The sequence below is a fragment of the Blennius ocellaris genome (assembly GCF_963422515.1).
Source record: "Blennius ocellaris genome assembly, chromosome: 21".
Lineage (NCBI taxonomy): Eukaryota > Metazoa > Chordata > Actinopteri > Blenniiformes > Blenniidae > Blennius > Blennius ocellaris.
Window position 1 is genome coordinate 18,400,501 of NC_137670.1, and position 70,975 is coordinate 18,471,475.

The following is a 70,975-nucleotide window of genomic DNA, read 5'->3' on the forward strand; positions in this document are numbered from 1 at the left end:
GAAGCATGAAGCCATGATAGACAATCAGAATCCTGGGGGAAAAAAACGCAACATCATGAATTGTGAAGGTCAATATCTGCCTATCTCCCCTCAACTGGTATGAGAAAAGTACAAAACAAGGAGCAGCTGAGGTTTTCATATTTCAATCAGATCAACAGTGAAATATAACAGATAACCATCTTTATTTTCACATCCTCAGTCTACCAGAAGTGAAAATACCTGATGTGGATGAAGGTTCCCAGTTGATGAGGGTGAACAGATTTACATCTTATTTATCTTCACAAAGATCATGTTTTTATTTCCAGGCCTCAATTTTGAGTCAAATAGGAAGAAAGTAGAGAAGATGATTGACAGAACAAAAAAGTACATTTGTCGAGGTAAATGAATTAAAGACCAATTAAAATTCTGAAAATAAGCAATAGTGAAGACCGACCCACAAGGTTTTCAGTTTCTGAGAAAAATCTAACAATCAGATCATCAGAAAGGCTTTTCATGGCCCTAGAGAGATTAGTTCGGGAGTTTGACGTCAACCAAAACTTTAGCATGAGATTAAATGTGTGCTTGTGGCCTGAAGAGTTCATGTTGTGACTCATTGAGAGTTGGATTTTAAAAATACGTATGGTGGAGTTCATCACGGCTGGAGGTAGAAGGTTCTTCCTTCTTCATGCAATATCAGACGTCTTTCCTCTTTTCATTCAGACAGCAACCGTGAATCCACATAAAATTAACTAAACAATAAATACATAAATAAATAAAACATGACAAAAGGTAATAATAATAAGAAGAAATGTTCTTCTCTTTTCATTCTTGTGACATGTTTATGGTTCGAAGCTGCTGACAGTAACAGTTAAGCTTCAGAAAATAAATAAATAAATAACTTGATTAATTAATTTATGTATTAATTAAAAAAAAAACTTAAATAATAAACAAAACATAACACAAGCATATAGAATGCCACTTAACTCAAGTTTAAGTGGGATCAAGTTTCAAGAGAGTTTTCTTTTTCTAATATTGATTGTTTGGTTTTGTCCCTATATCTTGAATGTAAACTGTGTTTGATGTAATTGGCACCATATTTTGAACAAAAACAAAAAAGGATTTACATTGAACCAGCATATTTTTCACTTTAATGTTAATACTGACTCTTTTTCCCAAACGGTCATTTGACAGTTTGTGAAATTACTTCTTGAAAATGAGATGAAAATTGGTTTATCAAGTAAACAGGGTTCTTCTGTGTGTGTTCAGTTCAGGTGTCGCAGCCTTTGAGCAGCACTGGGAACACATTTCTATTATACGCTGAGCCGGAGGTTTTCAAAGTTTGAATATTTCTTAAAATACCTGCTTAGTTTTGTGAATCCCGACGGATTAGCATTGTGTGAGTTAATCCCGGAGACGGGACAGATGATCTAAGACATCTCAGTGTTTCTGTTTATATAATTTAAATGGTGTCACTGAAGCCTTCAAGTGTTTAATGGTGTCAAGTATGAAAAGTGGTAGATTTCCTTAAAACCATTGATGCTGCAAGACAACTGGCATGTGGGGTTAGGCACTGTGAGAACCGGGTCGAATCCTCGTCGAGAACTTGTTGTTGAGACATTTGTAGGTTATATAACTTCCTGCAGAGAGGATGACGACGTGCTGGCCTGCAAGAGTTTACTCAGGGTTGTTATCTCTAAGTTGAGCCAGCAGATTATGCATTCTATTTTTTAATTATGTCAGTTCTGGTTAATAGAAGTAATTATGAAACATCTATTTGATTACCGCCCGGTGTCGGAATGAACTTCCCTGTGGCTGGCGTACGTGAGCAACGCTCCCGGCGGCGGCCACAAGCCGCCGGGACAGGATCAGTGTGGAGTTTGGCTCCAGAGACTGAGATTTACAGCTTCGCCCTGCCAGAAAGACCAGACTTGTTTTGATTACCAGAGTTTGCTACACAGCGCCGCAGCGGCAGCGCGTTGTTTGACTTGGACGCGGCTGCACAATCACCTCTTTGTTCGCCTTGCCCTGGAACTGGTAAGGACGCGGCAGAGAGGAGTCGACCAGCTGCTCGGATCTAAACTTTTGTTTCCCCGTCGTGTCTGATTGGGCGTCACAGGAGGACGTGCAGCATTCCGCCACATTTCATGGAGCGAAATAAAGTGAAAGAAGCCATCTCCTCACTGTTTACACACCAGATATCCTGTAACAGTGTTAAATTCAGGCCAACTCATATTATTTCTATGTCATTTTGCAGGTGTTTCATCTAATCTGCTACCATCAGTAGATTATAAAAAATAAGATATAAGGACACATCAGACGACCAGATGCAAATCGGCCTGTGACAAACATTGCCAAGCTCGCGTGATTCAGTGTTTTTGAGAAAGCATGGGCCAAGTAGGGCAAAAGCATTGCATTTTGCTGCTTCTAAGAGATAAGACCATCTTCTTTACATCATCCAGCTGATGACCGAGACGCTGATTTGGAACCACACGCTCTTTAACTGTGCAGGGAACACAAAGTTTAGCTTTAGTTCATTTCATTCATTGTAAAAAATAAAACCAATTCAATAGAATAGAGAACAAAAGTTTACACATTCCTGGATGGAAGGGAGCAGACAGAAGATGGATTCATATAGTCACCCCCTTTATCTCCATCAATAGTAAATTGAAAGTAAATAAACACACAAGAAGACTGAGTGGGCAACATAACCAGCCTCGCTTAATTTCTCCAAACACCGAAACACTTTGATTCTCAAACATCATTTCTTTACATTTCAATAATAACTTTGATTTAACCCATAACTGGAACCTTTTTACCAGAATGCAACTTTCCCTCACTCTGGTCCTTAATACCGTTTTGTTTTTTTTTGTTTTTTTAAGATTTCTGATTCTCTATCTTTTTGCCCATTTATTTTCAACACGGACTGTTAAAATGTCTTTATGAGCTTTATACATAACCTGCAGAATACCATGATCTACTATGTGCGTGTGAGCTGCAGACAGCATTCTCACGGCGTGTGTTTATGTCGTCTTGGCCCAAAGCCTCCCATCTTGATCACGCATAGAAAACGTGAAGTCGTTGAATAGCAGCTTCTGAGAATTAAGCAAGTCTGGTTTTTCTTTCTCAATCATTTACAGAAGGAAGTTGTGTGCACGTAAATAAAGACCGGTGGCAGGAATTCAGAGGTGTTTACAGACTCTTGGCATGCAGGGTTAATTACATGATGATTTTATTGTGTTTCAGGCCTTATTTACGGAAGCCATGAGTCAAACCATGTATATTCAGCAATATACAAATTATCCTGGTGATTCACAGCTGCTACGTGTTTCTTACATATTTCCTTTTCCTGGATGTGTATGGTGAAGGTGTGTAACGGCATAATTATTGAGATTCATCCTCTCTGTGAAACTAAAAACCTCACCTGAGCGAAACACAGACTCTCAGCTTGTGACAACCACCAGAACAGAATCCAGGAATGGATGAAGTGATATAAAAGCGGATGAATGTATAATCAGTCCTGTTAATACAGACATGTAAGCTCACCACAGTATATCATCTTGTCGAGATCTTAGGGTGTCAAACATGAGGTCTTTGTGCCAGAGCTAGTCTGCAAGAGGCTCCGATCCGGCAAACTGACAAACCTCCAGGGAAATGATCAAAATGTCAAAGAAAAAAAAAAAAAGACTTAGAAACTAAGGATTTAAGAGACGCAACACGACACTGAGATATCAGTGATACTGACATGAATGCTAGGAAACTGTCAGGGCGACTTTGTGAAAACATACATAATGTTGCTGCTACATAAAGTTGTTTATTTTGGACATTTGGATCTATTTTGTACCAGACGGTTTCGTTAAAATTGGTTTTATGTTGAGAATGTAGACATTTGCATCACGTACACTCTGCGCCACAATACAGGCAAAGTTTGAAGTTTCAATCTGCAGGTTATGACAGCACTATGTGATGACCCAAAATGTGTTTGACAGCTCTGATCCATACGGACACTGACTCTGGCCGCAGAATTCCCTCCGATTAGAAACATAACCACCACAAATCCACAAAAAAGATCAAATATTTCAATGAAAAAACTGCCAGCAGCCTCAAAGGAGCCGCACTGACGTCTTTAAGTGAGGTGAGCCTTTAAGATATGGGGATTGTCTTCTGCAGCCGTATCAAATTGTAATTTGTAACAATAAATGTATTGTTTTTAATACCGACGTCATAAACTCACCATAAAGTGTCCGACTGCCACTTTGAATGTGAGAACAGAAACCTGGACCCTTGAACCATCGAGCTGTTAAACTAAACTCACACCGAATATAGTCTGATTGGAAACGGCCTCGAAATAACCACATCCTGAAATCTACGTGAATAATTAACACAAAAAAAATCCAAATCTATTTCTTTATTTATCTGTGCACGTTTTAGTGTGTTGAAATGTCATAAACACTCATAATGGCCCAGCGATCCAGTCAGATGTCTGTACGAAGGTCATGTTGTGTTTGACTCATCTGGAAGTTCAGTCGGAAGAATTCAGCTCTGAAGTTGCTTCCTGCTTTTGCAAGAGATATATGTTGAAATCCCATACGTGGAAGGTTTGAGTTTAGCTTTTCTTGCAGTTTCAGGTCATTTATATGTCAAAAGAGAACAAAGGTGAGGCCTGATGGAACACATCAATTATCTCAACCCGTTTCCTCAATTTGGACGTGCAGATGTTTGGTCAACTGTGACCAAGATTTCGGTGCGGTAATGACCTGTTGGAGTTCATGGTCACGAAACTGGGTCATCAGGGCCTGGGTTCATGACAGGAAATGTTTTTTGCTCATTCATATTGCCAGTCATGCTGATGATGTGCAAAAAATATCAATTGTCATTGTTGTAAATCAAAAATAAAATTTTTCAAAAAGGTTTATTTTAATGATGATAAAGATTTGAGGGGCTTGCAGATTTCCTGCAGGTCATTTGGTCGTACTACATTATCTTGCATTCTTCGAGAGTATCTTGAAGAAACAGAAAAGTTCACTTAGCGTGACTACTACAGTATATTTGAAGTGCTTTTCTTGCACGGGGGATCAATGGAGTTGTTTGGACAGCTCACTGAAGGGAACATCATGTAACCATCATTTAAATCAAGTGTTTCTGGCAGTGGCAGGAAACAATTTAGAATCAGAATCAGAATCAGAATCAGAATCGTCTTTATTGTCATTGTAACAAATACAACGAAATGGCATAGAAAGTTTTGGGGAAAGAAGGACGACAAGAGGTGAGGAGAGGAGGGAAAAAAGACAGATTACAGGCTCTAAGGAGCACAGCCTGTAATTGGGCTGTGCTCCATTACAGGCTTAGGCAGAGGAAGCAGGACTGACCGGTTCGGGGGCACCAGGGCAGAAAGACCAGCACAGACGGAAGGTCATGGCCATTAAACCGACGACTGAGAGGATCTGAGAGCTGGATTGAAATGGAGAGTGAGGACGGGATCGGAGCCGACACACAACCGTCACCACAACTGCTGCGTTTAGGAAAGTCCATAGGTTGCCTCATTTGGAGAAAACATGAGCGATATAGTACCTGAACTACTCGTGCTGGCACTTTGTTCTTATTTCGCACCACGCTCAGGGAAATGTAATAATTCATGACCATGACATTTTGAATGGCGGCATAACTTTCATCCATTGTGAGAACAACCTAGTGACTTTTTGATGATGACACATTTCAGTGGTTATTCCTACTACAAATGTAGCCATACGACATGTCGGTGACCTGGATTATTTCATAATGAGAAACAAAAACCAACCAACGCCTTCTGGACTACAATGGCATGTTTGGCACAAGTTCTTGGAACGGGTTCTGTGCCAATGACTTGTGGTGACATAACACGAAATGTCAAACAGCGTATCAAATGCAAAGTGAGAACCACGATGATGCTTTAAAGTTGTTGTTTTCTCTTGTCGATTAAAATAAATGTAGTGTAATTATTTTTGAATGAGATAAATGGACACGATGGGGATTAACCCAACTCGTCTCCAGCCAAGTTTCTTTTCTTTTTTCTTTTTTTTACACTTTACACGACCTGAAATCTTTCTTTTTTTCCCAGTCTCTCCAACTAAATTATATCCACTTAACTATCACATCTTACCTATTCATTACAAGCGCCACCCTTTTTTTGGTTTAGGATTACACTGTCTACAGCAACAACGCACATCCAGAGCTAAAGTTTTTCCAACATTCAATATTTCAGACGGGGATTAACAAAGTATGATTCGCGGATTGGTTGGTTGGTTATGAGTTAGTTATTGGTAATTGAAGGAGCAGACATACTGGCTTTACAAAATGTATCACACAGGAATTCCCCTTTTGTTCCATAACAAAGGCCGAGACATTCTATGTTTCTTTCCTTCAAGTTAAACCAGAAATGAGCACGATTATCGTAACTCATTGCTCCAATTTCTGAAAGCATCGTGCAATATCCTCGTAGCTTCATAATGAAGCAGCACCAGGGAGAATGTCTGTTACATAATGTGTGTCACCATCCATCCTCCCATCCGTCCATGTGTTTGGGTGAACTTTACAAAAACACACAGTTACACACCCACATTGCCACCCTAGGTGTAATTCAGAGTCACCAATTAACCTCAAATGCAACATTTTGAACAATTTGGACAGACAGTGTGAAATATGAACAGTGTAAAAAAAAAAAAAATCTGAAGTAAAAATAGTCAGAACTGAATGTCAACCCCGTGCCCACCCACCGCCAGGCCAGACACTTAAGAAAAAAGAAAGAAAGTAAAAATGAATTAATCGATTAAAAAAAGTGCTTTCTAAGATTCAAGTTCCAGTCTTGCACCAACAGCTGACAGAGGAATGGTGACGACCCCTGACCCTGCCGCTGCAGCCAATCACAGCCATTGTGGTTAACTGAGTTGTGTACATGAGGTCAAGTGCCAGAAGAGGAGAGAGGGCCTAACGAGTGAAATTGTAGGGACATCTATTAAAAATGGTACAGTTCCAGAAACTGTTTCAAATTGGCGACATTACAGTCTTTGTGTTACTCTGGGGAAGCTACTTTGTTGATCACAAGCTAAGACCAGCTCCTGTGTTGCTGTGCTAAACTAGGAATGTCGTTACAAGTTGCTGGGTAGCCGGGCACAAAATTAACTTCCTTTATCCACCGTCAAATGGATCAGGGAATGTTTATATTTTAGTTGCCGCGTAATGCATTAAAGTTGTTGGGGTATTTTCCAGGATGAGGGAAGCAACTCTACCAGCCACTTTTAACCAGCATGTGGTGCGAGTTTCTGTGTGGTTTGGGACTATTGAAGTATTTTAGACACCCAAAAGAAAGCCCACATTAAAAATGTACATCCACCTGAGTGTGCATTACATTTTTAACATTTTGACGCTCTGCATTGCTGTCAGACAGCCCTTTGATCAGGTCACGGGTCTCCAAAGTACGGTGGCCCAGAAGGGCCAACAACACAACACAACACAAAAGCCACGACACACCAACAAAAGCCACAACACACCAACAAAAGACACAACACACCAACAAAAGCCACAATGTAAGGACGCAGCGGTTGGAGCGCAGTCGCTGTTTCCGGGGGACCATATTTTCTGACGGACTTGGGACCGGAGGGGATAACAGTTTCTGACATTAAGGAGAGTTTAATGAGACGTAAGTAAAGTACTGTTGCATGATTAATGTCATTATGTGTTTTCAGATATCAGCAATGTTGATCACTGTGTTGAAATTGTCCTAACGTTGTGTGTGTGTTCTTTCGTTCCACCATTTGGTTCCGCTTTGGTTCCGTCAGAAAATATGGTTCCCCGGAAACAAAGCCTGTTCTTCTGGACGGAGTATTGGGAGAATTTAATGAAGCGTAAGTAAATTGATTTGGATTGAAATGTTTTATTTGTCGCTGTTAGAAAAACAGTCCATATTAAAAGTCTTTGATTCCAACATGATGATTTAAATAATTATTCAGGAGCAATGCTCTCTCACTTTACATTATAACCAAATAATTCAACTACATTACTTTCATTGACCATAAAGTATGGATGGCAGGCAGGGATGGCAGAACAAATATACAACAATATCAACACAGTGATCAACATTGCTGATATCTGAAAACACATAACGACATTAATCATGCAACAGTACAAGTACTAGTACTTTATGGGCTGCAGCTCTGAGACTACAAAAAATAATAGTTAACAAAACAACTAGTGCAAAGTGGAGGATGTAAACAACAACAGAGGATTCATAAGATCCAGATATTCCAGAGATTACTGTAGTAACGTCACATATCTGCGGAGCTCTAAGCCCCGCCCACTTTTTAGCCTACTTTCTGCAGTGGAAACGGGCACCGGATTTGGCGCCGGTTACACTTTACCACTCTGCTCCGTTCCGTCTCTGCACGTTTTGTGCAGTGGAAACACGGTTAAAGTGACCCAGTGAAGGGCTGCTGTGTCTGCAGGTCTGCACGAACACACCTGATCCAAACTGTGTCAAGACAATTCAGTTGAGTGAATAATTGGAGTCAGGTGTGTCTTCTTGTTTGGTGGGAATGAAAACCTGCAGCCACAACGGCTCTTTACTGGATCACTTTGAAACACTTGCCTTAAGTACTGCATTTCCTCAACCACCGCCGTCGTACTATGAGGCAGAAGTACCTGCAGTAAACTATAAGTGCATTTTTCTCATCCGAACAGCAGATCTGCACAGTTTCGTCTTGTTCTACACTTATGATTTATTTTGAGTGCTGACTCAGTAGATCATACTGCATCTTCTTGAGAGGGCTATAAAATGCATATTTTCATGTTTTTATGTTTTCATATAGTTTTGCACATTATTGTGGTCAACTATTGGGGTAACCATATTGATATTACATAGATGTTAAACTCATTGACTTTGTTTTGTGTTTTTTCTTTACAGTGGAAACAGCATGATTTAACCATACCTGACAGATCAGCCTTGGTATTCCTTTTAGTGTTTAAAAATAAAGAGCTGTTGAACTTTTGTTTCTCCTGTTTTCTATATTTTCAGATGTCTGATTTCAGAAATTGCGTGGAGTTGCTTCTTAAAAGAAGTTAAATGCTAACATGTTTAGAATGTTTTATATAGAACATCCTAAACCATTTTGGAAACAATCAAAACAAAACAGCTTCGCAGTGTTGTAACTTAACGTTTTCAAAAGATGAAAGCAAAATATTTTTAGAACGTTTGCAAAGAACGTTTTCCAGGATCATTCTGGGAACGTAAAGAAAACTTCCCGCTCAGAACCTTCTTAAGATCATTAGAGCAAAATGTTGTACTAATGATGTTACTTAACATTTGAAGGAGATTGTCACCAAACGTTTTCAGAATGCTTTTAGAGAATGTTCCTCTAGGTCAGGGGTCGGCAACCTTTAATGCTCAAAGAGCCAGTTGGTTCCGTTTCCCACTGAACACAACAGCAATGTGCACTCCTACTCGCCCATGCACACACATGCCTACATTGTCACTCAATATCACTATGATGTTGTGGTGAGTAATGTAGCATGTTAGAGAAAATGCTTTTACTTTACAACAGATGTGCACATCAGTCTTTTGCTTTTACTTTCTTTCTTCTTGGCATCCGTTCGTCTTCGAGAGACGATGGTGTAGCTCAGATGAAGGTCTCTCTGCACCTTTGCGAATGGCCGGTCAGTCCGATGCGCGCGTGGCAATGTCTGCCACAGACGAACTGTGACGCCTGCTGAGGTCGTCGCTGTCGCTCCTTCCTCCTGGCTCGTTTCTCAGCCAGGCCTTGGTTTCTCTCCTGCTCAGCCGACTGTACACCTGACCTTACAGCAAGGCGCCAGGCTGAAAGACCAGCACAGACGGAAGGTCATGGCCATTAAACCGACGACTGAGAGGATCTGAGAGCTGGATTGAAATGGAGAGTGAGGACGGGATCGGAGCCGACACACAACCGTCACCACAACCGCTGCGTTTAGGAAAGTCCATAGGTTGCCTCATTTGGAGAAAACATGAGCGATATAGTACCTGAACTACTCGTGCTGGCACTTTGTTCTTATTTCGCACCACGCTCAGGGAAATGTAATAATTTATGACCATGACATTTTGAATGGCGGCATAACTTTCATCCATTGTGAGAACAACCTAGTGACTTTTTGATGATGACACATTTCAGTCGTCATTCCTACTACAGATGCAGCCATACGGCATGTCGGTGACCTGGATTATTTCATAATGAGAAACAAAAACCACCCAACGCCTTCTGGACTACAATGGCATGTTTGGCACAAGTTCTTGGAACGGGTTCTGTGCCAATGACTTGTGGTGACATAACACGAAATGTCAAACAGCGTATCAAATGCAAAGTGAGAACCACGATGATGCTTTAAAGTTGTTGTTTTCTCTTGTCGATTAAAATAAATGTAGTGTAATTATTTTTGAATTAGATAAATGGACACGATGGGGATTAACCCAACTCGTCTCCAGCCAAGTTTCTTTTCTTTTTTCTTTTTTTTACACTTTACACGACCTGAAATCTTTCTTTTTTTCCCAGTCTCTCCAACTAAATTATATCCACTTAACTATCACATCTTACCTATTCATTACAAGCGCCACCCTTTTTTTGGTTTAGGATTACACTGTCTACAGCAACAACGCACATCCAGAGCTAAAGTTTTTCCAACATTCAATATTTCAGACGGGGATTAACAAAGTATGATTCGCGGATTGGTTGGTTGGTTATGAGTTAGTTATTGGTAATTGAAAGAGCAGACATACTGGCTTTACAAAATGTATCACACAGGAATTCCCCTTTTGTTCCATAACAAAGCCCGAGACATTCTATGTTTCTTTCCTTCAAGTTAAACCAGAAATGAGCACGATTATCGTAACTCATTGCTCCAATTTCTGAAAGCATCGTGCAATATCCTCGTAGCTTCATAATGAAGCAGCACCAGGGAGAATGTCTGTTACATAATATGTGCCACCATCCATCCTCCCATCCGTCCATGTGTTTGGGTGAACTTTACAAAAACACACAGTCACACACCCACATTGCCACCCTAGGTGTAATTCAGAGTCACCAATTAACCTCAAATGCAACATTTTGAACAATTTGGACAGACAGTGTGAAATATGAACAGTGTAAAAAAAAAAAAAATCTGAAGTAAAAATAGTCAGAACTGAATGTCAACCCCGTGCCCACCCACCGCCAGGCCAGACACTTAAGAAAAAAGAAAGAAAGTAAAAATGAATTAATCGATTAAAAAAAGTGCTTTCTAAGATTCAAGTTCCAGTCTTGCACCAACAGCTGACAGAGGAATGGTGACGACCCCTGACCCTGCCGCTGCAGCCAATCACAGCCATTGTGGTTAACTGAGTTGTGTACATGAGGTCAAGTGCCAGAAGAGGAGAGAGGGCCTAACGAGTGAAATTGTAGGGACATCTATTAAAAATGGTACAGTTCCAGAAACTGTTTCAAATTGGCGACATTACAGTCTTTGTGTTACTCTGGGGAAGCTACTTTGTTGATCACAAGCTAAGACCAGCTCCTGTGTTGCTGTGCTAAACTAGGAATGTCGTTACAAGTTGCTGGGTAGCCGGGCACAAAATTAACTTCCTTTATCCACCGTCAAATGGCTCAGGGAATGTTTATATTTTAGTTGCTGCGTAATGCATTAAAGTTGTTGGGGTTTTTTTCCAGGATGAGGGAAGCAACTCTACCAGCCACTTTTAACCAGCATGTGGTGCGAGTTTCTGTGTGGTTTGGGACTATTGAAGTATTTTAGACACCCAAAAGAAAGCCCACATTAAAAATGTACATCCACCTGAGTGTGGATTACATTTTTAACATTGAAGCTCGTTAACCCTTAAAAAGTTGAGTCCTGCAAGGTTCGAAGCATGTTTTTTTTTTTTTTTTTAAAGTAGCAGCTTATCATCCAGAAAGTATGTATATATGAAGTGGTCAATACTCCAACTCAGACCTGTACATCATAAAGCATCATAAAGATATTCTCTATCAAGTGAAAAACTGTGGTTAGGCCCCGCCCCCTTAGCTTCAAGAAGCTCATTGGTGATAGCTTTATGATTAGCTGTGATTATTATTATATGACTAATTTGCTCAGATTATACAAGACGTTGCCTTACTTTGTAGAAATCCTTGTTTCAAGTTCTACTTCGTTTCAACATTTTCGCATCTTAAATGACTTAAATAACCAAGAAATAACACGTGGTCACACGTTATTAAGCAATAATATTTTTTTCACCAATGTCACCAGAGGGGCTCCGTACATAAGAGTCATCAGCTCTCATGATTTTCTACAGGCAGTTGGTTGTTCAATGCTATTGGTTCCTTTGTCTCTGGGGGCGGGGCTTGGCCAAACATGTGTTCATGACAACAATTGGTCTTTCACTGTGGGGGAAAAAAGACGTTAATGAAAGAAAATACAGTTTCTATTTAAAAGTAAAGGTATCACACTGGCTCATCAAAATTGTGTTAAAAAACATTTTTTTAATCAAGAGATAATTCTTATGTCTCTGCACTCAATGGTTAATTTTTCATGTTTCTATTTGGAAAAATGAGTTACCGCCCCGGCTTTACCTCCACAACACTGCACAATAGTGTCGATGCCTTCAGTGAGAATCCACAATGTAAATAGTCATGAATATAAGACACAAACAATGAGAAGGTCTGTCCAGACCTTTGACAGATAATCTATGTGGGCCACAGGATTGGCTCACAGCCAGGTTCAAATATGGAGGTCAGCTGTCTGTGGCATTCCCTGCATACACAGGTAATCTTCCTCCATCTGAAAGCACACAGTACTTTTAATAGGTGACTGCGACCAGCCCACACGTGTTTTGGTGATTGAGAACTGGGTGTATCGCGTGCCATCAGCCACTGTTTGCACGAGTGGGATAGAACCTGCTGATAAGGTGAATCAATGATCGTCACAACAAAACTCTTCAACCCTTCAAGCACGTGAAACATGTGGTCAACCTCTATGTTCTAGTTGATTCTGTTTTAAGGAAATTAAGTAAACTACTAGAGTAGACATATAGATAGGTGGATAGATGGATGGATGGGTGGATGAATAGATAGATAGATAGATAGATAGATAGATAGATAGATAGATAGATAGATAGATAGATAGATAGATAGATAGATAGATAGATAGATAGATAGATAGATAGATAGATAGATAGATAGATAGATAGATAGATAGATAGACAGACAGTAGGGTTGCAAAATTCTGGGAATTTTCAGAGTTGGAAACTTTCCATGGGAATTAACAGGACAGCTGTGGCTCCAACACAGTTGACCTCCACCTGTGTGACTGTTGTGAATGAATAAATGTTTCTGTACGCACTTTCAGTCTCCTCGAAAAAAGCTTTTAGCTCGCAGCTTGCTTTACTGTAGGAGGAATCCTTATTAATGGTGAGTTTTTAAAATATAGATTTAAGTTACTTTACAGGCCAATTGCCTCCTCCGATCCCCTGAAATTAATCACGACGGATCTATTTGTAGGTAATAAGAATTGTGAGTTAAAATGTAGTGTGTTGTGTTAAACTATGTGATCATCTGTCCTGCAGGCCTCAACACAGCAACCTGTGCTTCATTGTAGACTCATTGAGTGACTTTTCAAACTTCTTATTGAAAGTACGTTTGTTCTAAAGTCATTTTATTCAGGTGGCAACGTGCATCGTCAGCTCAGTGACAAATCAGTTCATTTATACATACTTATTTAATTTGGAATATTTTCTAAAATCCTCAGCTAAACTTCCCATGGAAAGTCTCTGGAAATGTTCTGCGCCTTTGCAATCCTAATAGATAGACATATTTTATTCATCCCTGTGGGAAAATTTACAACAAATTTGATTGACAGCATTTTGTTTTCCAGCTGATAAAATTGTGACAGCCTTCTACACAAAGACAGGAGCCTTTGTCTTTCATTGTGACGGTAGAATGCAAACCAGATTTACTACCAAGGGCGTCAGCTCAAGCTCATGTTTATGTTCTTCCGTCAGTTGCCACGGTCAGCAGATCTGCATGTGCCTGCTTTGCACTAGTCTGACCCTTATAGTAATAAAAGAAAATCAAAGAGTGGAGAAATAAGATGCCCTGGCCTTTTCATCCGGGAAACCGCCTGCTCTGCTGCCCCCTTCGGGACAGTCCGCATGTCTGCAACACAGAGGATCAAAAGTTAAAATTCACCTGCTGAGGTGAATTTTGTGTCTCTTGGATTTGGTTTTGGATTCATTCCAGAGTTACCCCAATTAATGATTACCGTAAATGAGCAACAGGTTTACCAGATGTTCCCGAACGGTGCGGTTTGCCAGGTTACATAATCATACTGTTCACACAGGGCGTATTCCAACAAACACATCACTTCATTTCATGTCTGCAACTCCACAATGGAATTCTGTCTTCGTTTTGTTTTCCTGCTTGTCCTCCAGCCACGTAGCCTTTACTGTCAACTAGTTTCCCGTTGCCAGGTAGTTTTCTGCAGAGCAGTCAAATCAGAAAGTTCATTTCCTCAGAGATTCTCTCTGGTAACTTGTAATCTCTACTCCATTACATTTCGACTCTTGACATCCGAGTATGCCAGGCAGGGAAATAATGCGGTTTGCTAAAGAAAAAAATTACTTTATTACAGTTTACTCATTTTTTTTTTTTAAAGTACAGTTTTCATCTATGACTATGCAATTTACTGCATTGCCAAAGTAATCAGTTACTCTGGGAAGTAACTTGTACTACTTTTGATTGTCTGCAGTGAACTGGTAATTGAGTGTGTGTGTGCTTCATAACTCATTGACCTAATTAATGTATTACTTTTCACCCACTTGTATGAGGAAACTACTCTGGAATAGGTACATCTCAAGAAATTAGAATATCATGAAAACCCATATATGATAGAGGCTCATGACAGTGAAATACTTCAAACCTTTATTTCTTGAAATGTTGATGATTATGACTTACAGATAGTGAAAACACTGAATTCAGTGTCTCAGAAAATTAGAATATTGTGGAAAAGTTGAGTTGTGGACAGTCATGGTGTCACACCCTGATCAGTTAATGAACTGAAAACACTTGAAATGGTCTCAGTCTGGGTCAGTAGGCTACACAATCATGGGGAAGACTGCTGACTGGACACATGTCCAGAAGACAGTCACTGACACCGTCCACAAGGAGGGGAAGCAACAAAAGGTCCTCGCTAAAGAAGCTGCTTGTTCACAGAGTGAACGGATCCAAACATGTTCATAGAAAGTTGAGTGTAAGGAAACAGTGTGGCAGGAAAAGGGACGACTGCAGCCTTGAGAGGTCTGTCAAGCAAAATGCATTGAGGAATGAGCAGGAGCTTCACAAGGAGCGGACTGAGGCTGCAGTCAGCGCATCAAGAGTCTCTACTCACTGACCTGTCCTAGACATGGGGGACAAATGTGGCATTCCTGGTGTCAAGACAGTCCTGAACCAGAGACCACTTCAGAAGAGTCTCACCTGGGCTGTGGACAAAAACAACTGGACTGCTGCTCAGTGCTCCAAAGTCCTTTTTTCACATGAGAAAGAAAATTACTTAATTACAGATTGCTAAGTAAAAAAAAAAAGTACGGGTTATGATTTCATCTATGACTATGCAATTTACTGTATTGCTAAAGTAATCAGATACTCTGAAAAGTAACTTGCTCTACTTTTGATTGTCTGCAGTGACACGGTAATTGAGTGTGTGTGTGCTTCATAACTCATTGACCTAATTAATGTATTACTTTTCACCCACTTGTATGAGGAAACTACTCTGCAACAGGCTTACAGGTAGTGAAAGCCCACACACTTTTTTTTTTTTACTTAGTAATCTGTAATTAAGTAATTTTCTTTCTCATGTGAAAAAAGGACTTTGGAGCACTGAGCAGCAGTCCAGTTGTTTTTGTCCACAGCCCAGGTGAGACTCTTCTGAAGTGGTCTCTGGTTCAGGACTGTCTTGACACCAGGAATGCCACATTTGTCCCCCATGTCTAGGACAGGTCAGTGAGTAGAGACTCTTGATGCGCTGACTGCAGCCTCAGTCCGCTCCTTGTGAAGCTCCTGCTCATTCTTCAATGCATTTTGCTTGACAGACCTCTCAAGGCTGCAGTCGTCCCTTTTCCTGCCACACTGTTTCCTTACACTCAACTTTCTATGAACATGTTTGGATCCGTTCACTCTGTGAACAAGCAGCTTCTTTAGCGAGGACCTTTTGTTGCTTCCCCTCCTTGTGGACGGTGTCAGTGACTGTCTTCTGGACATGTGTCCAGTCAGCAGTCTTCCCCATGATTGTGTAGCCTACTGACCCAGACTGAGACCATTTCAAGTGTTTTCAGTTCATTAACTGATCAGGGTGTGACACCATGACTGTCCACAACTCAACTTTTCCACAATATTCTAATTTTCTGAGACACTGAATTCGGGGTTTTCACTATCTGTAAGTCATTAACATTTCAAGAAATAAAGGTTTGAAGTATTTCACTGTCATGAGCCTCTATCATATATGGGTTTGACTTTCTGAAATGAGTGACAAAAAATATCGAACACTTTCATGATATTCTAATTTTTAGAGATGTACCCGTTGATGTTCTGAGCATTAGTGTGCCATCATTTGATTTATGACTGCGATTTCATTCAGATTAATGTCCAGAACAGAAGCTCCTGCCTCTTCTTTGTACTTTGCGTCACCATATTCATCGTTTTAGTTCAGGGGCAAAAGACAAGTAAGATGATAACCTGTCCAGGTAAAGTTTAAAGTTGCTCTTTGTTGTGGCGCAGAGCCTATGTGATGAAAATGTCTATATTTTTGCAACACTTGACAGTCACTCCTGAAAATGACACTAATCTCAATATAAAGATCATTTTCTTAATCAAACTTTCTGGTGCAAATGTCCCAAAACAAAAAGAAAAAAACAAACTGTTGCATGATTTGAAAATCCACAGCGTGGCTTTGAGCAGCGAGCGTTCACGCCGAGGTCTCTGCTCGGGTCACACCTCATGTCGATGTGTTTCAGGTGATCAGATCACAGGCGGCGAGTCCTGAATGTGAACAGGCACCAAAGTGTTTCCACTCAAACCACTTCCTGAGGCGGTCAGAGAAACGGAATCAGCGGGAATCATCAACTGGACAGTGGCATCCAGTAGAAGTAGTGACACCGTCTTCAGTGGTTGGACTGAAACGCAGTGGCCCAGGCTGGTTTCACACCCAACTCATTCAGGAATAGAACTCCAACCTCCCAGCATGCAAGGTGAGAATTCTTCCACTGGAGTAGATATAGAACAGCTACACGTACTATTTGCCACAGGCTGAGTGGCATGTTGTGTCCAGCATTTTGAAGAAATTTGTTAAAAATAAATAAAAACGTGTATTCCTAGAAATCTTTACAAGTTGCTTGGATTGCAGCCTCTTGGGCCTTACGTGTGAAAACAATCCTGCAGCGTCTTTGCATTTGCTGCTTTAAGATTAAAAAGCATAACATTTTGAATACGAGGGAAAAACTAAATGATTTTTTATTTGCTCAGTATTGCACTTGCAACTTCCTTAAAACGTACCATTGCAGAGGCATGCAGTGGATACTTTCCCCCAGCAGAGGGCAGTGAAGATGCTTATTGATGCAGCCTCTTTAGAACACAAATAGAAAATAGGAAGAAAGACACACTCAATGTTGCTTCTTTTTTTTCCTCTTCTTTTAAATCCATATTCAACTCTGTTCATACACACACACACACACCACGCACGCACACACGCACACACACCATCAATCAATTCTCAGACAAACACACTTCCAATCCGTTACAATATGACTCTAGCTTTAAAAAGATGGCACCGTCACATGGAAGAGGGGAACGTGATCGGGGAGGGAAGTGTTATCGTAGATAATTTCAACAAAAATACTTTCTTTCAATGACGATAGATCTTTGTAATATACTATTAGGATAGAATAAAATTCTGAAGACGCCGGGGTCTCGTTTGGAGAGTGCTCTCTGGAAAGTGTTGCATAGTCGAGGAGACGTGATCGTTACTTTAAAATGACACGCGAGGAGGAAGAAAGGCTCTTTGTTTGATGCTGTGCAGGAATTAAAAAAAAAAAAAACACTTGGGTTTCCAATACTGGTCGTGGCGATTGTTTTGGCTCTGTGCCGTCCACGGAACAAAACCATTCAAATTCAGTCAAAAAACAAAACATCTGTCATTTTGAAGCTTGTGTACTGGGAAGTGAGTGTATGTTGATAACTGCAATCATTTTTTAGTAACATAACCATACTTGTGCAAATGTAACTCAATGCAAAGATCCACAGCAATCCTATGTGTAGTAACCTCTCCGCCCAGAGCTCCAGACGGCAGAGGGAAGCTTCTTCACTGTCACTTTTGATTGTAGCCTTTTGAAAAGTGCCGCTCAATGTCCGCCACTTTAAAGAAAAATAATAAAATATACTCTTGGCAGGCAAACGAAGAACCAGCTCAGCCTAAAAATACTGTCTCTCTGCGTCGGGGCTTTAAAGCTCCGATTCTAAAATGTGAGCGCGTGCCGCCGCGACACAGACGCCTCTCCATCAAGACTTCCTGTCCTCCCCCTGTCTCTCAGAGGCGACTCCCCGGGAGGAATCCTTGTCCACGGTGGTCTCGTGTGTTCACGTCGCTCGCAGCCAGACGAAAGCTGAAGCAGGACGGCGGGGAAAACCCTGCAGGCACGCCCGGCTGGGCCTCAGCAGGTTCTTGAAGAATTGTGCCAAGCGTATAAAAAGCCAGACGTCAAAAAAACCGAGGATGAGAGAGGAGGTGCGCGTCGGGACGCCCGTCCTTTTTCAATACACATACATTCATTTGTCCTGTTTGTCCATCCACGCAGTTAGAAAGTGTCAAAGTTTGTGTTCCACCAAGAAGAACAAACCCCCCCCCCCCCCCCAGATTCTCATTCGTCCCACGTCGTTCCCCGGTTCCTCGCCCGGTTCCTCCTCGGCAGCATCTGCAGACCTCTGCTTTGCCTCAAGTCTCAGTCCAACAAAAGAAAGATCCACGATGCCGGGCCGGGGTCACCGGAACTCGTAGATGGCGGCGCTGTGCTCGGGGACGTGGGTGAGGTTTAGCGACTGGTACCTGCAGGGCACAACAGCTGAGAGTTACAAGACGGTCAAAGCTTTGGTCGGTTTCCAGTGTTTGTGTCGGTGCAGCTCAGCGCCGAAGTTTCCTCCTGCTTACAGCAACACGCCACAACCGCCGATAAAGACGTGACTGAGCGGCTCCCGTTCAACACGTCACACATTTACACATCAGGCTCAATGGAAACCCTCGACGTCCACGTGATGCTTTTCTCTGTATGGTGCAACACCAACACGTGATAAAAAGAGCTCACAGTGGACTTTATTTTGGAACTTTGTATAATAGAGAACACCTTAAATTAGAATCACATTCACCAATTATGAGATTTGCTTTGATTTCACTGGTAAAAGCTCAAAAAATGATTTGAATAGAATAATTGTACATAGCAAACATCCTCTATTGTTAACTGCCTCGTCTGCAGCAGAGTATTTTGTGGTGGTGATCAGTGATTAGGGCACTCTGTGCAAACTGGTAGGTTGTTTTTTGGGGTTTTTTTTGCGATATTGCACAACTTTTTGATCGTTAAACTTGCATAATGTGACGATCACAGACGAGAATTAAAAAAAATCAGAATAATCAGGTTAATCTCAACAGATGCTTCACAATCCATAACTAAATGTTCAAGGTATTTATTTCAACTTCATTATAGCTATATCATTAAGGTGAAAATATCAAATGATCCACATTTTCCTTTATTTAGTAGTGTTTACTTTATCAGAACATCAGATTGTTTACGCGACAATGTTTTTTTTTCAAGTGAAAACATCAGCAGTGAAAAGCTGGACCGTTCACTTTTGACGTACAACAGTATGTTTTGATATTCTTATGTCCATTCTCTTTTATACATCGACACTGGTATCATTATTATTTGTGACTATAAAAGGTTTTTCTGTGGAACGACATCTAAATCTTCTTCCAAAAGCTTGACATGAGGAAACAGAAAACTGAAATGAAAACAGGATTAAAAGATAAAACAGGGTTTTTGTACAAACAGGAGCTCAGTGAAAATACCAAGGAACATGAAAAGAATTTAAAAACTTCAATGTGGAGTACAATCAGGTGTCAGTTGGCTCCTATATAAACTGTGGCTGCAGGAATCGCATGCATCAAACGAAGGTGGATTATTCCACTTCCTTCTTATAAAGTTACTCATTTTAACCTTGAGCTGCTTAAAGAGGAACATTCATCTGACAATTACCATATTTTCCAGACAATAAGCTCAATACTTTTTTTCCAACACTTTGAACCATTGCTTATAACACAATGCAGCTAATGTATGTATTGTTACGGGTTAACGGGCTTCATGCCGCCAGATTCTACTTCCGCCTGTACATACTTGCTGTTTTTAGCGTCTCCAAAACTAGCCTTAAAAGTGACATTTCTGCTCTTGGTGAGCTCGTCTTCCCGCTGTCTCAAGCTCCAGCAGCTGACTGCCGCCAATGTTGCGTTCAGGTGCGTACTAGACTCCGTGGCATGAGGAATCTTCCTTCTCAGAATCGCAATCAGCAAATAACTGATAAAATACTTTAGCAACAGAGATGAAACGATTATGTGTCTGTGTCTCTCTTTGTCTGTGTCTCTCTGTCTGTCTGCGGCTGTGAATGTTGCGTTCAGGTGCATCGGAAAGCCGGCGTGTTGCATCTGTGGCTGTGAAATCTTTCTCCTCAGATTCACAGTCGGCAAATAACCGATAAAATACTTTATCAACAGAGATAAATCGCTTGATGATTATGTATCCGTCTCTCCGTGTCTGTCTGCAGGCGTACGGTGCACAACACACTGCAGTGTGCAGGAACTTCCAGCACGATGAAAGACAGATTTGTGAGAATTGATGAAAATAGGATCAATCCCTGCATTCCTGTAGTGAAATGCCTGCCCTGTTACAACGTGGACATCTGCGGCTTATAGTCAAGTGCAGCTTATATGTTGTTTTTTGGTTAGATTTTGCAGGTGTGGCTTATTTTCAGTTGCGCTCTATAGTGCGGAAAATACGGTATCTCAGAAGCTCCGGCAGAGAAAATACAGAATGAGACTTGAAGCTCAATCACACTGGAAAACAACAACTCTTCCTCTCTGCTCAGACGTTCCAGCTGGTCTGGGATTTGATCCAGCAACTTTTCAGCAACGAGCCTGCCCGCTCTTATTCCTAGATTGACTTAAGCTCATGCGGCAGGCAGTCGTGTGGAGTTACCATTCAGAGCTGCGGTGGTAGTAGTAGCCCTCAATTGTTGCTGTGGATTTCTGGAAGCAGATGTAGTAGAATCCAGCGAAGGAAGCGCCGCTGATGTCTTTGATTGTGTGGTCAGGGACCAGGAACTGCTCCTGGGGGGCAGAGATCACATCAGCAGGGCCTTACGGCAGCAGAGACGACCAACCGTCATCTGGGCAGCATCTTTACCTTCCACCTCATGAAAATATAATCAGAGTTCTTCAGATCTTCGTAGTCAAAGTCATCAGAGTTGAACGTCTTTGCATACTGGAAAAAAGCCTGGAACTTGCCCTGGGATCAAAACGAAACGGGAAGACGTCAGGATAAAGTGGCCGAGCTTCACACTACGGTACAAGTTAAAAGGTCTTCACTTTACCCAGTGTTTACGGTCCACATCCTCATCCGCGTCCCATTTCCGGGTGAGAAATGGCCGTTTCCTGCTGATTATCTCTCCCGCGAAGAATGTTGTCAGGGTCGGATATTCCTACGTAAAGAAAAAGAAAACAACGAGACGTTTTGTTTTCCAAACAAACACATGTGATTCCCAAGAATGACTTGTTTCAAACCTGAGAAAACCAATTACACTTCCTCTGGAGAGGAAATATGTGATTACTTTTGTCACTTTAATCTCATGTACATTGGCGATAAAACTAAAGGCGCCAATAACTCATCATTAGGACGTCAGTTTATTTTAAGCTCCAATTTCAGCGAGTCTTGTTCTGCATGTTTAATGTATGTGAAGGAGATACAGACAAGAAATACTATAGCTATACGTAGAATAGAAACTGATTTGACATATTCATAGAAGCAGGGACGTCTGTAGTTTTCTGAAATGGTGATTAATGATAAGGGAAACATGTATACATCAGAAATTGGAGTGATTGCCATTAAACACTTGTTAAAATCGAATGAAATTGGATTAATCAATTCAGTAAGACAAATGTTTAACATCTTTCAAGCCATAAGAAGGTGTTTCAGTCGAAAAATTTGTTGTTTTTCTCAGTTTCTACATTTATTTTGAACCCATTAAAAACAAATCCCCTCACCTCCGTCAGGCCTTTTATCTTCAGGTATCCACACAGGTAGGAATCCTCCATAGTGACATGCTTTCAAAGGAAAGGTATGGTCAGCATTGGAGTTCACTACATTTCAATGTACTTTCAAATCCTGCATGTTGTCATCCAGAGAAGCCATCAATGTCAATATTAACTTCAGTAAAATGCGAAATTACTTTAATCTTTCCAGTTGAATTTCTGTGACATTAACTCATGGTTTGATACAAGAGGAATAAGAAGCTACTCCGAGCTGAAAAGGGCTGTTTGGTACAGTGGTAGCCTCGGCTCCATCCACTAGCTGGGCGAGCTGCTCCGGGACAGGCCGGGGCTGTCAATCATCCCACCGCCCGTTTGACAGATCACCAAATGCCCCAGACATCTCCACCCGCCGCACTGCCACCCACCTGCAACACCACCTCCACGTCGTACGAGTTCCCTTTGCTCTTTTGGTGGCCTCTGAACTTGGAGCCGCTGTACAAAAGCGAAGTGACAACACCGGGCTGCTGCGTGTTGATAGGCGGCGGCGGAATAAGCGAGGCCGAGGATGAGAAGGCCGCGGCGGGGGACTCGCTGAGGTATCCAGCAGGGACAGGCATGGCTCCCGCTTCGCTGGATGGGCGCCGACCGCAGTCAATGGCCGACTGGCTGGGCACTCTGTCGGTGTCTACGAAACAGTGAAGGAGGGCTGAGGAGGCCCAGCGACATCCAAAGTCCACTTAATACCGCCACAGTTCAGTTTGCCTGGCACCAACAGGCTCCCACCAAAGTGAGGGGACTGTGACGCGGCCGTCAGCATACGCTCCTCTCATTGGTTGACCCACCATAGCCTTGCAACATCCTGAAATTTCATTGGTTTAGAGTGCGGAAGTAATGCTGTAACTCTTTTGTAGTTTCCATCCAGTTGTGACAGTATGAGCGAAGGTATCGAAAAAACTACGTATCCCATAACCGAAGAGTCCGCGGCGCTGTCAAGCACTCAGGAAGGTCATACGCGTGTTTTTGAACACGAGAGAAAAGATGACAACAAATTGTGAAGCAGAAAAATAGAAACGCGGAGAGTTCGGCCTTACGGTGGGAACAAGAATAGAAAAGGCACCACATGCTTCAATTTGTTAAATGAAGAATTATTTCAAACAGTCAGATTTGCTTCATTTGTAGCTTGGAAACACCACCTGGTCTCCACTATGTTCAGGAGTATTGCTAAGATCCAGAGACAGTTTGGGAAACTACTGTCTGTCTGTGAAGTATGCCCAGGAAAGCAGCCTTTAGCAGCTGGTTTTAAATACTCCACAGCCACAGCAGGTAAGGAAGAGTTTCACATTTCGTAAAAATTCTGCCCCCACCAACCATTAATGCACTCAACGTTATTTTCTCTTGTTAACCAGAGAGAAGGAAGTTTTATGAAGACGTTACCATATCCCAAGGTGAAGGTAAGCGTGAACAGTATATTAAAAAGTACATTCTTCATGAATTGTGTCTGATTTAAGTAATTGTGCTCAGATATTTAGGATAATCCGTTAATTTATAATGATCCCCACTGTTGAACCCAGAAATAAGTTCACTCCCTTTCCTGCTTTGATATGAGAATTATACATATTTATTATTGTACCCATGCATAAAACAAACCTTTATATAACAATAATCCAGTGTGTTCAATGGATCTTCTAGGTGGTTTATTTGAGATAAACCTGGACAGAAGGAAACTGAAGACTCCAGGTGGGAAACTGTTCACAGTGCCTAATGAAGCCCTGGCCATCGCCGTGGCAACCGAGTGGGATGCTCAAAGAGAGACCCTGAAGTTCTACACAATGCATCTGGTGCGGACTTTGACCTTTATACTCCTGATGTGCAATACTGAAGTTTTTCTTTTCAGTGATGCACTGAATAGAACCAACACATTGTCCATCAACTTAATGATTCACTCCCATTTGAATAGAAAAATAGCTTATTCAAAAATTATATCCCTGAATTGACACCAAGATCTGCATCCTAGCTGTTTTGAGGGTTACAAACTTTTACTCTGCTTCGTGATCTGTCACCTTCATCGTGTATTTGGTTGTTTTACTTGTATAGTTTCATTGCAGCTGTGCGAAAAGTATTCATACAAGTGGAAGTAGTTCCTGTCAACCAGCAGGGAAAAGATTCTCTAAATCACATGAGATGTTGCTGTGACTACATCGTTAAAATATTAAACTATCATTATAATCTGAAAAAAAACATTTGTTACATTAATATTTTATATTGGATGTATAATAGCCTCTGGATCAATTGACATTCCACTAGTTTGTGGTTACCTTAAATAAAGAATGATACTTATACCTTGCCTCTTATTGGTAATTGTTAATATAGTCTTGCTGTATTTGTACATTGGACTTGATCATTGATTGTTTTTAATCGATCTTGTTATCAATGCACAGTCCAGTGCAGCTATTGACCAATGGCCCTCAACCCACATGGGGCTTCTTTTCTCTTTGTAGTGGCTCCATAAAGCCTTTACATTGTTAACCATTAATAACAATGTTCAATGCTCATTTTAATTTTGTGTCACAACATCAATTAATGAAGTGTTATTTTCTGTTTCTGTACAGTTTGATGTGTTTGGGGGTATCTGATAAATGCCATTCAACTACATGGCTAAAGAAAGGATTTTTGTTTTAGATTCACTGTATTTATAATTCCAACTTTCAGGCTTGTACCTTTTACAGACGACATCTGATTACAATAGTCCAGTCAGGCCGAATGTCCTCCAGCATTAACTGGGACAAGGCTTTTTTTTCCTAAAACAACATATGACCGTTTACAAATTCTACTTTAAATCTTTGTCACGTTTGTTTTATGCAACTTGTAGATATGTCAAATATGAATTGTGAACTTCTCCCGGCAGACCACACTGTGCAACACGGCTCTGGATAATCCCACCGAGCGAAACAAGGACCAGATGATCAGCGCTGCTTTAAAGTTTCTGGAGACCGACACCGTGTGGTATGCTCTATATTCTCATTGTTGATGGCAGTTCATCCAGTGTTGCTTTGACCTCTGCTCTATTTCTTTTGACGCTCATTTAATGGTGTCAAAGGTTACAAGTCTTTGGACTTTTTTGTTCATTAGGGTAGATTTTGTTTTTCCTTCATCTGTCCGTTATTTTGGCTGCATTTCTTAACAGAATCTCTTTACGAACTTACGTAAAAGATGAACAGTACTATAAAACAACATTTTTTCTTCCTCTTTCTACATAAATCTTTAAAAAATCAGTTATTTAACCCCTTAAATGTCAGTTTGATTACTTGATGTTACTTGCTCTTTATGTTGAAAAGAAAAAATACACCGAAATGACCTTTTTTTCCCAAACGTCATGTTGGATGGAAGGGGAATTGTTTAATTTTTTATTTTAATCAGTCTTGATTGTGTTAAATATTTGTCAAAGTATTGACCTTTATTCATCATTAGTTTTGGCGTAGCATTGTTTCTACTACCCTCTTCTGTGATCCAGTACAACACTCCCTCTTTATTAAACTGCTATGAAAACAGTACGGAATAATGATTTTTGCTTTTTTGGGGGGGTTTTGAAAAACTTCAGTTCTGATCACTATCAAATATTATTGTTAGTTTGGATTTTAACCCTTTCAATGGCACACACACACTGACTTCAGTGACACAAGCAAAAAAAAAGCTAAAGAAATGACAAGACTTCATACCCAGTGAGTGGGAAATGGCTGATATTAGTGTTGAAAATAAAAATGAGAAATTGTCATATTTTTCCCAAAAGGAAAACCTCTAAGAGGGCAGTACATTTTAAACAGATGATTGACTGTTTCATTAATAACACATGGATGAAAATAACTAAATGTTTGGTAGTCTTGTCCAGGACTGTGTCAGTGTTTTAAAAGTGGACATTTCTGTTCTTACTGACTGAAGAAGGCGATAAAGTGAAGTGATGGATGATAATGTTGTTAATAACGTTGTGTTTGTTGTGTAGCTACAGAGTGGACGAGCCCCACGGTTTGGTGGAGCTGCAGAGGAACGAGTGGGACCCTGTGCTGCATTGGATTGAGAACCGGTAACAACAACATGTTCTCAGTTAAGATCCTGCATGAAATGATTCGCTTAACCTTTGTTTCTCCACACCTGTCTGCAGATATGATGTCACCATTGGCTCGTCCTCAAGCATTTTGGGTCCGGAGATTCCAGAGGAGACCAGAGACGCGTTCCGCCAACATCTGCATTCTTACAACTTCTGGTCCCTGACGGGTAAAACCCTCCCCAGCCACTGCAGGGATTCAGCCCCCGCAGGAAGTATTGTTTTGACATCACCGTGATTCCTCCTGCTGCAGGACTGGAGTTTGTGATCACACAGCTGAAGTCTGTGGTTCTGTCACTGGGGATGATTGACAGGCATCTGAGTGTGGAGCAGGCGGTGCTGCTCTCCCGGCTGGAGGAGGAGTATCAGGTATGGGACCGTCCTTTTTGGCCAATGGCTCCCGTGATGCAAAGCCAATAAGAAGCCGCGGGTGTTGGTGGCTTTGAAGCTTGTTTTTCAGACGTTTGCAGGTTCAAATCCCGCAGCAGCTCCCCGGGCGCTGAGCTGCAGCAGCTCACTGCCTCCACGTGGAGACGAGGTTAAATGTGAATGGTTTAATTCAAAGAAACGATTTACCCCGAGGAAAGCAATGAAATGTCAGAATAAAGAGTTTCACTGTCATACCTGGTACCTTTAGAGTTGTTCCATACACTTTATTTTATCATTTTTATTGGACAAAAGTGGCTCTGCATCCGGGGTGTAAAATATAAGGCCTATAGCTTAAAAGCTTTCCACAAGAGGCTCCAATCCTTGTTACTGTATTTTGTACCAGAAACTTTATTAAAATTGACTTGATGTTGATATTGTAGTCATTTTTGGTACAATTGTTTTTCTCCAAAATATTGATAATTTAGTATTTTGCGCCACAACACAGAAAAACTTAAAACTATTGAAAATATCCACTTCAGTTCCTCCTTTCTCCGTAAATCATCTGGCAGAACCTGATTTTAGCCTTTCTTAGTCTGAGTTTTGCTTGTTTGAGTCCAACACGCATCCACACCCATTTCCTCTGCAGACAGTTGAGTGATTCTACCCGTCGTCTTCTCAGATTCGAAGCTGGGGAAACGTGGAGTGGGCGCACGACTACGACCTGTTCGAGCTGCGGGCTCGGACCGCCGCCGGGGCTCTTTTCGTTCACCTCTCATCCGAGAGTTCAACTGTCAAGAGGAAACTGATGCAGGACTGAGGAACGCGGGAGCCGCCCTGGATCTCACGAGGCGGCAGCCGCCACGGCGTTCTGAACACTTTCGACTCTGTGCAAACGGAAGCTGTCCCGTTTTAGTTTGATTTCCCAGTGATCTGCTAAAGTCATCTCACTCCGGTAAAACCCGTCGGCCGTCTTTCCTGCAGTGTTTACGTGCGCCGGTTGCCAAGTGGAAGTCTCTTCAGAGTTTCCAGTAGGTTCTCAGTCCCCCGTGACATTTTCTGACTCTCACATGCAACTCTAGCAGAATATTGAATGACGTCGTCTGTTTGGTGCTGGAATGCCATTTCAATGCTCCTTTTTTTTTTTACTGTGAGCTATATTTAAGTGATGGAAATCACTGTCCATGCAATACAAACTGTTCTGTGTATAGTGATTATAAAGGCTTTGTGCATGTGAAAAGGTTCACGTTGCATTAAATAAAACCACATCTGGATTGTTTTTCTGGACTTATTTCAGTGCATAACTTTCTCTTTTTTTTTTTGCAGTAGAGGAAACTGCCTGGCTGGTTTAATTAGGATATTAAATAACATTTTAAATGTTATTGAACATCAGCAGCAATGCTATTTGGTTGCAAAGTTTCTCCTGCTGTCGCTGTGATTTCTTCACATTTGTACTTCTTTTTACAATTCTCAGAAAAGAAATTCATTTAGATGTTCAGCGATTGATGATTTACTCCTCAGTTTTTGCTGCGATACATATCCTCTTACTTCTTTAAATCTAGTTTTCAGTGATTTTGTGATGTTCAGGTCATCAGTACTTTGCATAGATGCAAGTGTCTCTAGTCTCAGAGGCAGAAGAGAAAACTCACAATATGATAAAACTCAAATGTCCTAGAGAAGGTATGGTTTATATGGCTGGTCCGATCTGATCGGATTTTAGTTTCATCTGTCCTGAACCACCTTTTGGGCATTTTTTGTTTTTAGGGTGTGTTTTTCTGACTATAGCGTCATTTTACTTGGTATTTTATATGGAAACCTATTCCCATGTGTTGCCCCTCTGTATAGACACACCAAAGCTTTTTAAAATATATGTAAATATACATTTTTATTCTATAGTATTCAGACTATTTTTAACAGTATTCAACCTCAAGTAAAAAAAACAACTTTAAAACAAGGCAAAATAGCTGCAATGGCTGAATTATAAAAATGGCTACAGATAGTAAAATATTTGGGTTTTTTTTTTAAAGCTAAAATTGAAGTTCTGAGATATTATTGCACCCTAAAGTACAGTATTTAAACTTTGCTGAACTCATTTGAATTTATTGTTTTTAAGTTTTAACGTTCCGCATAGATTATATTTGGTAAAAAGTGGCAAAATACATTTTACTAGTCTGAAATGCTGCACATTTCTGTGCTAAAATCTTAAAAACATCACTCCAATTTTTTCATCGACCCGCCTCTTCATCCATGCACATTTATACCTGCTGGCAATTATACAATCCTGGACATGAAATAGGGATTTGGTTGTTGTGAGGCACGCATGCCACCCACTACACCACCATACAGCCCCAGGTTTACAGCCAAAAGCTCTCCTCGCTACACATTCAAGACTCATATCACTTTCATGACTGTAAAACCTTTTGATAACATTGTCAGCAGTAAAGGGAAAAAAGAAAAAGAGATGGGTTGCAGGTCATTCATGGTATTCTTTCTTGCACTGTAAAGAAAATATCAGCTCTATCATGCTCTTAAATTGTACTTTGTCTAACTTGTTTACAGCAACAATAAAAGTAATTTATTCATTTATTAAAAAAATGGAAATAACAAAAGTCGCACTAATTTATTTTAATTCAATCCTTAAAATGTTATTTGAGCAGACTTTTCATTAAACAATAGATTTTTCTTACCTTATTATACCTTTATCATACTAAAGATAATCTTTATTTATTCTCCCCTTTGTTTATTGTAATTGCTTTAATATATTTCATAATCTTAATCGCTCAAGATTAGGATTCTTAATCGTTTTGTTTTGATATATAATCTTCATTTCCTTGTAAATGATAATATAAATAATATATAGGAAATAATATATCCTTGCTTTGTGGGTTTATGTTTGAAGTTTCCACAAACGAAGTCGCCAAAGTTCATTGCGTGTAAAATCCCTGTCACTTGTGTCCGTCATGATTTATTTCAATCCGTCTGAGTGAATATAATCTGAGAATGAACGCCACAGTCAGACGATATCAGACTTTTATTGGCTCAACCCTTGGCTCCCTTTTATTTACAATCTCCCGTCCAGCGGTTGATGGATGTTAATTCTGACCAATCACGATAAAGGTCAGGATTTCTCCGCCAATCATCTCGCGGCGTGGGCGGGGCCGTAGGGACGTTTTCCCCACGTATCGTCCTCGTCTCATGGACTGACTTGTTTGCTATCGAGCAAGATGGAGTTCCTTCTGGGAAATCCTTACAGTACCCCGGTGGGGCATTGCATCGGTACGTAGACACACCTTGAGGTCGCGGCGGTTATGTGTGCATGTGTCGTGTCTGTGATTTCCTTTCCTGTGAGGGCCGTTTCGCGGCTGGCTGGCTGCCTTTAGCAACATGCTAACGTCCCTGGACGAGTTGGTCCAGCTGGAAGAGGCTCCTTTAGCCGCCTCGCTGACCCGGAGAGACGGTAACGTCCTCCGTCACCGAGCTGGGGCTCTGCTTTCCGTCTTCCCCGGCCCTGCTTCCCCCGGGGTTAGGTTAAGCTCGTCGGGGTGGACTGTTCCCTCTCCCGGGTCGGTGGACGTGTCGCTGAGTGGAGCTAGCCGTTAGCTCGCCCTGTTAGCGTCGTGTGATGATCAGTGTTGGTCCTTCATGTCTCTGGATGTCTTTTCCTGCTTGTTTGTCACAGAGAGAGCCACCGACGGCTCCCTGCCAAGTGAAGACTGGACCCTCAACATGGAAATATGTGATATCATCAATGAAACAGAGGATGGGTGAGTAACCCAGGGAAAAAAATCAATAATTAGGGTTTACATCACTCATCAACTTGAATGTGCACCAGAATAAATCATCCATTCGTTATCTTCTGCTGTTTACATATCGAACTGCCTTTCTTCTTCTTGGTTTTAATATGTGTGTCACAGTAAGCTTGAATCCAGCACTACCTGTGTCAGATGGGTTTTATGCAAGGCCCTGGTTGCTTATCTCGTTGCTCCATTTACCTTGCACTGCAAGTTTCTGTGTGAAGTCCAGGTCTTGTTTGATTAGTGGGGTTGTAAACCAGCCTCAGTGGATCTATTCCAACAGGCCGTACTGTAGATCAGCAGTGAGAGGGACATTTGAATCTTACTTTTGTTCACATACAAACACGTATTCAGCCCGCTGCTGACGCCACAGGTTGAGATGTAATAATCATTTAGTGTTAATTGTCTCGGTTAACTGCCACAGCACCAGTTCCAAAATTGTAAGAAGTTAAGACCATTCTTAACATTCACTGCAACGCCAATGAGAATCCAAATCAAAGCAAACACTTGTCTCCTGTGTTGTCGCTCCGCCGCAAAAGTACAGTGATGCTTTACTTTGCTATATCTGTGTAATGTCTGCTTAAACTTGTCTTTCTTTTGTGTTCACAGGCCAAAGGATGCCATTAGAGCAGTGAAGAAGAGGCTGAATGGCAACAGGAACTACAGGGAGGTGATGCTGGCTTTAACGGTGAGTCAAAATGTGCCGTAACACTTTCGTAAACATTATGAACATAATCTCAGTGTTTCAATCTGATAAATGGGGCAAGGGTTAAATGAGGTGCTGTCGTTCTCCCCTCTTACACAATGCAACATTAGGTTAGATCAAAATCCCTCCAGCCACTCGATGTGTTTCGTAATTCACTTTCACACTCTCCTTCCAAATTTGCAATGTGCCTGCAAAATGATTTATTTCTCAAAAAGTCACGGCCTCTGTTTGGGTCCCTCAGGTTCTGGAGACGTGTGTGAAAAACTGTGGCCATCGTTTTCATGCCCTCGTGACCAGCAGGGACTTTGTAGAGGGCGTTCTTGTCAAAATCATCTCTCCTAAAAACAACCCGCCCACCATCGTTCAAGATAAAGTCCTCGCCCTGATTCAGGTAAGATACGAGTGACACATGTATCATGATTATTCAGCCAGCGCATGCCATGAAACATGGCTGGAATGCCATTTCTACTGTATTTAAACCTCATTTCAATTCCATGACTAGTCCAGGACAAGTAACATTTTCATAAAATGAGTAGCTATACTCACAATTTGTCATTGCAGAAGTCCTGTGTCAAAGTTTGTCCCTGTCATAGTGAGGATGACATATTTGTCACCTCCACTGTCGTCTAAGCTGCCCAAGCTTGTTGGACTTTGGGATTGTCGGTATTTTGTGTGCCATTGTCTGTTGAGGCAGGAATAAGTCAGCAGAGGTTTGTGGGTGGCGTTGGTGTTTATTACGCTACGTGCCGCCGTGCAGCAGTCCAGGAGGTGGCCTGTCCTCTCCAGGCAGATCCTCAGGTAGAAGCGCAGCGTCTCCAGGGCTCCGGTTACCCGTCTTCAGCTTGGGTGACTGCCAGGTTCATGTGGTGCTCCTCTTATTTCAGCCACGACACCACAACTTGCACCACGCACCCTTAAAGAATTAAAGGGAGCGTCTAATTATTACTTGTTTATCTTGTCAATAGACAAAGAAGTTTGTGAGGGGAAGTTCGGGCTGGGAAAGCGGCGTGTGGGTTTGAGTAACTGCGTAGTCGCGCTGCCTGCATGCAACAGCTGGAGCGAGGTTTGCTTTTCTCCGAGCAAGATGGCCGATTCCCAGGTGGGCAGCAGAGTGCAGCTCCCTGAACACTTGCCTCGCATCTCAGGTGTTGAAGAGTGTAGTTTACAGTTGATAAAAGCTTTAGTTGACACGACGGCCATTCAGAAGAAAATGCGTTTTTGTTTCAGAAAAGAACATTTAAAGGTGATTATACTCTGTGACCTCAGCTGTCTGCGGCGAAAGATGAGCAATCGTGGTGTTGTCATTGATCTGTTGAGTTATGTCAACTGACCGCAGCGTGTGATTGTTGCTATGAGCAATGTGAACGAGACGACGCAACACCGACACTGCATCAAAACTACAGTCTTGCGGTTTCTAAGACATGGACACATTTTCCTTCTGCTACCATCCCATATGTTTTCCCCAACATAGAGAACTAACCAGACCACCAGCTTATTTATCTGTTAACTTTGTTTATCTAGATATTTCCCAGACCAACATCAAAATCCTAAAATCTCTAAACTGGCTGAAATAGACAGGCATTTACACTGGAAACAGTTAATTTGTTATCAGTATGAACAGGTTAATGACAATAAATGATCTTAATTATGCATCCAGATGCAAAACAAAACAACTTTTTCAACCACATCTTTGTGCAGTTCAGTTTATAAAGAATTTAACATCAGAAGGCAGAAAGCAGATGTCCATGAACGTTGACAATATCTCATTCACATTTCTGTAAGAAATGATGGACAAGCAACCCTGATTTGAAAACACTTTTCATGCATCTGCAGTTTCAACTCCAGACATGAAGACGAAATTAGGCAAAATACATGTTTCTTCCTGCGACTTTCCCCTTTTCAATGAACGTGACCAGAGACTCCAGTTTGTCTTGAAGTCTGCTTCACACTCGGAGCAAGGTGTTGTTTAAAGTCTGATCGAGCCACACCTTCCAATGGAAAACCAACTTCAAAGATAAAACCTTGTGAATAGAGGTCAGATAAATGAATGACAGAATTCCCTCCCCCTGTAGGAACAGTTTATACGTCTATGTATAATTTCCTAGTAATACCACATCCCTCACAAAGCGGGTTACTCACTACCGCCCACACTGAGGGAATCACTGACACACAGAATAGTCTTGTTATTCTTCGTCATTTGATGTCATTTGAGACTGACATCATACGGTCAAATTAACTGTTCCACCACGTTCATTACATCCATGTTGCACATTGGAAAAGTAACACTGAAGAGCCTGAAATCTCATTCATGTTGTCAGACTGTTGAAACTGGCATTTTTCATACAATCAATTAAAACTCTAGACTTCGGGACAACGTGAATGAGAATTCTTTACAAATGATCATTCTTGCAGCTTTGGGCATCTCTCCGCTGGTTCTCTGCTGCTTTGTTCTCGTCAGATTATTCCCAGGTGTGTCTCGGCCGTGACGTCCAGTCAGACGCTGGCTCGCTTTGAAAAGTGACTGAATAGAGCATGTTGGGAGGACAAAGTCCTGGTGCTCTTGTTCCTGAACTGTGCAGGTTTGTCCAGTTCGGGGTTGTTGTGTTGACCCGTGGCCGGGAGAGAAAAGGCTCTGTGGTTGAACTGAATGCAGTCACGGCACACAAACTGGAACCATGAGAGAACGGCCTCTTTTAGCTCTTCCCACACCACTTGCTTTGTTTGCTGTGCCAGCCCAGCCTTTACCCTCACTGTCCCCGTTTCTCTTTTTCTTTCTTTCTTTCTTTCTTTCTGTTCACCCTCTGCTTTCTGCAGGCATGGGCTGATGCGTTCAGGAGCAGTCCGGACCTCACAGGCGTGGTTCAGATCTACGAGGAGCTAAAAAGGAAAGGCATCGAGTTCCCCATGTCGGATCTGGAAACCCTGTCGCCCATTCACACACCCCAGCGGGTAGGAGGCGTCGCACACCACCGCCTCAACGTGCGCTTGAAGTTCCAGTGGAGAGATTTACAGTCCGTTGCTCTCTCCTTCTCTTGAAAGGTTGCATCAGCTCCAGAGGGCGACTCCACCTTGCACAAGTTCAGCGCCGCCACTCAACCCGCCCCAGCTGCCGTCCCACCGCCGTACACCACCCCTCCAGTCCCCAGCCTGCAGGCCTCGGGCTCCATCAACCCCACACCTGAACAGGTACACTGGCGTGCCCACGGCAGACACGTCACTCAAACACACCGTTCCCACAGGAGTGAACTTTGTATTCGTCTGAAAAGCAGCGCCGCAGATGGATCTGGCCCCGTGCCAACCCCAGCACATTTGACCTCCAGTCCTCGGAGAGATCAGATGAACTGAACCGCCTCATTTTTTCACCACCTGTCGCATCGCAATAAAGTTCTCCTGGATGGTTTTTGTTCAGCACTTTTCCTCGGTTGTGGCTAAAACTCCGTATAATACACATACTCATGAGAATTAAAAGTCATGAGGTAAAGCCGTCCCAAAAGAACAGCTCGAGTATGTCAACTCAAGTCAAGACTTGAGTTGACATATCAATGATGCTGTGACCTTGTGCCGTCAGTGTGAGTTTGTGAAAACACCCATAATGCAACAACTATTGACGTTTTTTTAATATTTCACTGTATTTGCAGCAGAGGGTTTCTTTAAAATTGTCTTTATGTTAAGATTGTTGTGATTTTCAGACATTTTCCTCACGTATACTCTGGCACCATGTAGAAAAGCTTTCAAGTTTAAAGGCCCAGTGAAATGTAAAACACTACTTTGCAAAAAACGATAGTTGGGGTTTTACTTCTAAGGTTCCTCCGACTCTGCCCCACCACTGTTGTCGCATAACAAAGTTATTTGAATTTTGAATCTCCAGCCGAGGAAGTCGGGGGAATCCTTCTTCATGGGCGTGATGTCAAGAGTTGTGCAGATCTCCATCTGTTGTGTTTACATTGGCTTGTTTCCCTGGATGAGTTGGTCCAGCTGGAAGAGGCTCCTTTGAAGTTATAGTCTGCGTTTTATGAGCCTTGACGAAAGATTGAGCCTGGAAGAGACCTGAGAGAGGAGAAAAGGAGCACAGGTGGTGGGGTCGGCTAGCCGTTAGCTCGCCCGGCAGCCACTAGCGGCTAGCCGCTGGCTCGGGTGGCTAGTAGACGATCAAGTAATACCTGGACTCATCCTCGGTGATTCCGCGCAGTGGGAAAAGCGCTTCGACATGATCCAGGAAGCCGGGTCGTTCTGCCAAAAGTCAGGAAGCCTCAAAGGTGAAAACTGGCGGCTGCTGAGGAGAGGAGACGAGGACGAATGGAGGACGAAGCGTCTTCTGCTTCCTCAAACATGTTCCAGACGGGGTCACCGATGACAGAACGACACATTCTGTGTGTATTTCATCAGTCACTGGATTTGAAATGATGATGATGATGATGATGAAATATGGTTAAATTCAGCCTCTTCATCATCAAAACTCTGATCCTCCATAATGTAAACACAACTTGGGCGTGTGCACAACTCGTGACGTCACTCTATTATTGTCAGAAGCTCCGCCCAGCAGCGAAAATACCACTATTTTCACAAAATAACGCTATTTTCTCGCAGATTGCCGTGTTTTAACATTTTACCCTTCGACCAGTTTGCATAAAAAATGTCCCTAGAAGCGACAGCCAGAGTGTTTTGGAGGTGGAATTTTCATTTCACTAGGACTTTAGAGGTTATTTTGGCACTGCTTTCCTGGTCCGGGCCACTCCATGTGAATGTGTTTGACGCCCCTGGCCTACTTGTACCTGAATCTCTCTTCACGTCATTCAGATCTGCCGGCTACGCAGTGAGCTGGACGTCGTCCGAGGAAACACCAAAGTAATGTCCGAGATGTTGACGGAGATGGTTCCAGGACAAGAGGAGGCGTCCGACTATGAGCTGCTGCAGGCAAGAGACTAACTGTGACTCTGCCGTTTGTGTGTGTGTGTGTGCGTCTATTCTGTGAACGCGTGTGCCAGACCGACCCGTAAGGAAGCAGTGTCCTGCCGTGTGTGTTGCTCAGGAGCTGAACAGGACTTGCAGAGCCATGCAGCAGAGGACAGTGGAGCTCATCTCCTGCGTTTCGAACGAGGCCGTCACCGAGGAGCTGCTGCACGTCAATGACGACCTCAACAACATTTTCCTCCGCTACGACCGGTGAGGAAGCGGCCGGCGGGCGTCCTCTCGTCTCCTGGTGGAAGTGCAGACGGCCTGTCTTGACACTAACGCCAGGGAGCGTTTGCACGGATTCCCTTCATTTCTTTTGTGTGCCGTCTTTCTGGTTGCAGGTATGAGCGGTTCAGGTCTGGGAGGTCTTCGGCGCAGAGTGTCAACAATGGGGTGAGTCGGCCTTTAGTTGGAAAACTTGGTTCAAACTGAGAACTTCTAGGTTTCCTCTTGTCTGTCTTCTGAGCTTGGTTCTCCTGTGTCGGTGTCGGAACAGTCGCCCTCTCACTTTGTGAACCTTTCAGTGTCCATACTGGGAACTTGCATGTTGCATTATATCTTTATATGATGACCAATCAAGTGTTTGTCCAATGTACATGCCTACTTAAGTGGAAACGCCACACATCCGCGTTCTCAAAGGCAAAGCCAAATTATTCATTCATTCAGGTCTTTTTCCTGCGATCTGATTGTGAGTGTGAACTATGGACTAATGGGAAAAGTGAAACCAGAAAAAGCAGCAGCTCAGCTGCAGCTTCAGACCCGACGCTCCAAGCTACAGAATAAGTTCTGCTGCACATCATGTAAATGCATGTTCACTGCAAAGTCCACCCAGTTTGTAAGAGAGCAACATTGATACCAACATAAACTGCCAAGAAGCATTGAAACAGTCATTTATCCAACATTAGCCTTTCGATTGTTTATTGAAGAGAATTTCTTCACGGTTTGTTTTATGTGAAATTGTGTTCATTTCTTTTATTTTTGCTAAGACAAGTTATTCTTTGATAAAGAAAATGAAATATGCCTGAGTTTGTGCCTCATAGTCAGCTACTGTAGCTACCTGGAGATTTAAAAAAGTTTTATTTGATACAGTATTGAAAAGAAGATGAGAAAATAGAATATTGGGTTTAATAGAAAGATTTCAGTCAGTTTGTCTGGAAAATAATGTTGTTTAAAAACAAAAGGTATTGTGAATCCTTGCATCCCCTTTTGGGGTTCACTCCTCTGACTGAAGCTTTAAAATCATTGCAAAAAAAAAAACCCGCCACACAATTGCAGTGAAAACAAATCTGTGCTCTTTGTGTTGTTGTTTATATAACGAGGTGGTTTGAACACCCTGCCTCTTCGTGGGGTTTCCACTTATTTGGACATGATACATCAGCCATAACCCTCACGCCATCACATTGTGTCCCTGCAGAGGCATGCCAATCGTATTCACTGTCTCTTCCTTTCTGTTTTCCTTTCTGTGTTTCTGTGGCTAGCTGAGACAGGCAAGTATGAAAACATTGTCGCCCCCCCCCCCCCCCCCCCATCCTTCTTACGCGATCACAGTGACAGTTGAAACATGGCCCCGCCTCCACCTGTGTCTTTCACCCCATATGGCATGTTTGGACTCTGCAGCCCCGACGTGACGAAGCTGGAGGTGCTCAGAGTGACAGGAGCTTAAGACGGCAGTAAAATGGCCAAACGCCGCCTAAAGTCACTGTCAGTGTGTGTTTGCATTCCCCCAGACTGTCAGTTTAACAACCACAAGAGGATCATGATAGAAGAGCACAAATATCAAGTGTCCTTCCTCCTTCCCTGCTGTTCTTCTGTTTTCTTAAGGGCTTTGTTTTAGTTGGCAGTTTGTCCATTTTTAACAAGAGGAGACTGAAACAAGAGGACAACGAGTAAATCTTTTACATTAATGTATTGAAATATTTCATACCTCTTTGTTTTGTTAGTTTAGGTCAGGGGAGTCATGTGCTGCACTATTTGATCTCAAGTCACCCGAGACAATACTATCTGTGATGTATAAATATAACAAGAACTCTAAAACTCTGTCTTTGTTTTTGTGCTCCAAATATGTCATTAAGAAATTCACATTTAATGAAGTATCCTTTAACAACACATGACAAACCTGAAATTTTAATAAAAGAGCTGTAGTTTCAACAATATCAACTTGCAGATCAGTGTATTTTTAATAAACTATTTACTTAATTTAAATGTTTTATTACAAATCCAGGCATTCGGTCACTTGCTGGAACTTAAAAATATAGTCGGCTAGTTCTTTTTATGATCAAAATAACTGGTCAAATTCTAGAAAATCTAATTATGGAAACACATTTCTACATCTGTATGTTATTCCTGATCATCTGAAGATTCGCCACGCAAAATACAGACTAAAGTGCACCCCTGAAACCCCTGGGTTCGATCATATGTCACGAAAATTACATTTTTTAAAACATATTCCATCAGTCCAGATGTTTTCCATTTTTTCCCCGTTTCAAATCATGACTATCTGAATTAAATTTGAAAAAATATGCTCCTTGAAACCTTTTGAGTTTTTCCATTCATGCAGGGATTTTAGGAAGTTTTCATTAAATAAAAAAGATTCTAGTTGCACCTGTTCGTCCTTGTAGTGAAACATTAGATCCCCATAAGAAGCAGTTTTCCAAAGAGTCTCTTAGTTTTCTTTTGCCCTCCGACATTTTCATGTTTTCCTCAAGTTATTCAGCAAGTTTCTATGTTTTGCTCGTCATGCACCATCACTTCATTATTCATTTTCCACATGTTATTTTTGGGGCACCGGGGAGTTTGTGTTCGTACTTGTTTGTAGCCTCCCACTGAAAGATTTGCTTTGCTCATGGACCAGAACGCCCCAAACCCTCCTCTTTGTTCCTACATGATGACTGAGCTCTGTTCCTTCATGTGGCAGGTCCTCAGCGAGGCCACGGAAGATAATCTCATCGACCTGGGACCCGGTTCCCCGGCCGTGGTCAGCAACATGGCCAACGCTGCTCCGTCCAGCTTGCCCCCCAACCTGACGGCCCCCGCCGGACGGCCCTCCTCCCCGGCCTCGCTGGCCTCCCGCCTGGCTGGACTGGGTATGGACGCTCCACTGTAGACGCCTTCTAGAAGCTTCAGCGTCAAACAACTGGATTCTTCTTCTTATGCAGTATATTGTTAATAGGCAACAGCTGGTGGAAGTTTTTTTTTACTTACCCTCATTATAACCCTGATTATAGGAAACCCACTACTGCAGAACACAGGTTCACGTTAAAATCCGACGGCACCATGTCGCAGTACCTCAATGCATCCTTGTGACTGAGGGAGTGGAGGAGTAGGCGATTTTCCAAGCTGCATTGTTCGCCCGAGCATAATGGCGTCAGCAGCTGTGTGTTCATACAACGCTCCCGAGGCTCCGCTTTTGAAAACACAACGCAAATTACAGCCACTGCAACATTCGTGGTGCGAAATGCAAGGCCAGCGGCGTGGAAACCTCTAATCAGAGGAACTCCCACTGAAGCACTACATTTTTCTCAAGGCTGAAGAGCGCAGATCTACAGATCTACCCTCACAGCTCTACCATCCTAGATCTACCGTCGTAGATCTACCCTCACGTCTCCAGAAGGGAAAGGAATGGGAGCATGTGGAGCTGAGTTGTGGAATTTGAGCATCATTAAGAAAACACACTGAACAGTTGAAGGGATTTCATGTTGAATTTTGTGAAACACCTGTGATGTTGTTTATCTTTCTTAAAGTTTACATATTGAGAAATGAAAATGGTCAATTGAAAAATCACAACATATTATTACCACATAAACACTCAAAAGTATCAGATTGGTACCATTGAGTACTGGTGTCTCTTCCCAGGTACCGTATCGGTTCAAATGTGAAAGGTTGCCGTCCCTGGTCACACATCCAGGAGAGAATATAGGTCTATGGTGACTTGAAATGACAGTCCGTGTCCTTGCTGTGTAGATGTGGGTGCAGACAGTGTGAGCAGCACGCTGAGCTCCCTCTCCAGCTGTAAGCCTCCGCCTGCCCAGGACGACTTCGACGTGTTCGCCCAGACCAGGACTGGAGCCGCGTCTGAACCCAACAAAAGGTAGAGACACGCCGGGAACCACCTCCATCCCTCACTGCCTCTTGTGGGTTTTTTTAATTCCCTCACCGAAAAACGAAGGAGAAGAAAACAAGCTCTGTTTGTCTTGTGTCAGTTGTACCACAGAAGCCGGCCAGCCTCCTGAAGGAGCTCCTCCCACTCTGGACGTCACGCAGCCGGCCGCTGGAGGGGTCAGTCTCCTCCCGTTTGCACAACAGTACTTTGCGTTTTCCTTTTATAAAAGTTTTGCTTTTACACGGCAGCATTCTGAAAACGATGTAGTTAACATACCGGGCTACTAGTGGGTGCTGTTGGTTGTTGTTTTTTGTAATGAAAGCACACACGTGTGCAGAGAACAATACGCTATCAACATTAACAATGAGAGAGCACAGACATTCCCATGTGGGATTGCTATAACAGAGTCGTCGTTTCTCAAGTAACTTTTCTGCAGTAGTTTCGCAGCTGCTCAGGCAAACATGTGAGAAAGTGTCTCTGTGACGAAGACGGCGTCTTCACGTGTTTACGCAGCCTCGTTTGATTAAACTAATGGTTCAGAAAACAGAAAGTGTAGGGTTTTTTATTCCTGTTTTGAAACGAATTCAGCAGCAGCTTCCAGCAGGTTTTGCAGCCTGGTCGTTAAAGCCTTTTTAATCACAGTCGTGACCGAAGGCTCGTCCTGTGGCGTCCATATCTACAATCCTGCTGTGCTGTAAAGCGGGACATTGCTTGCTGTATCATCACCAGCTTCACATGGCATTCCTGTGTGTGTGCGTGTGTGTGTGTGTGTGCGTGCGTGCGTGCGTGTGCGTGTGTGTGCGCAGCTCCATTGGCTGCACAGACACACACCTTCTATTTCTTTGTTTTGTTTCTTTATTAAGTTGCAATTGATGTTTAAGTCATGTTTTCTGTTGGGGCTTTTTGTTTCCTTTTTTTCTGGCCACTTGTGGTGCCCTCTGCCCCCCCCACACCCCCCGCAGCGTGTCGGACGCCAGCCCTCTGTCATGGATGACATAGAGGAGTGGCTGAGTACTGATGTGGTGAGCCCATCATGATTTTGTTTTTTGTTTTTTTGATTTCCGCTTGCTTTTGTCTTTCCCCTTTTTTTCACGCTCCTTTTCTCTTTCATATCGCTTTGAACCCAGAATATAACAAATCTCTCTCATCTTACATGATCTCACCCTTCTACCGATCACTTGTAGCACGCTGCTTCTTGTAACAGCTGTTAACACTGTGTTTTGAGGATGGAGTGACGACAGGGATGCACTGATACTGACACCGATACCAGTGTCTGGTCTAAACCTGTAGCAGTGCTGGTACTGGAGGAGTGTGTAGCGTCATGCAGAGGTGGTTCAGCCTGCATGTATTGTTTGCATGTGGAGTATAAATGAAGCTTAATGGCATTTAATAACTACTCTTAACGGTGCTTGTTATCAGCAAGTGACTAAAGTTTACTACTTGTGCTTGCACTGGTCTTTTAAGAAAGTGGTATCGGTGCATCCCTGTCAATATCCTAGAAGAATGTAGACTTGTGGGGAAAAAAGCTGTTTATCCTGCTGCAGTTTTGTTGTTTAATTCTAAAATCAAAACCACACTTTTCAGTGTAATTAAAGTAGTTTTTTAAGACTTCTGCTGTTTTGGAACATAATGTGTGTGATTTACTGACTGGTAACATCCATCATCTTGGTTTGTTGATAAAAACAGCAGCGTGTGTTAATGAAAGGTGACTGGCTTCACATTGTGTGATATCAATGAAATGACTCGTCAGAATGATTGTAATCCATTGATTTTGGGACGAACAGAATCACAGAGTTTTATTAGTTTGGTATGTGACACTTGCTTTTTCTTTGTCGTCAGAAAGGGGATGAAGGGGAGGAAGGCGTCACAAGTGAAGGTAATCACTGGTTTTCTCCATTTGGATCCATTTCAATACGGTTTGAGCTCAGTTGGACCAGACAAGTAGAATTACAGCACAATGACACATTTCTACAGAACCATTCCAAATTGTTCCATTTGCTTTTGTGCAACAGGCGTCAAAGTCAGAAGCAGGTCCACTGGTCAGACGTGTTTGTGGAAATTACTTTTTAAAAGGGGAGGAGCCTACCTTGATTGTGATTGGCTAAACCCCCGATGACACTATATAGGGTTTAATTTCTGATTGGCTGGTTGGAGCAACACACTTTTTAAAACCTGGAACCAGCCAGGCGTTCCAGGGACGATTATCATGATGATTCTTTCCACCTCTACAATTTTATTTTTTTTTAATGTTTGTTTTCTCCGTTTGGCTCGATCATCCAGAGTTTGACAAGTTCCTCGAGGAGAGAGCCAAAGCCGCCGAGATGACCCCGAGCCTGCCGTCCCCCCCGAGCGGACCCCCGGGCGCAGCGCAGGGAACCCCCGGACGCAAGAAGCCGAGCCGACCGGAGGACGCTTTGTTCGCCATGTAGGGCTCCCAGCTTCCACCTGTGATCCCCAGCCTTAGACCTGAGCAGCTGAGCAGCATGACCTGAGGACTGACACACGAAGCACTCTCCAGTTTCACCACAAGCTCCCCTCATTCAGCAGAGAATTATGTCCGCTTATTTCTCGCCACTAAGGAAAAACTCAGCAGGTGGTTTGTGTCGTTCTGCCGCCAGACGATGTATCCCGCCCGGTGCCGGCGGCTCCTGCTGTCGACACGTCAAGAAACGCTCCAGCCTGTTGTGACCTGCAGAGCTTCATGCCGCAGCTCATCTGGTTCAAACAGTCTAGAGTGGTATAAAAGTCCGTTTAGCAACCGTTCCTTCAGATTGACGCAACAGGCAGGAACGCGGTGGTCGTTGTGGCAGAGCGGCGATCCGACCCACCGGGGTCTCCTCTCCATGTCTTCATCAGTCCCTTGCAAGTCTTTCTGAGATGAATCTGTAAATCTGTGAATGAAAAGAAATGTTGAGTTTATTAGTCGTGTGTATATTTAAGCTACATACTGTATGTACGAAAGAGACGGTAATTTAATGTAGATTTGTTTGGGGGGTAAAAAGGGTTTATGCTCCACTCGCTTTGACAATAGGGATGTACCTCGCCGGGGTCCGGTTTTCACTAGAAAAGGGAAATGGTATACATTATGATTTGCTAAAAAAAAATCCAACAATCTTATAAAGATGAAGGGAAACAGACGTGTTATTTTACGTTCCTGTAATTCTGCCTTCTACACTTGAGTCTCTGAATCGAATGCAGCGTTCAATGATTTCAACGATCGCATTTTATTGAGATTATTATTGCTGACATGTATGAGCCTGAAGCTGCTACGGTTGATTTTGAAAATCATGTCTGCTGAACGTATCCTCACTGTGGATGACCTCACACGGGGCACCACCAGATTTGCTGAGCGACTGCAATGTGCTGCATTTATGTCGTGCTGTACGTTTTCTCTCCTACATTTGAGCTGCAAGGACCAAAATTGTGATTTTTTTTCTTTCTTTCTTTTCTGGAAAGTTCTGGATAGCTTGAGTTGTTCCTTTATTTTCTTTTTTTTTTTTTTTTTTTTTTTTTTTTTTATTCCTGTTATGTAATGAGGAGTTTGAGCGATTTGCACGTTTATTTAATTTTGGGGGGTGCATTTCTCCTATACATCTTAGAAAGCCTGACCTTTCAAACATGACATTTGTTTTTCCAGAACTGAGCTCGACGCTGCCGCAACACTACAAATAAGACATTTTCCTCCCGACAATATTAAATGCGACGATCACAACAAGCGCACACTTCCACCCGCACTGTACATCAGCCGACTCTTTGCCCAGGGGGATTAACCAGAATGCTTAGAGCAGAGATTTAGAAATAATTTATTCAAGCACTATTTTTGTTTCTCTTGAGAACAGTATTTTAAAACAAATGCTTTATTGTGCAAAATTAAAACAGGGAAATGAACTTGTTTAGCAACAGAATGAGAAATCATCATGATGGTGTGTGTGTGTGTTTTAGTGTTTCTTGGCTTTTGTTTATGGAGTTCAGATTTTTCTACATTGCTGCTTGTTAGTGTATCTTCTTTGTCATATTTCTGTTAATTGGTTGTGTGAGTTTTACCGTTGGATGAACACCAGTTTCCTCATCGATCTCCATTTAGGATAAATATTCTGTTTTCTTTCAACTTTGTGTGGTTTTACATTGTGACCAGCATATTAAAAAAAACACTAAACATACTTGGGACACTTTTGACAATGCATCCATGTTGCACATTATGAAAGGGAAGTTTCTTTAGTTTTCTTTCCGTTTCCTGGTTTAAGTGTTAAGTGTATCAGCTGTTCTGTAACAAATGTTTAATCTGAGTTGGTTTCTTATTTTGTTAGGGGGATTAAAAAAAAAAAAAAAAGAAGACTCCTCTAAAACTGTGTTTGACCTGTTGTTCTCCTGGTTGGTCGATAACTCCGTGGAGGGATTGTGATCAGGGAGGCCGGGCCGTGTGACTGCTGACTATCCTGAGTTGCCTCATCTCTCATTTCTCTTTGTGTTGTTTGACTTCTGCATGAACTCTAATAAAACATTAGCAAGTGTTTTGATCCGCGTCTGTGTTTTAAATTCAGTTCAGCCCTCCGTCCTCCAATCACATTCTGTGGCTGACCTGTAGTGAAGCCTTTGCAGTCCCCCCTTTGCAGTTTGGATTGTTCTCTGAGAGGTGAAGTGATGTTTTAGTTCTCACTGCCCGTCCAGAACAACCCGGACTGACGGCGGTGCAGGGGGCTGCACATGTGGCTGCTTGTTTTGTGACGGCCGTGTGAAATTCCTGCCAGTGTGAGGATTGTTTTCAAGCTTCTAGAGCGTCGAGACGAAAAGGACCCGAGGAGAAGCGACTGGATCGGAGTGATACGATGAGGTTTGCTGAAAAATGGAGGCAGCTCACTTGTCCCGGGCCAGACTGGGTGGTTTGTCTCCCGCTTCTTCTCCAGCGGGCGATGAGCGCACCCTGGTGGTGGCACCAAGGAGCAAAGGTCATGGAAGAAAGGAGGGTCGTCAGTGGAACACAAACATCCATAGTGAATAACCGACCGGAGCTGTGGTGCATTGTGGTTGCATTGCATTTTTTTGGTTTGTTGTTGTTCGCCTTCGCAGTGCAATGGAGCTGCTGTGCAGCACAGAACGGGGTCAACAACCAGGAGTTTGGTCAGCTGCACGTCCATCTGACGCCTTGATTTCAACATGTTATCAACAAGCCAAAGCTGTAATTACCTGAACGTTTATCCGATTGTGTCGAAAGTTACTTTGCAGCTTAATTGTCTGATTTCTCAACATGGAATTAAAGCATGAGTGCTGACAATGTGTTGGTTTTTTTTTTTTTTTTAATGTTCCGGACTCAATCAAAATAAATGTTGTTAAATAGGGGCTCTGTAATAAATTAGTCACAATTTAGTGACATGATGGTGTGTAATATTAGAAAACAAGCTGATTATTGTTCACGATTGAATCAATAAACAGACTAAAGGGCACAACAGAATCATGGAAATTATTTAGATTTTTTTCTGCCAATAATTGTGTAAAGTTTAATAAAACACAAGGAATAATGTTAATGAAAGCTCATTAATGCTACATGTTTAGCACTGATCCCAAACATTTAAATAGTTAACAGTTTTTATCCATACTTAAATAGTTTATTAAACTATCTGTTGTTTGCTTGCTGAGGTTTTTATTCCGTTTCCACATGTAGTCTTTGCTGTTTGATGTAAATATGCAATTATTTTTAACCTATTTTTCTGTAATGAAATAATCCAACTGAGTGAATAAAAAAAAAATCTCACTCCTATTTCAACTGTTCACAATGTACTAATAGAAGGAAATAACCACTGTGATTAATCTGCCCAGTCTGACCTCGATCCGATAAAAACATTTAACTGTAAACACAAGCTCTTAGTAATTAATAACTTAAAAAGAAACCAGGTACCGAAACCCTTTATTTCCTTACTGCACCTTCAAAATCATTATTTTCAGATAATAATAGATATTATATCTTCATCTGAACTCACCTGCCTGGTTAATATTTAGTTTGAGGCTTTTATATTGCATTTTATGACAATCAAATGCCATAATTATATCACAACAGAAAACAATGAGAGGAGATTGAACAGTTTATTCAGCGGTAAAACAAACACAAAGCTTCCTGTTTCCCTCATTAATCATTAGCTGCTGGAAATAGTTCTTCCTCTTGCAAAGGTCTGAAAATAGAGGCAGACAGAAAGACTGAGGGCTTATTTGTTTGTGGTAAATTAACGAATGAATAACATTATAGTTACAAATTCTTGTTGTTTCAAATAATTCAGAGGCTCATTTTTCATTTCATGTGTATTTTCCCAATGATTTCCGTCTTATTGATGAGCCGTGCTCACTCCTGCAGCCACTGTCAGAGCAGCAGAATACATATGATTTAATTGTTGTTTGTCTTTGGTCTACATTACTATATTTAGATTGTTTTTCTAGATCAGGGGTTCAAACATAAGGCACCGCGGGACGAAACTGGCCTGCAAACGCTCAAATCCTACCCTCAAAGTCATGCTGTGAGTTTTTTGTTGTTGGGTTTTTATTTTATTGGCTTTTTTTAATTAACTTTTTAATTTAATTAAATTTAATTGAATTTTAGACTTTTTTTTTCTTTTTTTTCAGCTTGAGTTTGTAGAAACACCCATAATGTAACAGCGACTGGAGAAGTGTTTTTTGTTGATTTTTTTGACATTTCACTGTATTTTGCACCAGAAAGTTTCATTAAAATTAGCTTCATGTTGAGATTGTAAACATTATTAATAGTTTTTGCTCAAATATAAAAAATTTCGTAGCGTATAGTCTCCACCACACCAAAGAAAATCTTAAGAATGTAACTTTAAAGGTTGTTATGGTTGTTATTTTACCCACTGGACTGTTTGTAGCCCCTGAAATATAATGTGTTTGACACAATAAATCATGCAACTGGTATTATATTCAGATGCTTTCCTTTCCAAATATCGCACTTAAAGTAACTTCAGGTATGAAATGATGTGATATAATAAAGTAATAGCGGCCCCTTTAACCCCCACATAACCCCACAGCAGCTGACAGATTCAAACAGAAATCTGGCAGATGTCTGAGTTGCATTTTCATTTTAATGTCAAACCTTTTCTCTCCTACATTAAACGGCCTGTTTTCCATTTTCATGGTAGAAACCCTGGCGGTCACTGGAGCTCCGCTGTTCCCATTGTGTTTCTTTTCCCACAGTTGAAACGTAAACACGTCTCCGATCTGTCGCTGAAACTCATATTCCTGACACACACACCACCACACACACACACACACACACACACACTGGAAGCCATTTAAAAACAAAATGCTATTGGGTGGCTTCACCTGCAGCGGCTCCATGCAGCCTATGAAATGTCAAAGGTCAGAGACGTGTGTTATGTCAAAGCCCTCAGGCTGTTTCACTGATCTTCATTAGCAGCTCACATCAATGTCTTTCTAATTACATCCCACAATTCATTCATACACCTCATTTCAGTGGAGAAATTATGATTTTTTTTTTTTTAAAGTTAATTTTTTATCCTCAAAACAAAACAGAATGCTGATATTTGTCCTCGTCCCGGCAAGGCTCAGCACAGCCTCGCTAGGATCCAGTCACCAAATGAGCTCCGGAGATTAAATGACCTATTTGTGTTTATGATTTACTTGTTATTTTTTGTTGCAGATCAGCGCTTTCTCATTTCCCTTCCACCTGCAACCCTCCTGTTCCTCGCCCTCAGCTGCTCATTTCACCTTGGGCAGCGAACGACATAATGAAGTCTCAGAGCACGACAAACACCGTGGAAGTAATTATAACCAACTGGCTTAAAACGTCTGAAGGACTAAGCAGGACTGATGCTCAAAAGATGAATTTAGAGTCAAGGTTTCTTTTTTTTTTGTTCTGTTTTGTTTTAATGGGGACGCCGCGCCACCAGCTACCTTCATGCCATCTGTGCATTGACTTTTCGGGCCTGAGTGGCGCCTTGCTTTCCTCTTTAGCTGCCGCCAAAGACTCCCGCAGCCTCCGAGCACTTTATGCTAAGTTAATTTACCCAAATATATCCGCGGCGGCGGCGGCGGCGGCCCCCGCTCCTCAACATCAACAACTTTGTTAATGGAAACTTGCTGATCCATAAACGTTGGTGCTGCTGCAGACGTTGTGCTGGGGGGCAGTTCACATATGAATGTTTTAATAATAAAAAAAAAAGAAAAGGCTCCAGATCGATGAGGGGCATTTGCAAAGGAGGCATAAGGTGTGTTTAATTATAACTGCGTCGGGGCTTTGTGGGTGTTGTTGGGGGAGGGAGCCGCCGCTGCCGCTCAGGAAGGGGCCCCCGTATTTAAATAGGGTCACCTCTCGGGCCTCACCTTGCAAGTGTTGTGCTATATTAAATGCCACTCATGTTAAGTGCGCTGAAACCCTTCCCTGATGTAGTCAAGACATATTATAAAGGTTAAATTGAAAAATGTCCCTTCAACAGTGCGGGAACGCGCCATGATTGATCTCCTGGTCGTACATTTTTACCGTGTGAATATGACAAGCTTTAATAAGGAGGGAGCGGATTAGAATTTAAGTGTCAGTCAATCAAGATTTCCAAAGGTCAGACGAAGGAAACAACAACGTAAATATGAAGGCAAATTGGGTCTGAGACGCTTGGATTTGCTCAGGATAGCTATTAATGTGCGAAAGAACAACAGTGAAGATGACAGCAGTGGAATCTTGACTTTATATATATATATACAGGAGAAATAAAATCTATATAATATTAACAATAATTATTATTGTAATATATAATGTAAAAATCTAGTTTATTTATATATAAAAACAAAAAATAATAATTAGATATTGTATATATAGTAATTTTTTTGGTACATTTTGTAATTATTATATATAATAATATTATATATATATATATATATATATATTTATATTAATATATATTATATATAAAAAGACAAAAATTCTGCTAAAATCTAAAATGTAAAATATGAGTCACATGTTCGAAATAACATAATGCAGTGATTTTCTAATATACTAATAATATATTAACAATAGCAAGACACACTTGAATCTTTTATTAATTGGCTTTGGATTCTGGTTTGTGAGCAAGATCCTTCAACATAAACAGCTTTTTATTTTCAATCAAAACTCCAAACTGTAAGTATATAAGAACCAGTTCACTCATAATACAACACATTATTGTTGTAGTTTGTTTAAGTGAAAATAAAAACACAGTCTTGTTTTGAGTTTAAATAACTAACTTATTCCACTTTATTCGCCGTCTCACTCACCTCCTCTGTTCACATCCCAATTATGACCTGGAGGTCACGGATCAGCTGCTACTGACTTGAGATTATAAAGAGAACAGCCGCCAACAGCCCTGAAACGTTCACAGACCAAGAACGCAGGTACGACAGCGTTTTTTCCCGCTGACACACAGAATGAAAGTTACAGTGAAACAAAGTCATTTTTAAGTTAAACCCAATGAAGGTTTTAATCTTTTTACCACTTCAGAACTGCCTGTGTGACACTGATGTAAACGTCTTGATTGGAATTTTCAATTCCCTTGAGTTGACTCATATTTAAAAAAAAAAAAGAAAAAGGAAAAAAGAAAAGTCACAGCAGCCATGATGAAACCATAGATTTTCTCTCGAGTGAAGAAAGTCGTCTCGTCTCCATGTTTTGTCCACAACAGACGTGGGACGGTGTTTTGAACCTTTAGAACACGTGATTAAACCCGGTGCCTGTGTGTTGAGACACATCGAGAGGAGACTGTAAACCACACACACACACACACACACACACACACACACACACACACACACACACACACACGCTCTACCTGTTTATCGTCCCGTTAATGTCCAGTCACTTCCATGTCTCACAGAGTCCAGAAGTGCAGGTTCAGGTGTTGGGGCTCCAGGACATGAAGGGGCGGGGCTGTAGGTCCAGAGTGGGCGGGGCTGTGGGCGTGGCCATGGGCGGGGCCGTGGGCGGGGCCCTGTGGCGGTCTTGGATCCGGAGTGGACAGGATGTAGTCAATGCTGAACTTGATCTCGGACTCGGGTTTGCCCTGCGGGGGGCCGCTGGGGCCGAGGCGGCGCTGCTGGGGCCTGTCCGGGGTCAAAGGGCACAGCGTGGCAACGGGTTCGGGGCGCCGGCCCGGGGGCGCCGGTTGCCGGTTGCCGTGGCTCTCCAGGGCGAGGAAGGGATTGTCGGCCGAGTCACGCAGGCCGATCTTCATGTTGCGGCGGCGGCGGCGGCGCCTGAAGTTGCCGTTCTCGAAGAGGTCGAGCATCGACTCACAGCCAGTGGCGAAGGTCCAGTAGTTTCCTTTTCCTTTCTCGTTGCCCTCCGTCCTCGGAACCTGAGAGGAGGAACATCAGTCCATCACATCCTCCGTCTGGTTCACCTCCTGAACTCACACACATTATAATAATAATAATAATAATAATAATAATAATAATAATAATAATAATAATAATAATAATTATTATTATTATTATTATTATTATTATTATTATTATTATTATTATAACATAATAATAATAATAATAATAATAATAACAACAACAATAATAATAATAATAATAATAATAATAACAATAATAATAATAATAATACTTTTTAATAATAATAATAATAATCCTTTACTCAATTTTATGAAGTTTCACCTGCAAGTTTTAACTTATTGAACTTATTCGATTCATGTTTTCTTTTGAAGAAACTATCTATCTATCTATCTATCTATCTATCTATCTATCTATCTATCTATCTATCTATCTATCTATCTATCTATCTATCTATCTATCTATCTATCTATCATCTATCTATCTATCTATCTATCTATCTATCTATCTATCTATCTATCTATCTATCTATCTATCTATCTATCTATCTATCATCTATCTATCTATCTATCTATCTATCTAGTTTATCCATCCATCTATCCATCTAAATAGAGAAATAACATGGCAACACCTTTTCTTTTTCTTTCTTTTTTTAGTTCCATAAAAACACAGACGAGCATGACGGATATACAATCTTCAGAGATGATCAGAGGTGGAGGAGGAGGAGGTGGAGGAGGAGGAGGAGGAGGAGGAGGTGGAGGAGGTGGAGGAGGTGGATTTTACGTAACAAAAAGTTGTCAGTGAACAAAACACGACAGGCTTCAAACCCCGGATGGAGGAGAAGTGCCACTTTCTATACCGACGGAGTGAAAAATGAAGCAAATGGGATGAAAAGCGAGGTCAGTGACAGAGTGTGTGTTGAGGACCCCCTGCGGAGCGTGGAGGAGTGTGTTCACCTTGATGAAGCAGCTGTTGAGGGACAGGTTGTGTCTGATGGAGTTCTGCCAGGCTCTCTGGTTGGACCGGTAGTAAGGGAACCTCTTCATGATGAACTCGTAGATGCCGGACAGAGTGACCCTCTGCTCGGGGCTCTGCTGGATCGCCATGGCGATGAGAGCGATGTAACTGACACACGCACACACATGCACACGCACACACACGGTCATATCACATGAAGAGGATCTTTCATTGAACATTTACCTCATTTCATTCACTGAGTAAATCCACTGTTGGTAAACAAATCATTCAATATTGTATTTTTAAAAAATAATATTTTTTTTAGTTTCAGTCCATCTAAAAACATGTTTCATTTTAAAGGTCAAACGTCTTAAACTTCCACCAAAAAAATCCACAACAAGATTCTCATTTTTTATCGTTCACTGCCATGTGAAGTGTTTCACCACAAATTCTCCATGTTGAATCATAGAAATTAAAATAAAATGAAGTTAGAAAATAAGGTTTTGTTTGGAATATTTTAAACTATGTTACAGTAAAAGCATGCAGTCATATTAAACTAAGAACAATAATAACAGATTTTTTTTTTTTTTTACATAAACTAGTAGGCAAAACAACTTTTAAGATGTGTATTTCTGCCTTTTACCAACATTTAAAGAAATAAGTGTGTCTGTGGTGGAACAGAAGCGCTGTGTGCTGCTTCTTTTAATTCTATGATGAAATGATGTCAAACTCACTAGAAGCTTGTGACACCAAGATACTGGTGCGTACCTGTACGCCGGCCTGCACATCTTCTTGTCCTGGTCGCTGCTGGAGGAAGGGTATCCATCCCCGTCGTAGTTGAAGCAGTTGAAGGGGTAGTGAGAGTTGTCGAACATCTCTGTGCTCCGAGGAGTCGGGGGCGTCAGATCCTTGTGAGCGAAGCCCCCACAGTGCCTCGGCAGTGGGCTGCCACCATGCTCTGCTCAGCCCCCTCCTGCTCCAGAACCCCCGCCCCCCCCCCCCCCCCCCCCTCCACCCCCCCAACCCCTCACACACTTGGCTTTTACCACCCACTGGCTTTTCTGCCCCCACAAATAGCTTCTAATTGATTTGTTTGTTTTAAAAAATGTAATATAATAGAAGAGTGTCATGGTGGTCTGCTGTGAAATGAATGGCTGAAGCCATGATGATTCTTCATATGAACTTTAATAGATTGTTAAAAAAATTCCTGTGTTCAGTGAAAAACCCTGGATGTGGTCGTGTCACTGCAAAGCTGCTTGAGGCTGCTGAACTCAATACAATTTAACATGAAACGAAACAAAACGACAGGATACGACAAACATGACGCAACTTAACATGATACGACACAACTTAATAATAATAACATTATTATTATTATTATTATTATTATTATTATTATTATTATTATTGTTATTATTATTATACAGGAAATTAAGCTAAATGAAAGATAAAAGATACATGGATAAATGTAGATGGACCAGTGTCAATACTTTAGTATGTATGACAGTTATTTTTAATAATAGCTTTAACTGGTTTACAACTTGTAACTTCATTTCTTCTGTCGAGCGAGCAATAAATCAAGCAATAAATACAATTCTGGACTGTGTATTTCTATTGATACCTTTTAAACATCATCAGCTGACAAACATTAATTCCTTCCAATCTTCACATGAAAGGTCTGACATCGGTCCTCGTGTCCACGATTATTGTATTCATCATCTTACAATTTTGAGACACACAATTACAAACATTTCATATTAATTGAATTCTCCAAAGTACATGTAATATTTTAAATGTGTGTGACAACTAAACTGGCCTCTTCTCTCTGTGAGGCACTTTTAAAACTTAACATATTTAACATCCCTAACATATTTATCATATTCATATTGGAAATGAGGCTTCAGTCATGCAGATGCTTTGCCTGCTTTTCCTCCAAACTACAAACTCTGCTCAGCCCCTAAAATGTTGGACTTTGTCAGAGATGGCAGAATACTGCATCTTTCAAAACACGTGAAATATCCCTACCCAGATTTTACCACACGAGTTTAGTTGATAAACAAATAGAGTCGACATGAAGCCATGAGAAACAGTAGCCGGCTGTTCTCAGCCATTACACCGACCATTTGACGCATCTCAGCAAACATCCAGCGGGATTCTGGGTGGTCCTGCTCCACCTTCATGTTTGACTCTGCTTCTTTTTATAGACTAATCTCTCCAACTGTACTTAAAACAACCCAGCCTCAGTCAACAAACAAAATCCTTTGCAACCTTGTTTTATTTTTCTCTCCCTCTCGTGTGTGTGTGTGTGTGTGTGTGTGTGTGTGTGTGTGTGTGTGTGTGTGTGTGTGTGTGTGTGTGTGTGTGTGTGTGTGTGTGTGTGTGTGTGTGTGTGTGTGTGTGTGTGTGTGTCCACTCTGGCAGACGTTTAGTCAACAACGGGAAGTTTTGTAGATGTTATCTATAATGCTCCATAATGGCTATAAATTGTTTCCGTGTCTATGAAACGGGGGATGTGTGTTTCCAAGGGCTCTAAACGGGGCAATCGGAGGCGACAGAGGCCGGGAAAACAGCCCCGGGGTCTGCTGGGCCTCCGTGTGTGGCCACTGTGTGTTACAGGAGTCCCACACTGGCTCTGTACTGGGCCTGCTGCACATCGAGGGTGCGTCCTAATAGTCTCTCCTATCTCCTTTCCTATCCACCTTTCCTTAGCCCCGTGGATCACGTCACTGGGTTAAGGTGTTAGAAGACTTCCTAAAGGAGTTAAGGAAAGATGTTAGGAGGCTTCCTAAAGGAGTTAAGGAAAGGTGTTAGGAGGCTTCCTAAAGGAGTTAAGGAAAGGTGTAGTGACAGTCAGAGCACACTTCCACTAGGTGGCGTAATAACAATCAGACAGCAGTGAAGGTTCATGACGTCTGTCGTGGTGAAAAAAGTACAAGTTTTTGAAAATGTACCACAAAAAGTGTGTTTCTGTCACTTTCCCTAACCCTGAGGAGAGCAGAGGAGAGGACAGAGGAGAGGAGAGTAGAAAGGAGAGGGGACAGGAGATGAGATCAGAAGAGGAGATCAGAAGAGGAGAGCAGAGAGGAGAGGAGAGGAGAGGAGAGAAGAGGAGAGGAGAGGAGAGAGGAAATGAGATCAGAAGAGGAGATCAGAAGAGGAGAGTAGAGCAGAGAGGAGAGGAGAGAGGAGAGTAGAGAGGAGAGCAGAGATGAGAGGAGAGAGGAGAGCAGAGGAGAGGAGAGAGGAGATCAGAAGAGGAGAGGAGAGCAGAGAGGAGAGGAGCGAGATCAGAGAGGAGATCAGAAGATGAGAGTAGAGTAGAGAGGAGAGCAGAGAGGAGATCAGAGAGGAGAGGAGAGAGGAGATAAGAAGAGGAGAGTAGAGCAGAGAGGAGAGAGGAGATGAGAGGAGAGAGGGGATCAGAGATGAGAGGAGAGAGGAGACCAGAAGAGGAGAGAAGAGAGCAGAGAGGAGAGCAGAGACTAGAGAGGAGAGCAGAGAGGAGATCAGAAGAGGAGAGTAGAGCAGAGAGGAGAGAAGAGTAGAGAGGAAAGGAGAGAGGAGATTAGAGAGGAGATCAGAAGAGGAGAGAAGAGAGCAGAGAGGAGAGGAGAGAGGAGATCAGAGAGGAGAGGAGAGAGGAGAGGAGATCAGAAGAGGAGAGTAGAGCAGAGAGGAGAGCAGAGTAGAGAGGAGAGAGGATATTAGAGAGGAGAGAAGATCAGAAGATGAGAGAAGAGAGCAGAGAGGAGAGCAGAGAGTAGAGAGGAGAGCAGAGAGGAGAGCAGAGAGCAGAAGAGGAGAGCAGAAGAGGAGATCAGAGAGGAGAGGAGGTCAGAAGAGGAGAGAAGAGAGCCGAGAGGAGAGCAGAAGATGAGAGCAGAGTAGAGCAGAGAGGAGAGGAGAGCAGAGAGGAGAGGAGAGCAGAAGAGGAGAGCAGAGAGGAGAGCAGAAGAGGAGAGTAGAGAGGAGAGCAGAAGAGGAGAGTAGAGAGGAGAGCAGAGAGGAGAGGAGAGTAGAGAGGAGAGCAGAGAGGAGAGTAGAGAGGAGAGCAGAAGAGGAGAGTAGAGAGGAGAGCAGAGAGGAGAGCAGAGAGGAGAGTAGAGAGGAGAGCAGAAGAGGAGAGTAGAGAGGAGAGCAGAGAGGAGAGCAGAGAGGAGAGTAGAGAGGAGAGTAGAGAGGAGAGTAGAGAGGAGAGTAGAGAGGAGAGTAGAGAGGAGAGTAGAGAGGAGAGTAGAGAAGAGAGCAGAAGAGGAGAGCAGAGAGGAGAGCAGAAGAGGCCCCTGAATTAAAGTGAGATCTGATAAGCGACTCTCGTTTTGCTCCCATGACCAGGTTTCCTCTCTCGGCCCGTCTGCGGTCGGCTGCACTGATTACAGTCCCTCTTCTGTTCTGGTCCCTCAACGTCCCTCTGGTGGTCGTCCAGACACCACTTCCTCCTCCAGCGCTCTGTGTGTGTGTGTGTGTGTGTGAGTGTGTGTGTGTGTGTGTGTGTGTGTGTGTGTGTGTGTACATGCATTTATGCAAACCAAGCGAGGAGCTTTTCCGGAGGCTGTTCTGTAAGGAAAGGTTATGAAAACACAGCAGTGCAGTGGGAAGTTGTAAACATGGCCGCCGCCTGTGGCGGAAAGCCGAGGGACGTTTTCTGGTGCACGGTTCGATGCCGCCATCGTCCTCACGGCCGCCGCCGTCGTCCAGCGACAAACTGCCCCGGACACCGTGGCTGAGACCTGGAGAAGTGGGCAGGTTGCCCTGCAGGACGGCCTCAAGCTGCTGGAAGGATTATGTTGTGATGACTTTGTCCTTTTACTTTCTACTACCTACATTATTGTTATTGATTATTAGATATTATAAGTGTCTTACTTTACCCAGATGATGATCAGGACTTAAATTGGAAGTTTTCAACACTGAAGCTGCAGAAGTTGACAATAATAGATATAAAAACTTCCCCCAAAAATTGAAAGACAAGTTTAAAAAAGAGATTCTAAGGGTTGTGCGACAAGGTGAAAACCTTTTTTTCTTTTAATTTAGTAATTTCCCATCACTGTCGTACTTCAGTGTTTTTCTGTATCTTTAAAAAGAAGACAAAAATAACTTTGACTTCAGTAAAATGTATCTGTTGACAATTCCATTCTATGTGTCTGAAGTAAACATCTGCCAACCTCCAACCATTTCTATGTTTTGTTAATAAGCCATTATTCAGTCTCGTCACTGTGGTTTATGTACGTCCGGGTGACGCTCAAATCAATCTGAATAACACTGAAATGTTCATTGTTTTGTCGTCCTCGGCACACATTGACAATGTCTGAAGGTTTATTCTGATAATTCTGGGCCCTGACTACAAACAAAACATCCGATAAAGGAGAGTGCTCTCTTCACATCCTGTGTTCCAGTGGAGAGCTCCGCCTCCATATCGCTCTGGACTCACAGAAACATTCTGCTTGAGTCTCAATCACAACCAGAAAAAGTCACTCTGACCTCTTTATAATCGAGCTCCTTCCTCTTCCCTGCATGAAGGTTTTGTTTCTATCTCATATTGTGCTTTGTATTCTGTGACTTTGCCACGTCTCTCTTGTGCTGTGAAGGAAGGATGTGTTCGTGTACTGCAGCGCCTGAAACCTTTAATGGAAATTCAAGTGATTTAAAAAAAAGAAAGTCCTGGACATTTCTTAACTTCACTAAATGTCTGAATTCAAAAGGTGAACCATCAACGTGGTTTGTGACGTTGGAAGTTGATTGACAAACACTTAATCTAGAATATATAATGGGATATACATTTAATACGTTTTTTTTCAGTGTTGAATCGATGTCAGTGGTGCAATATGTTTTTACCTTACTTATAGTTTTATTAGCGCCCATGTATATTTATTGTTTTTATCTTTTATATTTATAGATTTCACCCCTTTGTCTTATTCTGTACTTCACACCACAAGAGTTGTCTTTTAATTTCATGGCACTTGTATGACAATAAAACCATTTTATTCTATTCTATTAAATTCTATTCTAATCTATTAAATTCTATTCTAAACGTTACTCACGTAGCGTCACGTTGACTCACTCACACAAATAGCAGTTCTCGCTACTCACCACAAGATCTTTTTTTTTAGCTTTTAATTTCTACTGGGGATCAAATATCTTTCTTTTTTTGTAAGAATTTGACTTCTTTCTTCATGTGTTGCTTGCCTGTAATATACAATTCTTAAACTTGTCAAGAAGACGCACAAACGTACCCTGTGTGATAAAAAAGACTCTGCATGTGAGCTTGTTTATGTTTGTGACAATCCCCATTAATGTTTGTCCACGTGACCAAAGCTCACAAACAACACGCTGCAGGGACGTTATGCTCATTGTGTTTTATTGCACTTTTACCATGATGCAAAGAAAGTTCAAATTAAAACCCACAGAAACAATGAGAGGAATTAAAAACCAAAATAAGAAGCATGTTCACTTTCAAGAACACCGTCGGCGGTTCTCCATGGATTCACCCACGCGCGCACACACACACCCACACACACACACACACACACACTGCACTTCCCTCACACAGGACGTAGAAACGTAAGACAGTAAGAAAACCCTCGTCAACGAAAAGGAGTCAGCAACGTACACACATGAAGACCTCTGAATCATATCTATAGCTCGTACCTCGGAGGAGTTTCAACCCTTCTGCTATGAAAACCAGACATTCAAGTATTTCTATCATTGCACAGGCACTAGATTTTCCTACTGAATATATTAACTTTCAGCCAGTGACTGAATCATTGACCCCAACAGTTAAGCTATCAGCTGTTGGCAATGAACGAAATATACAACCTGAAAAATAATCTCTCCACGACAGCAACACCTGGACATCAAATATATTACAAAGAAACAATAATATAAAACTATTCCTGTCACATTTGGCTTTTGGTAGGATGAATCTAACTTCATGTCCGCAGCTGGAACAGTAGTTGAGAACTGAACACAACGTTGTAAACACACGTGGGGGGTTGGTGGCGGCGACTGGAAACCAATGGTAAAGCAGGTTTTGACGTGTGGCGATGAGCAGAAATGTGAAGCGGGTCAACTCCAGTGGGCGCCTGCAACGAAACCACGTGCCCGGGTCGCCCTCTTGTGGACAAACAGGGAATTACACCCTCGTGTCAAAGCAATTGTTTCCCTTGAGTAATAAAAATAAGAATGACGCGACACTGATCAGTGTCCATTTCAAATAATAAATATGATTCTTTCTTTTTTTTCTTTTTAAATAAATACTCTCTCAAGGACAATGAACATTTATGAGCAAAATGAATGGACAAACCCAGGAGTAAACCTGCACTCCAATCAAATATCTCCATCTGGAAGGACAAAGTGGAGGAAAAGACACCCTGCAAGAAAACGCTTTGGCAGCAAATCAAAAGAACAGTTTGACAGAGAAGAAAGCGAGAAGTTCAACCCAATCACCTGCCAACTACAAGTCGAAACACATAATTCAGCTTGAGAAGGGGGGGGGGGGGTCCCGTCAGAGCTTCACCCCTCAGAATTCACTGAATTCAACCAAAGGCTCCGGAGCCAGATGTCTCAGCGGTCTGGAGGCTGTGGCGGGTCGCTGGGTGTCGGTGAGATGATCCTACACTACAGCCTGGGGGAGGTGTGGGTGTCTTAAGGAGGCGAGGTGGTGTGCAGGAGGGTCACTTCTGTCCTCCGCTCTCTGGTATCCCGCCACCAAAGAAATAGGTCCCGTCCCATCCAGCAGACTTCTGCTCGTACAAACTCAGGCGGGCGGGAAATAAGGAAAGAAAGAAAAGCCCTCTGAGAAATTCAGCACAGACGGAGCTCGTCTGCGTACCGAGATCAGTTTTGACAGACGGACTGGATGGGGGTCAGTCCGGTTTCCTGCGTCCAGTCCGGCCGTCCCGAGGCAGCTACCTCCGCCCCGGGGCGCTGTGGGTCCGGTCCGTCCCCCGGTTCCCCGGGAGGTCGTCCTCCACCACCGAGCTGTAGCCCTCCTTCTCCACGCACTCCGACAGAACGTTCAGCACCTGGCGGCAGCGAACGCACGTCTGTCAGTCACTGGACCCACATCAATAAATCAAAGTGATCGCAGACTTTAGGGTTAAATCACGTCTTTGTCAAGGACAGGAAGTAGAGTCACAAGCTGCTGACATACTTAGCGAACGAAAAATCATTTATTTAATCCAACTAATAACAACTAACAGGTCATACATGCAAGTCTCAAGTCAAGTGGAGTGATTTTCATGTACTGTTGAAACATATATTTATTACCTTCGCCAGCCAAAGTTGGGGCGAAGGTTACGTTTTTGTCTGCATGTCTATACTTATTATTTACTCATGAACTACTATGGTTTCTCTCAAATCTCAGCGCCATCATGAACCACGTCACAAGGAAAACACAACGGGTGAAGTTCACCCCTTAAAATCCTGTCAGGCAGCGACGGATAATTCACAATACTCTCGTTCTTCCTATCATCCAGATCTAGTTTGCACACATCTCGAGCAATAGAGCAATAAACACGTGGAGCAGCTCGACTGCCTTGTCTAAATGTGCGATGGAACCAGAAAGAAAGCTGCATGACGGGAAGGCAGCACTGACCTGACGCAGGCGTCGGTCCAGAGCATCCAGGTGTGGCTGGATGAGGATGGGAGCGAGGCGGTCCCTCACCAGGGACTCCGCCATCACCATGGACAGCTTGTATTCTTCCTTAGCCAGCAGCTGCAGACGCAAGTAGGTCGATTTCTTCACCCTGCAGAAAGGCAAGGCAAGGCAAGGCAAGGCAGGGCAAGGCCGGGGGGTGAATAAAGCACGTCGCAGTCTGAATGACATCTATTGCAAGTGTGTGATCAGGCTCCTCTCACCTGCAGCACTGGACCAGCGGCACCAGGATGGACAGCTCATCGTGGGAGTGCTTTCCAAACCTAACGTATCAAACAACATCAAACAACGGATCAAACATGATTGGGCTCGTTTTCTCCCACTGATCTGTTGAAATGACGTTTGAGTGTCAAGAAGAACGGTGTCTTCCAACAGACGTACCCTCGGCCGTTGTCCATATGAATGATGAAGGTTTCGTTGCCAAACTTTTCAAATGTCTCGTAATGGTGACGATCCATGTTCCCTGCACGAAAAAAAACACATAGAAAAACAACAGCACATTTATAATACACATTTAACTTCTGCTGATAATGCCTCATATGAAGCAGAATCCACTTCCTAAAGGTTCTCCAGCAGTACTGATCGTCTCCACATCTGAACGACGCCCCAGAAGTGTAGAAAGAGTGTCCTCTCTCTCTCCCTGGTTGTTCCAGGTTTTAAAAAGTGTGTTGCTCCAACCAGCCAATCAGAAATCAAACCCTATATAGTGTCATCGGGGGTTTAGCCAATCACAATCAAGGTAGGCTCCTCCCCTTTGACTCCTCCCACAATCAGGCAGCTCTGCTCTGGCACATGGCGCCACGAGAGGAAGTACTTCCTCCTCTTCCCATAGACGGCGTGTGTGGGCGGAGCCAGTCCAGCTCTCACAGACACAGCAGATTCTGAATGCAGCTCCGATGATCCAGTGTTCTAATGGATGGAGAAGCTAGAAACTGTGACTACGAGGTTTTTTGACCAAAGTGAAAGTGTGGAAGCTGGATAATATCTAACGAGGTGTTAAAGACTCACCCATGAGGAAGTCGAAGATGGTCGTGTCCATGATGTCCAGCAGCCGCGTCCCGCTGTCGTAAGGCGGAGTCTGTTTAACCTCCTCACAGTAATCTGGATCCACCTCCCACCTGAACAGTTGGAAAACTTCATTTAGAGCCTTTTTATGTGCGTTATGTGCATGAAACCCAGTCAGCTCATCTAATCCCTGGAAAACATGGAAAATAAACTATTGTCTTTAATGAAAATACTGTGTGAGGCTTTTCTACCTGCAAGAAGCTTCTGCTAATAGATTCATTCATCACCTGCAGTGTGATTTATAACCCCAAAAGGAAATTGTGCTGCAAATCTGTAAATAACCTGTTGGCTGAGTTTCTATTTTTGGTTTTGGTTTCTTCTCTCCTCTGTTGTTGTTGCTCTTCTCATCCTCTTTTCCTGTCTTGGCAACTTTCTGAGAGAAGCAATCAGGGTCTACAGCCTGTATGAACACTATATATATATATATATATATATAATTTGTCTGGAAGGGGGAAAAAAACTTCTTTAAAAATGCTATACAAAAAATGAGATCAGGTGTCAGGTACAATTAAAAACTTTAAAAAAAAAATTATTCTTTTAATTACATTTCCAGCTCTTTAAGCCATTTTCTTCATGTATTTTTCCCACTTTAACTATTTAATTATTCATAAGAATTGTGTGTTTCCTCGTGGTTCCAGCAGTTTTAGCCATACTAGTAGCCATACTAGTCATGGCTAGTATGGCTAACTTTTTATAGTTTTCCCCTTCTTTTTTTCTTTTTCTCCTTTTCCTTTGTATTCATATTTTTCTTTTTTCTTTCCCGGAAATAAATCAAAAACTCCGTGGTAGCATTTTTTTGTTTTACAATTTCTATTTAATTAAATAATTAAATAAATAAATAAATAAATTTATTACCACTACTACTGCTAATAATAATAATAATAAAAATAATAATAATAATAATAATAATAATAATAAAAATAATAATAATAATAATAATAATAATTATTATTATTATTATTATTATTATTATAGTAGTAGTTTTAGGTTGTTTTGGCTTGTTATTGGCAATTCCCTCTGTTTTACTTTATTTAGCTGTTTTTAGCTGAGATGAGATAATTTTTCAAAAAATCTTTAGTGTCCAAATTTACAAAGAATTTTCTGGAGACGTCAGGGAGCCACTCCAGGGCGGCTGAAGAGCTGCGGGTTGCAGATCCCTGTGTTACATCATTTCTTTGATATCCTGTATCGTTGATGAAATGCAAACAAACCCCAGAATGCGGGGCGTCACACTGGTCTACATGAATTTGAGGATCACGGTGTTTTTAGAGGTTACAGTCAGATGACAGTTAGTATTCAGCTGTAACACTTCAAATTGACAGATCGTAAATCTGTATGTTCCTTGTCTCCTTGGTTAATTGTTTCCTGAGAGGAACCTGTGTTGTCATCTCTGGTACATGCATTGTGAACGTCTCGCTCTGGAACACAACTGCTAACAACTGGCAGTGAGGATGGTGACTCGTACTCGGCCTTCTTGCGCTTGTGGTAGGAGCGTCTCCACGGGTTCCTCCAGGTCTTGCGCTTGGCAAGGGCCAAGTCTGGGAGGAAGGCGGCCAGGGAGCCCTCGATCTGGTCCGGCTTCCCGCAGAGAGCGTGTTCGGTGGAGCAGTAGTACGAACACTCGCCGTAGAAACACACGTTGTTGGCTGGAAGTCAAGAAAAAAACCAAAAAAAACCCCACCTTAAACTCAAGTCATTTATTTCTGAGATTGTCAGTCATTTTAATTTTTACGTAAAAGGCAGTTGCATTGCTAATTAACAAGTTAAAGTCCCATGATGATTCTAACCCCATGCAAATGAAGACGTCCAATATTCAATTGGTTGTGAAACCAGCATGTAATCTAATAACTGTTCTCAGTTCCTCAGAATGAAATCCTCTCTGGGTTTCCTCTCCGTCACTGCTCACCTGGTGAAATGAAGAAGGTCTTCCACAGCTTCTTGTCTCGCGTCACGTCTCGGATCTCCTTGGTCATGTTGACCAGTCTGCCGGTGACAGGCGGGACGCGGCGGAAGTCCAGGATCCTGCGGGAAGGGGACACAAAACCAGCCTTCACAATAAAGCAAACAATCAATAAAGCAAACAATGAAACAAGTGATGTGTTCAGTGACTGGTGACTCAGAAACACCCAAACCTCCCTCCGGGGTGTGTCAACACTGGAATCTATATTTCAACTCTTGCTTTGTCGTCAACAACTTTATTCTTTTATCGAAGGAAAATCCTGATTAAAATCTTAATTTGTTTACTACTGCGTCATTTTTACTGATTTATTTTAGGTTTTTATTATCTGAGACATGGAAACTTACAAAAATGCTAAATGCCACAATGCCGTTAAAAATCCAATGGTTAACAAGTAACTAATACTCTATACTATACTATACTATACCATACTATACTATACTATACTACACTACACTACACTGTACTGTACTGTACTGTACTGTACTATACTGTACTGTACTGTACTACACTACACTACACTGCACTGCACTGTACTATACTATACTATACTATACTACACTACACTACACTACACTACACTGCACTGTACTGTACTGTACTGTACTATACTGTACTGTACTGTACTATACTACACTACACTACACTACACTGCACTGCACTGTACTGTACTGTACTGTACTGTACTGTACTGTACTGTACTGTGATGTGCTGTACTGTACTGTACTGTACTGTACTGTACTATACTATACTATACTACAGCCCCGTTTCCACCGCATTAAAAGTGCGGGAATGGACAGGTATAGTCCGTTACGGTTCGCGTTTCCACCGCAAGAATTTGTGATTTTCCATAAACAACGGCTCCAAAGGCAGTCGCTATTCCGCTCCCCCTCTGTCGAGGTACCAGGACCATGGAACGGGTCTGAGTTTGAGGAGCCGTCTGCTGATTGGTCAGTGATTTACTACACGCCCTCAATATTTTAATATGTCGGCTGGAGGAATCCTCTGTTAGCGTGGTCAGCTTTGCACTGCTTCTTTTTTTTTCTTTTCTTTGCTGCTCAACTTTCGTGTTGAGCAGCAACAGAGGACAAACCACACACACACACACACACACACACACACACACACACACACACACACACACACACACACACACACACACACACACACACACACACACTTCCACTCCTCATTGATGAGATTGTTCTGTTAATTATCAAAACCAAGTTGTTGTTTGCTTTTGTTGTTGTTGTGTTTGTTTGTTTGTTTGTTTGTTTTATTAATTAATTAATTTTTTTCTTTTGTTTTATGCCCTTTTGTTTTTGCTTTTGTTATAATTGTTGTCATTATTTAGGTCTTTTGCTCTGTTGTTGCTCAGGCTGGTTTCATCTCATGGCAGTTGGAAAATATTTAGATCACGGTGGTTAATGTATTATCAAAAAGAAAAAAAAAATGTATGTAGCACTAACAAGGGTATTGTATGTATTTTTTTTTTTTCCCACCAAGTCTTTCTCTGTCTCTCCTCTCCTCTCCTCTCCTCTCCTCTCCTCTCCTCCATCCTTTCACCCCAACTGGTCCACAGAATTCCTCCACCTCTGACTCTGGTTTCTACAAAGTTTCTCCTTGTTGGGGGAGTTTTTCCTTTCCACAGTCGCAAACAAACCTACTTGCTCATGTGGATGTTGGGCTTTTCTATTTTCTCTATAAAAGCAAATTGGAATGACTGTAATGTATTTAAAAATGTCTTTCTTTTAATAAAAAAAAAAAAAAAAAAGAAACTTGTTAAAACAACAATATAATAAATGAATATAATTGAAAAAAAAAAAAAACTTTTGTGTTGGTCGTGAAAGAGCAGACGTGAGGCAGGAGGAGATCGGGTCTCGGGATTTTGCATCGCGTCGGAGCTTTCTGTTCAGAGCATCGCTTCTGTGCTGCCGGTTGCGCTGTCAGTGTGCTGTGCTGTGCCGGGTCGGGTCTGTCTTTGCATCGCGGCTGTGGTTTCTGTTCAAACGCGATGCAGCGGTGGTCAGCGTTCTGTTCAACCGCGGTCAGCGCTGCTGCATCGCGTTTGAACAGAGAGCTGGGACATGATGAATCACGTCCGCGCTGCCGGTTGCGATGCATTGAATCCACGCTGCCGGCGGTCCGGCAGAAGGCGCGGTGCGGGGACGGACCGTCAACACCATGCAAAGAGACGCTCGGAGGAGCCTCCGTGTTCCGGCGTGGAGCTGCCGGAGTGGCTGCTCCGGTGTTTGAGCAGAAAGGACAGAGCAACGTCACATATCTGCGGAACTTTTGAACCTACTTTCTGCAGTGGAAACGGGCACCGGATTTCGCTCCGGTGGAAACACAGCTTAAACTATACTCTACTATACTATACAGGGGTCGATCTTAACGGCAGTCCGAGACTAGTACATATTTCTACGGATGAGTACACATTTCTGTGGGACTTTAATTAGAAATTTCCAGTCGAACTTGCGGACATTTCAGATCCGTGAAGCCTCGTCTGCTTTATGTCGCTGTCATGCTACCAATGTCCGCGCGTGTCGTGAATACGCTCGTGTCCGCTGGACGCACATGCTACACTTTTCTGGACTCGCAGCAGCACGCGTTCCACACATGCGCATTGAGCCACGTATCCCCGTCGTTCAGGATGCCGATGACTGACAATGACGACTTCAACGAGAAGGTGCCGGCGGCGCATACAGGAGCGTACAGTTACACGCGGTCACAAAATTTGTGCTGCGCGCGGACCACCGCCGCGGGGTCGGAGTGGACATTCGCGTCCAGGGACGGATGGCGGTTTTGACGTCACAAAGTACACACGTACTGGCGTACCAGTGGGGACATTGGAAGCATGACAGCGTCTTTACTGTTACCTGCCGGCTGCTCTGCTAGGGAAGTTAGCATTGCAGCTAACCAACTTTTCATGACAGGGCCGCTGTTTCAACGTATTTTACGCTCAAAACAGCACAAAGCAAACATGAACGTGGATGCTTGCAAAGCCGTTGTCCATCGAGGCGGATGCTCCGCCGCCAGACGTCACCGTCAGCTCGCCGAGGAGAGCAACACTGACCGCGGCATCAAAACAGCAGCTCCTCCGCGCTGGAGCAGGCGATCCACACCTCCGTGTCATACTCCGCGAGAAACTCACTGAAAATAGTCCCAATCATTTGTGTTGCGTTAGAGCTGGAAACATTCTGTTGGTGCTGCGTTGATAAATCATTTCTCCAGGAATGAATAAAGTGATTGTGAAGTTTTAAAGATAGAACTAGTTTATGATGACGAGATGATGACGTCACGCAGACTCTCACATTGTCCACATGGAACTAAAATACTTTTTCATTCCTACATTTCATACTTTACTGTAGAGAGGAGTTTATTACAGCCTCATATAAAAGCAACTATAATGATAATAATAATATTAAAGCAAACAGCTCTGGTGTCATAATAGCATAGTATCAGCAGATATTCACATTTGGGTATCAGGATCGAATCAGAAGTGAAAAAACGTAGATCGGTGCTTCCCTAATGCAATGTAGGTGAGCAAGTTCCTGAAGCTGTCCCTGGATCAGACACCTGGAATAAGAACGATAAGAATAATAAGAATGTTCATGAATCGTGCTTCAATACTTGTTTTCAAAATATATTTGTGACGACAAAGTGGATACACATTTTGTCAGTTTGTGTTCTACATTACTGAACTCTGTCATTCATCAGTTTTGTGTCTTTTTATTGGTGTACTCTAGTCACTGAATAATATCATTTAATGGATGATACTACAATACATTTCTAGTCTAAAACTAGTCATTCATTTTCTAGTATTCTCTAGTACACATAAAAATTATAACTGGAGAACTTCAAGTTGTCACGTGTTACTTTTAATAGCAGTAATTACATTTATATATGTTACCCTAGTTATTGTCATATAGCTAGAAATCAAAGTTAAAAAAAAAACATTATATAGAAGAAAAATGTCATTTTTAAAAAGTAGATTTTCATTTCTAAATACAACCAGAACTATTGAAGTAGCAGTATTGGCGCTGCAGCCTCCTTCTGGCACATGCACTGCCTGCCCTCCAGTATTACTAACAACTGTACTTGTAAAGGAGCACTGCAGCAGGAAACAGTTTCTGGCTGATGGAGGCCACAGCTCACAGATTAAAGGCACTTTAATCCAATCGCTGCAATTTGTGTCAATAATGGCGCCTCAGAGGATCATAATTCAATAAAATCTCAAACGTGACTTTTTCAGGCTGCCACTGCCCCGACTGTCAGTAAAATGTCAGTAAATCAGCTTAAAACTGAGATAAACACGAATAAAAAAAAAAATAAATAAATCTGGGTTTAGTGAATCCCTGCAGCGAAGAACTGAAGTGAGGATGACGGAGTCAAAACGAGCCAGCTGCGACTTTTACTGCGTCACGTGAACAGGAAGCTGAATTACAAAAGCCACAGTCGAAACAGAGAACAATAAATCCCCCTGATGTTTCCAGTCAGTGTCCAATCCTGCAAACGTGTCTTTGAGTATTGCAGAGCTGGGCTTTAAGAGAGTGTGTGCTGCTCAGCTGCTTGTGGTGCAGAGGGGCTTCATCCTCGACCCACAATCCCTCGCTCAGCGCTCTCCTCTGGAAAAGCAACGTGTCATTTCAAGTCCCGGCCAAAGGGGGGCACTGTGGCACAAGCAAGCGCCCGACTGTTCTGCCACATGGCGGTAAACCTCCCTGTGGTTTTTATGTGGCTGGGATTCTACATCAAACACTTTTTTTTTTTTTTTCTGAGTGCAACACATTTAAAGATGCGGCCCTCCGGTGCACATCTCCGCTCCGCTCCGTGAGAATGTTATGATTCTGTGTGTTCGGATCGTTTGACCGGAGGCCGGCGTTAGATTTCATAGGTGTGTGTGTCCAAGATGGAGAGAGAGAGATTCAGTGTGGCAGCCTTCGACTGAGAGAAGGAACGGCAGCCTGCCGTTATGCCTGTTTTATGCATGACCACCACCAATACCCCCCCCCTCGATGTTTTAAAAACTGCCTAAATAGCCAGGGCTGGATGCACTTCCTTTTTCTCACTTTGTTTAATCCGTCTCATGAGCTCCATTCCCTGAGTGGCCATTTCAGACTGTGTCGGACAACAACAGTGGGAATCGTGATTCCGCATATTCCCAGCCTGAAAGCTGTATAAGAGACGGGTGGATCCCCGTGAGTCTGTGCACTTTAATATTCTCAGGTCATATTGGACTCTCTATGTCTTCTTTCTGTCTGCTGTCGACCTAATGCAGCACGACCAAGCGCACTTCCCAGTTAAATCCAATCACACAATTAATGACGCTTAAAACAGCGTAGCCTGTATAGGAGAAGACGGTACCTGTGTGTGTGTGTGCGTGTGTGTGTGTGTGTGTGTGTGTGTGTGTGTGTGTGTGTGTGTGTTTGTGTGTGTGTGTGTGTGTGTAGCCCCCTGGGAGGCAGTGTAGCCTCAGCCTCTGCACCACCAGCAGCAGCTCTGTGGACAGGCTCTAATTTAGAACAGACAAAATAAGGGAAAAAAAATAAAATAAATAAAGCGCCGCTTTTGGCAAACCCTCCCTGACTTATATTTAGAACGGGCACAGGGCCTTTCATGCCTTTGGTTTCCTCCTCTTCCCTTTAACCCACACATATGCTGAAGTGTGTGAGTGTATTTTCGTGTGTGTGTGTGTGTGTGTGTGTACAGAGGAGGACCAGATGTGTAGCAGACTGGTGAAGACTGCCGCCGCTAATGTAATTGCTGATGAACTGTGTCATTGTGCCTGAAGGAAAAAAGCGGATTCAACGTCACTGCCCTGTGTGGCCCCATTGTGTGTCTGTGTGTGTGTGTGTCTGTGTGTGTGTGTGTGTGTGTGTGTGTGTGTGTGTGTGTGTGACCTCTGTATCATCCTGTGCCGGCACAGTGAAACACCAGCGTTAACGCGACAACAACACAACCCCTTCATAATACCGTAGAGCCACAGTGTCAGGCCCACTCCAGAAGCTACGCTGCTGCTTAAACCCATTGCTCTCTCTCTCTCTCTCTCTCTCTCTCTCTCGTCGATCACTCTTCTCTTTTCATTAACGTCTCCCCAGCATGCAGCCGGGCCATACAGTGTTCACCTTGCACAGGCGGCAGAGTCAAAGAGCGCGGCGGTTCTAGCAAAGCAAGGAGGCTGCAGCCAATTGTTCAGTCAGATGCGAGCGGTGGGAGGCCGGCATCCCACACACACACACACACACACACACACACACACACACACACACACACACACACACACACACACACACACACACACACACACACACACACACACACACACACATTTCATATCCTTTTAAATCGCTGCAAAATTGTTCCTGTTGTTTGATGCTCTTCTTGATGTGAACAGAGTCTTTAATTAAAAATGCAAATATCAAAGCATTATTTAAAAAACCCCAATGAAAGTGGAACTGGGAGTCTCTCGGCCCATGTGGTTAATGAAGTGATCTAAACGACGGGCAAATGAGCAATAAAGGAGAAACACAAACCCGCAGGAGGTTTGGCCCTGGAGCGTGGAAAAGAAAAACTTTCGACAGGTTAAAGCAGATTCCAGAATATCAGCAGGTTGTTTGTTTTTTTTGGCCTCTTTGAGTTTGTAGCCAAAACTTATTTTGGATATTTCACTGCTCAAAGCCAAACGTCCACTGCCGCCTGCTCTTTAATGTTTCTCAATGAAATTCACTTTTTGCTGGCTTCTGCTTTGTGCCAGTCTTTAGTTGGCCGTATGACAATGGTCAACATAATTAACTACAACTTTTTTTTTATATCAATTAATTAATTTAATTTGTCAGCTACAGGTTTGCGAAAATATATATATATTTTTTTAATCACTGATCCACGTTAGCTGGAGTCGGTGACCCCGTTCACACGGCAGCGTTTTCAAAACAGAAAGAAGGCAGTCTTCATGTTGGGCCACTAGTGGGTGCTGTTGTTTGTTTTTGTGCTGAAAAAACAAACATGGTGGAGAACAATTTGCATTAACCATGAAAGAAAAAAAAGAAAAAGGGGGGAAAGAGAAAGAAAAAGAAAAATAGAGAAAAAATAAAACAAAAAAAAAACATTAACAATGGCAGAACACACACACATTCTAGTGGACAGTTGACCAAGTTGGATTGTTATTATGGTGACTGTCAAAATAAAAGTATATGGACTCTGGGAGTTATAATAATAATAATTATTATTATTATTATAATTATAATAATAATAATAATAATTATTATTATTATAATTATTATTATTCTCCAGACATTCTGGAGGAAATGTTTTTCTTATTTTCCACCTACTGGGCATGTGCAGAAGAACAATTAACAATATGCAGCAGCAGCACTTCCACCTTCTCCTTGCATTTCCAGAAAGTCTCTTCTTTGACCTGTTTACACTGAAAATGCGACAAAAGTTTGAAACCGTGGTGCAAATGGAGCCTCTGGTATGTTCGTCTGCAAAGGACGTGACTGACAGAGAAGCGTGGAATGCTAAGAGATTGTGGTGCTTTGGATTTGTTTTCACTGCTTGAAGGTTTTTTCTCCTGGAAGAATTGTAGAAATAAAGCTTTAGTTATGAAACTAAAGTTGAGCCACCGTCAGCAACACTGTCGTGTTTCTCAGTTCAAGGTTT

At 42.3% G+C, this 70,975-nt stretch overlaps 5 protein-coding genes across 5 annotated transcripts in view; 2 read left to right on the forward strand and 3 right to left on the reverse strand.

The window, feature by feature from the left end:
- Positions 1 to 18,944: 18,944 nt before the first annotated feature.
- LOC308145996 (glucose-induced degradation protein 4 homolog) lies at positions 18,945 to 23,117 on the reverse strand. The gene is made up of 6 exons (XM_080517618.1): positions 22,764 to 23,117; positions 22,351 to 22,410; positions 21,681 to 21,788; positions 21,494 to 21,595; positions 21,287 to 21,417; positions 18,945 to 19,092 (listed from the first exon to the last, which is right to left on the reverse strand). Exons 1-6 carry the CDS (start codon positions 22,953 to 22,955, stop codon positions 19,029 to 19,031), a joined length of 657 nt encoding a protein of 218 aa, XP_080373744.1. The 5' UTR covers positions 22,956 to 23,117; the 3' UTR covers positions 18,945 to 19,028.
- A 225-nt stretch (positions 23,118 to 23,342) lies between these two features.
- Positions 23,343 to 28,082, forward strand: atpaf2 (ATP synthase mitochondrial F1 complex assembly factor 2). Its single transcript, XM_080516784.1, has 8 exons — positions 23,343 to 23,661; positions 23,745 to 23,789; positions 24,028 to 24,176; positions 25,244 to 25,341; positions 26,336 to 26,416; positions 26,495 to 26,607; positions 26,691 to 26,806; positions 27,486 to 28,082. The coding sequence occupies exons 1-8, from the start codon at positions 23,544 to 23,546 to the stop codon at positions 27,621 to 27,623; spliced, it is 858 nt and encodes a 285-aa protein (XP_080372910.1). The 5' UTR covers positions 23,343 to 23,543; the 3' UTR covers positions 27,624 to 28,082.
- Positions 28,083 to 30,004: 1,922 nt separating this feature from the next.
- tom1l2b (target of myb1 like 2 membrane trafficking protein b) lies at positions 30,005 to 44,845 on the forward strand. Its single transcript, XM_080517596.1, has 15 exons — positions 30,005 to 30,079; positions 30,483 to 30,567; positions 31,207 to 31,285; positions 31,545 to 31,694; positions 34,118 to 34,252; positions 34,343 to 34,489; positions 36,101 to 36,217; positions 36,333 to 36,466; positions 36,598 to 36,649; positions 39,171 to 39,339; positions 40,217 to 40,343; positions 40,456 to 40,531; positions 41,318 to 41,377; positions 42,195 to 42,231; positions 42,636 to 44,845. Exons 1-15 carry the CDS (start codon positions 30,028 to 30,030, stop codon positions 42,782 to 42,784), a joined length of 1,569 nt encoding a protein of 522 aa, XP_080373722.1. The 5' UTR covers positions 30,005 to 30,027; the 3' UTR covers positions 42,785 to 44,845.
- Positions 44,846 to 50,212: 5,367 nt separating this feature from the next.
- Positions 50,213 to 52,513, reverse strand: foxl3 (forkhead box L3; the record flags this gene model as incomplete). The annotated part of the gene is made up of 3 exons (XM_080516748.1): positions 50,213 to 50,698; positions 51,638 to 51,806; positions 52,407 to 52,513. 3 exons carry the CDS (start codon positions 52,511 to 52,513, stop codon positions 50,213 to 50,215), a joined length of 762 nt encoding a protein of 253 aa, XP_080372874.1.
- A 5,459-nt stretch (positions 52,514 to 57,972) lies between these two features.
- Positions 57,973 to 70,975, reverse strand: part of fam20cb (FAM20C golgi associated secretory pathway kinase b) — a 62,252-nt gene continuing 49,249 nt past the window's right edge. The window contains exons 5-11 of the mRNA XM_080517545.1: positions 63,263 to 63,378; positions 62,822 to 63,002; positions 61,300 to 61,409; positions 60,673 to 60,754; positions 60,495 to 60,554; positions 60,232 to 60,382; positions 57,973 to 59,659 (exon numbers count right to left, since the gene is read on the reverse strand). Coding sequence (XP_080373671.1) covers positions 59,543 to 59,659; positions 60,232 to 60,382; positions 60,495 to 60,554; positions 60,673 to 60,754; positions 61,300 to 61,409; positions 62,822 to 63,002; positions 63,263 to 63,378 — 817 coding nt within the window. The 3' untranslated portion in view covers positions 57,973 to 59,542. The remainder of the gene's footprint in view (positions 59,660 to 60,231; positions 60,383 to 60,494; positions 60,555 to 60,672; positions 60,755 to 61,299; positions 61,410 to 62,821; positions 63,003 to 63,262; positions 63,379 to 70,975) is intronic.

Excerpts from the sequence above, each read along its gene's own strand:
- LOC308145996 (XM_080517618.1), bottom strand. The coding sequence starts at position 22,955 with ATGCCTGTCCCTGCTGGATACCTCAGCGAGTCCCCCGCCGCGGCCTTC. Across the intron at positions 21,418-21,493 it reads ATATTTTCATGAGGTGGAAG|GAGCAGTTCCTGGTCCCTGA; the intron begins GTAAAGATGCTG and ends TCTGCCCCCCAG. Across the intron at positions 19,093-21,286 it reads TACCACCGCAGCTCTGAATG|GTACCAGTCGCTAAACCTCA; the intron begins GTAACTCCACAC and ends TGTGCCCTGCAG.
- atpaf2 (XM_080516784.1), top strand. The coding sequence starts at position 23,544 with ATGTTCAGGAGTATTGCTAAGATCCAGAGACAGTTTGGGAAACTACTG. Across the intron at positions 23,790-24,027 it reads TACCATATCCCAAGGTGAAG|GTGGTTTATTTGAGATAAAC; the intron begins GTAAGCGTGAAC and ends TGGATCTTCTAG. Across the intron at positions 25,342-26,335 it reads CTGGAGACCGACACCGTGTG|CTACAGAGTGGACGAGCCCC; the intron begins GTATGCTCTATA and ends TTTGTTGTGTAG.
- tom1l2b (XM_080517596.1), top strand. The coding sequence starts at position 30,028 with ATGGAGTTCCTTCTGGGAAATCCTTACAGTACCCCGGTGGGGCATTGC. Across the intron at positions 30,568-31,206 it reads ATCAATGAAACAGAGGATGG|GCCAAAGGATGCCATTAGAG; the intron begins GTGAGTAACCCA and ends TTGTGTTCACAG. Across the intron at positions 31,695-34,117 it reads AAGTCCTCGCCCTGATTCAG|GCATGGGCTGATGCGTTCAG; the intron begins GTAAGATACGAG and ends TGCTTTCTGCAG.